Here is a 72,089-nt window from a genome sequence, read left to right on the forward strand (position 1 = left end):
TGCATAGAAGGAAGCATGAGGTCAGTCAGCTGCCCCCCCAGGTTGGCAGAGGAAGTGTAGCGCCCAGGATTACATTAGATAATTGACACTGGGTGAAAAAAATGGGTTATAAAAGAGTGGGATAAAAATAAAAAGAGAGAGCGAGAGAGAGAGAGACAGAGAGAGAGAGAGAGAGAGAGAGAGAGAGAGAGAGAGAGAGAGGAGAGAAGGACCACCAAAACAAAGGAGGGCGGAACTATCACAATAATTATATTATGATAGCACTCAATGACACACAGGCTCACCTCATCAGACCTCAGGCACCTTTGGGTCAAACTATTGTCACACTGCATTCCTTTAAATCATGCCATATAATTAAAAACTTTCATCATACATACATAATGATATGGTTTGACTACAAAACCAACTACGCTAAGTTAACAAACAAAAAAACTAGTTTAACTTGTAGAACTTCCTGTCTTATCCTGTCCTCAAATAACACTGTCCTCTGAGAAGCCATCTAGGCCTACTGTAATAACCTAATGTGTACTGTAGCTCAACACTGTCCTTTGAGAAGCCATCTATCTATATAGGCTAGTGTAATAACCTAATGTGTAACTCTCAAGTATGCTACACACCCATTCACCTAAGTGGCCCTTTTTCTCCTGCAACTGTACTGATAAGACCCAATTATTGAAATCCCAAACATGGAATATATGTGGCATATGCATGGCCCGCAGACTCGCTGGGTAACACTTTAACCCATTGATGCCTGAGGCCGAATCTGGGAACGCCTTCTAGGGCCTGACCTAAGGTTTCTAAAAACCTTCAAATTCTGATTAATTATTTTTTAAATAGTTATGTTGCTACATGTATAGCAATAGCTGATGAGACGCAGAGAGCGCGCCGGCATCAAAGGTAGAACAACGTATACGTTGCAACAGGCATCAATGGGTTAACCCTGACATCCCAATTTTGGGCATGTCATTATAGGCTAAAAACAAAAGAGAATTGCTGATCTACAAGCTCACAACATGATCGGCTTCCCCCCCCCCCCCCCCCTCTCTCTCTCTCGTGCACACACACACACACACACACACACACACCCACACACACACACACACACACACACACACACACACACACACACACACACACACACACACACACACACACACACACACACACACACACACACACACACACACACACACACACACACACACACAAACTCTGTCTGTCTGTCTGTCTGTCTGTCTGTCTGTCTGTCTGTCTGTCTGTCTGTCTGTCTGTCTGTCTGTCTGTCTGTCTGTCTGTCTGTCTGTCTGTCTGTCTGTCTGTCTGTCTGTCTGTGTGTGTCTGTCTGTCTGTGTCTGTCTGTCTGTGTCTGTCTGTCAGACACACGGGGGAGAACACAAGCCAGTGACCTCACAGCCCGAGGGCGAGGGCACCGAAGTCCTGACGCCACTGCCCTCTACTGTCAGTAGAGGGCGTCAGTCCACAGGTTCATGTACTTTTTATTTGCATTGTAATCTCCATAGGGGGATTTTAGATCGCCTCATATAAGAACTGTGTTTGAAAAATAAACCGATCACCCCGGCCTTTTCACTCATATGGATATGAAGCATCGACTGAAGGTGGAAATGTACAAATATACCAAAAGAGTAACAAAATAAGCGTTAGAAACGAGTCAAACAACCCAGAGACTACATTTCCGGGTATGCGGGGTGGCTGCATCTGTCCGTCGCACAACAGAAACTGAATGTCAATTACGTTAACTTTTATTTTTATTTTATTGATATTTAATGTTTCGTGGTTAGTACGAGTCGAGTCACCACCAGCTGAGCTTACATCAACGAGGAATCTCAGGAACGCAATGTGTTGACAGCTGGGCGTGACGTATATTAGCAGCGACATTGCCTTCATATGTAGTTTCAAGGCTTTTGCGGCCACATTAATTCCATTTTCTCCAGAAACTGGCTGTATCAAATATGAATGGACATCATTAACGACGCACAGACAGAAAGGCTGGGGTGGTCGGTTTATTTTTCAAACACAGTTCTTATATGAAGCGACCTAAAATCCCCCTATGGAGATTACAATGCAAATAAAAAATCACACCCGTGTGAACTGAGTGGTGTAAGGTCTTATATAGACTGATCAGCTGTGGTCTGACGTAATGTCTGACGTAATGAAATCACACCTGTGTGAACTGGGTGACCATAGCAACCATGCTCATTTTTTGGTACGAACAGACAGACAGACAAACTAACAAAGCCAGTTGTAGGAGTGGTTTACACCACTCAAAGAATACATGAACCTGTGTGTTGGTGCCCTCTACTGAAAGTGACGTCAGACTTCGGTGCTCTGGGCTGACATATTAGCTCCAATGGCTCTTCATGCCAGCTGTCAATCACTCAACTCAATGACAGCCAATGGAAGCCGATTTGGGCCGTAATAAATCAGTCCATTTTGACATATTGTGTTTTTCCTCCATGTAACTATTTGATGTTGTTGCTGCTTTAGATTCTACCAGCATATCGAAGTATCTCTTCTAAAACATTTTAATAATAATTTCTCATCTTTACTCTATAAGATAGGGAGGGCTGCGCCCCACTAGCCCATTGATACCAGCATCCATGGAGTGGAAAGACCTGCGTATTCCCACGTTTAAACCTTTGAGTCTAACATGTAAACACAATTACATTTGAAGGTTAACTTTGGCTTTATCCAATTTTCCTATTTTGATTTTGAAAAGTTTGGGCATATTCCTATATGATACCTATTTTGCATATTTAAATGTACAATTTCAGAAAACTTGTAATATAATACAATAAATCATTGTCTTTGCGTACCTGTTCTGACATCTGCATATATACTCCATATTTGGGCATGCCTGACAAAGAACTCTATATATGGAGGTATGGGCATAAAAGGGACACAGACATAATAACTGCACGCATTTCCAATTTGCATTGTTCAAAGTAGGCCAGGCCAGTCAGTGTCCTATAGTTATAAACAATGGGCAAAATTAAACAAAGTAACGTTTAAAATAAATATAATAAGTATAATGTTGACCCTGGAACATCAGAACAAAGAACACCAATGTATTCGCTTAAGCACTTTCATTCACAGAGGTATCCATGTTAAATGTTGACTATTTAGTTAGGGACATTCTCCCTCCCACCTTCCTCTCTCTAAAAGTGAAGAATAGGCAGCACACTCATAGCCAGGGAGGTCAAAACATTGATATTCAATCAATTATCCTGCATCGTGTGCTGCCTTTTCTTCACTTTTAGAAACTATTTCAATAAAATAATCAGCTACTTTTTATAAATGTGTATAAACTGTATGTTCCTCATGCTACCACAGGTGTCCCAATTTTAACCGCCTGCAGTCTTAAACATGCATGTTGTTAAAGGGCAACTTCACCCTTTTTGCAAAAAAGTCTTTGTGTGTAATATGTGGTTTTATATTTTTTTGATTTTAGCAGTGAGCCCAGTGTCTCTAATGTCATTGACACTGGGCTCACTTACTTCCTGGAGTAGGAACATTAAAACCCTTGGGGTGCCACCCCCAATAGCAGCCCTTTTGTGACATATATTCATATTTTTAATTCATCATTTTAATGCCAAAAGAAAAATCTACGATTTACACACCATGGGCCCTATTATGCATGTCTTAAGTACCAGGTCTTATTACTTAACTTAAGACCTGGAGGCGTGATCAATGCCATTTGGCTATTCTGAGTGGCCAAACAGCATTGACCACGCCTCCAGGTCTTAAGTTAAGTCATAAGACCTGGTACTTAAGACACGCATAATAGGGCCCTATATCTCATTTTGACGGGGCAAGACTATAGTATTGGGACAATCAGTCCTGATGGTGGCGGTAACGTCACCATTGTGCCGATTCTGACCAAAGGGAGCGAGTGAACGATGACCACTTCCGGTTTGGATCAAAATATCCGGTAGTATCTTTGCTACTGTGCAACAACATCAGATGTCCGGAATGCTAAGCTATCATCGTATTTTTCACAACTAAGTCAAATTAAGCTCTAATCAAGCCCAAAACATCGCATTTTACGCAGCGATGCATGCGCGATCATGCGCGTGCGTGATCGACCATGCACGCGCGGATTTCGGCCGGTTTTAGAAACATTACATCGGCCGTTAGCCAAATTAACCAAAAAAGGCTAAATTTTGCTACATTAAGGTCCCGATTAGGCTCCCGATTGACAGCCCGTCAATTCCGTCAACGGGAGGTCTGGATTTATTGATTAATTCCGTCAATACCGTCAACGGGAGTTCAAGGGTTACGCTAGGAACATTAAAGAGGAATGTGCACGGGGGCGTGGCCCGGTCTCCTGCGGGAGGTTTGCACATAGATATATATAAGAAAACTAGATGGCACACCTGCGCTCTGGCCAATGGACACGTTGGCCACGTTGCTACGTGGCGGCCATCTTACCGAGGGGCAGCATTTGCATTGTGTCTATGGGGCATGTACTTTTTAAACATCCATAACTTGCTCAATTTTCAACCGATTTTCCAACGGTTTGGTTTGTTATAAATGTCAGAGACGTCCGCATACTTATATGCTTTTATACAACGTTCATATAAAACACAAAATTAAGCAGATAAGTGTCCTGAATTACAGCCACGTTGACAACGTTTGTAATAAGCCAACCCGTTTGTAAATCCATCAAGATTTGAGGGAGTTATGACTATTTTTGTTTGAGCTGCCATTGAACATACTAGTGGACAGTATTATGCCTGTCTTAAGTACCAGGTCTTATTACTTAACTTAAGACCTGGAGGCGTGGTCAATGCTGTTTGGCCACTCAGAATAGCCATGGCATTGATCACGCCTCCAGGTCTTTAGTTAAGTAATAAGACCTGGTACTTAAGACACGCATAATACTGCCCACTGTACTGTAGCCCCTCAGCAAGATGGCTGCCGGGTGAACTACGTCAGAGACTCCGCCTTGAACCATCTAGCCTTTATATATGTCTATGGGTTTGCACATGTGCAGTGTAAACAGGAACTGCGATGATGGATTGTTCCACCAGAGGTGCTAGAGGTGCATGAGAGTTGCTGACCCTGAACTGAAATAATAAAAAGGATATGAAAAAAGAGAATAGTACAATGTTGATTTTGTTTTTATTTTAAAAACATCAATTTCATAACTGTGGAAAAAATGTGTAGGCCTATAACAGACTGAAAGATAAAGGACAAGTACATTTACTAAATGTTAATGTTTTTGTATATTTTTCTTTTGTTAATTTTCCATGTTATTTTGATGCTCGCTTTGATTGCAGTAGCCTACATGTGTTAAACTTTTATTTTTGTGAAATGAAATGACAAAGGAACATGGAAACTGTTCATTCATTAAGAAGGAAGAAGGACATTAAGAAGGAACATGCACGGGGGCGTGGCACGGTCTCCTGCGGGCCAGTAGTGGTAGTGCACAGACGATGGAAACCCACCAAGAGTTCCGTCGAGCCAGCGAATATAACACCTGTGGTTTACTTCCGGGTTGTGAGCAGGCGAATATAAGGGCTTCAGATTAGAATAAGACCTCATAAATAATGTTTTTTTTAAGTAATACATTTATTTAAAAAATGCATTTATGATATGTCTTTTTAAATGGTGTATACTACTAGAGCACTTATATGTGCCCTAAAAGGTTCCTACCGAGTGACCAAATGGACCTATAAGATCTATAAGTGTCAATTTGGTCACTACTCTCTATCATTTAGCTGGGGACTACCTGGAACCCCCTCAAGGACCACTGGTGGTCCCCGGACCACTGGTTGAAAACCACTATAATAATTGCCTATAATAGGCAATCTGAGAATCCATCGGCAAATAAAGGAGAAACAGCGCCCTCTTTTGCTTTAGTTCGCCACACGTATGGTAGGAACATGTGCAAAGTGCCCAATTTAATGGGAATCAATAGTCATTTTAAATCGGTAACAACCTTGTAGGGCACATATAAGTACTCTAGTATACGCCACTTATTCTGAAGCCCTTATATTCGCCAGCTCACAACCCAGAAGTAAACCGCAGGTGTTATATTCGCTGGCTCGATGGAACTCTTGGTGCATGGGTATCCTTCGCCTGTGCACTACCACCGCTGGCCTCCTGCGGGAGGTTTGCACATGTGCAGTGTAAACAGGAACTGCGATGATGGAGTGTTGCAGCAGAGGTGCTAGAGGTGCATGAGAGTTGCAAACCTCCCGCAGGAGACTGTGCCACGCCCCCATCTTCCTTCTTAATGTTCCTAGGACTAGCCAAGGAAGCTTAGAGAAGGAAGTGTCATGGTCACGTGACTGTGCTGCGCCATGACACTTTCATGGTAGCCAAATCTCGCACCGGAAGTTACATGAATACAAAGCAGTGAATGGGGCAAGCTGGACCAGCTCATAATAACAAACATTATTTATGAACCATTGAGACCTGTGTCATATAATCGGTTCAGGCATATAAAAGAAGACATATCACAGTTTGTTTTCTAATCACTTGCTTTTCGATACCATCATTTTATTTGAGGATTTAAACAGCAGCAGGTATCGTTTCTGTTCCGGGGGTTTCGTGAGATTTGGCTGCCAGGCGGTGGACAATCTTGCAATACTTGGCATGTTCAGAAACGTACTTTTTGCTCTTTAGATATCTCTATAAAATGTCACAGTGTACACATCGAAAAGCAACACAGCAGACAATAATGTGTTATATGTCTTCTGTTATTTGCCAGAAGCGAGTACTTTACAAAAGATCTCAGTCATTCAGAAATAGTGTTTGTTCATGAGCTGGTCACTGAGCTCTCATTGACTGCAGTGCATTCTGCCGAACTCCTGGGTGCAGTTTGGCTCCCATGGTGCGACGAATATGCCGTCTGGAATTGCGTGATAGCGAAAATGACGTTGGTGACCCTCCATTTCATATACCTTGGGACTAGCCTATGTTGTCTCGGTAAGACAGCCCTCCCCCTATCCACAAGGAGGAGCAGTACACCAAAGCATTATGGGAATTGTAGTCCAGGAAGGAAGTGAGCCCAGTGACGATGACATCAGAGACACTGGGCTCACTGCTAAAATCTAAAATATCTAAAACCACATATTACACACATAATATAAAGACCCCCAAGAAAGTGTTCTAAATCTTCTAAACGTCATTAACATATATTTTTTTGCAAAAAGGGTGAAGTGTCCCTTTAAGCTTTTATTTGTTTATTAGACTTATTAAACCTATTGTGAAACAAAGTGTTTCAAACAAAGTGTTTCACAATAGTCAGACCATAAAGACTTGCTGATTTTGATCATGATTTCTCTGTATACCTGCAAGACTTATTCAGATCCATACCTTGGCTATGACTGCTTGACACGAAGCCATATCGCTTTGAAGTTCTCTCACCAATCCGACTGCGGTCCAAGTGGCAGCAACCAGACACCATGAAGTGGAAGTGGAAGCACATCGCTGCAGTTCTGTGTCTCTCATTCCTAGAGGCCCTGGTCTTTTACGTCTTTCAGTTCAATAATGTCTGGCAGATAGTTCTGCCAGACATTAGTGAAAAGGGTGACCACACCGGTGACCAGACCAAGCAGATGACCAGAAACGTGACCACACAGGTGACCACCCAGTGGTCTCCCATCGGCCCAACTCCTGGGCCGTTCCCCTACTACATCATTAGGGAGTCAAACAAATGCCCAAAGGGAAAGCCACCACCATTCCTAGTGTTGCTGATACTCACTGTGGCTAGTGAAGTAGAGGCACGGAATGCCATACGGCAGACATGGGGGAATGAGAGCCTCGCTCCAGGCTTAGGAATCATTCGGCTGTTCCTGTTGGGGGTGCAGGAAAGCAAGCTGGGACGCCTACAGCAGAAGACCCTGGAGGCTGAGAGCCTGAGGCACCACGATATCATTCAGCAGGACTTCTTAGATACCTACTACAACCTGACTTTAAAGACACTGATGGGGATGAACTGGGTGGCCATGCACTGTCCCCGGGCCAGCTATGTTATGAAAACTGACAGTGACATGCTTGTGAACACCGTTTTCCTCATCCACAAGCTGCTGAGACCTGGACTGAAACCCAAGAGAAACTACTTTACGGGCTATATCATGAAGGGGGTGCCAATCCGAGACAAAAGCTCAAAGTGGTACATGCCCCCAGAAGAGTACTCAAACGAAATGTACCCCGACTTCTGCTCTGGGACGGGCTATGTGTTCTCCGGAGACATGGCGACGGAATTGTACGGAACTTCTCTGAATATTCCCCTCCTGCGTTTGGAAGATGTGTACGTGGCAATCTGCCTTGAAAGGCTAGGGATCAAGCCCACACCGTCGCCCGGCGGGCTGTTCAACCCCTGGAGAGTGCCCTTCTCCAGATCCATATACAGAAACATAGTCACAAGTCACCAGATAGATCCCGGTCGGATGCTGGATTACTGGCACAAAATGTTCTTAGAGTGGGAGTGGGTCTAGGCAGTGCCGTCAGGCTCTCAAAAGTGCGGGGTCCATTTTTATGTATTATTTTGTTTTGCGGGGTGGGGGTGGGGGGGTGGTGGTGGCTGAAGTCATGACGTTCGCTGTTTGTTTTCATGTAGCTCCGAAAAGTGTAACCAAATCTGGATGATGCCTCCGGCTCCTCAGAATTTTATTTGCTTTGCTGATTATATAAGCATTAACGTTGGTTAAAGTCTAGATTGTAAATATTAATTTAATTCATTTCCTGACTATGTAAGGGACATTTAAGCTCATAGGCCTACTCGTGAAAGTTACAACTACATGACGGAGAAACTTTGTTCCTCCCTGGTCAGCCAGTCTCAGCAGATCATTTCTAGCAGCCCGAGCCCCCGCTGTTTTCACACCTACTACAGCCAGCATACAAACAAAGAACGATGATTGTTGTGTATTAGCTTGTCTGACTGACACCTTGAGGGAGCTCCTAACTGCATAATGGTCGTTGCAGAGAGAGGCAAGCGTGTAGCCAATACAACGGCGATTGTGCAACAAAATGGAAACAGTGCATGTTACCAGCGCCGGGTCGGGAAAAATAAATAGACCAATCAACTCCCAATAGTGCAGGGACATATAGTCCCAAATGACCCCCCCTCCGGCGCCTATGTGTCTATATAGAGTTAATAAGTTCCTTTGTATCTTCTGTTCTAAATTATAATTTTCACAAGCTAATTTTAACTGCTGTAAGCATGTGCGTCTTCCAAATTTCACCCAAGTGAGACATTTTAAATAGTATAGCAACAGTAAACTTTTTAGCCATTTTAAGCCATTTTATATGATTCTTATTTCTGGGCTTCTTGTTGATAATTGATATGGTCTGTCATTCGTCCATGATATGTAGCCTACTGTACTGGAGATATTTGAGATAACACAACAATACACTGATAAAAGACATGAGTCTCACTGTCTCTCAAGCTTAGAACTATGAATTGAATACTCGGGACACCAATGTAAACAGGCCATATAGTCCTTTCATGGGTTCAATCCTTTTAGCATTGTATTTGTATTAAACTGTACTTTCTGTGCCTTCTTTTATTCTGCAAACTGTTAATAAAGTATTCAATCAATTGTATGAAATCGTCAACCCACCTGGTATTTTCAAGTATAAGTGCTTATAGTGAGTTGGCCAGCTTTGTGATTTACCCAATGGGTGACTAAGTATGAGGATTTCAGTATACAAAGACATGAACTACATCTATGACTGGCCATATTTTATGGTTAATAAATAGTTCAATGGCAGCATCAAACCTATACTTAAAACTAGAAAAAGTGCCCTTCTGGGCACAGGTCTCCACCAGGAGGATAGGACTGTGTGAGATGTTTGGCAAAATGTTTAGGAGTAATATAAATAAGTAATATGTTTGCCTTTGATGGCAATTGGATGATTTGAGGCATTTTGTTCCAAAAATGTGTTTTGCAAAAATCAACCTGTTGGTGGCGCTATAACAGGCCAATGTGAAAAGGGTGGGATATATTCCTCAGCCTAGTAAGAAAATGTGTGAAAGATTTGACGTAAATTGCATGCTGCGTTCATGATTTGAGGCTTTTGTTCAAAACGGGGCAATCTTGCAAACTGTGAAAGCCAATTATAGTCAATTAGGATGGAATATGAAATATCGGACAGATCCGACTTGAGCACATGACCATAGAGATACTGTGTAACGATTTTTGAGATTTGTGGACAGAATCTGGAGGAGTAATATCCAAAAATGTGTTTTACAAAATTCGGCCTCCTGGTGGCGCTATAAAAGGCAGATGTGGAAAATGCAGGTCAAAGGTTTGTCCTTGGCCTCTAGGGAGTGTGCATGCAACGTTTCACGCAGATCGGTGCAGTTTTAGGTAAACAATGTGAAAAGCTGCCTCATGGTGGCGCTATAACAGGCCGTTCTGGAAGATGCGGGGCAGAGGTTCATCGTTGGCATCCAGGGAGTGTGTGTGCAAAGTTTGGCATCGACCGGGTTAACGGTGCCGGAGATTAGCTGGTAACGGACGGACGGAAGGACACACGGACGGACACACACACGGACGGACACACACACACACACGGACGGAGTGCAAAACATACTCTCTCCCCATGCCTTCGGCCTGGTGGAGACAATGATGAGACTCTGGATATTACCAACTATATACAATTCAATCATAATGCGTTCAGTTTGTGTGCAAACAAAATTTGGTTCTGAAGACAGAATTTCATGTCAACACACTGACATCTGCAAAACTGTGAAAAATATGAATTGTGTTAAAACCTGGTTCAGGAACATATCACTACACTGTGATATCATGCTTTATCTATCAAGATAAAGCATTACAAAATGGCTAGGCTACATAAGATCTGTACAACATACAGGATTCCATGAAATTGCCAGAACACTGTAGAATACAGTCTAAACCAGTCTAATGTAGTTTATCTAAAATATTTGATCAGGTAAAAGTAAAACTGCATTAAGGAAAATACACCAGATGCTGTATATATTTCATTAACCACTTTGTTCTACGTTAAATTGCAAAAAAATGGAAAGTTCACATGCTGAGCTTGTACTACTGTAGTTCAGTCAGATAACAGCAATAAGTGTGCATATAACATTTTATCTTGGCGTTGGGCTCTGCTACATTTTTCTCCCTGCTCGGCACAATTATACAGACCATAACAACACCAGGAACACATGTGTAGAGGAAGGAACGCAGGAAGAATCCAGACTTAGGCCTGGGCTACACCTATATGGATCTTTTTCAAAATGCACATTTTGTTGTGGTTTTGGCCCTTAAGCCCTTTGTGCTTAAGGGTTTCCATTGTCCTGTCTGTGTGTTCAATTCATAATCAAGACAGGATACTATACAGTACAATAGCCCATGTACGAGAAGAGAGCGTGGGTGGTACTGTACAATATTTTGAGGGTTGCATGTCTATGGCAGCTGGCCTGAAGGGGGCATGTTGTACTGTAAAAACACGATGGCACACAAGTGTGAGCAAGGGTCCCTGGTGCGAGTGTGTTTACTCTGGTGGAGGTGTGAAACATCCATTCATGAACCTTATTTCCACCAAGGCTCAGGTAAGGTTCATGCAAGGAAACTGCTTTGTTTGCTCTGGTAGTGCACAAGAGATTATACTACACACACACACACACACACACACACACACACACACACACACACACACACACACACACACACACACACACACACACACACACACACACACACACACACACACACACACACACACACACACACACACACACACACACACACACACACACACACAGTATATATACAGTATATGACACAAAACAAGAATGACTCAGTCATAACTGCCAGGTGCAGAAAGCTCTTGTTTATGAACATCTACAGCAGGGGTCGGCAAAAGGCAGCCCGCGGGCCAAAACCGGCCATTCGGAAAATATTTCTGGCCTGTGAGAATTATGTTTTTTTTGTCCTTCTCAATTTTGGAGTGACAGTCCCACCACCCAGTTGTGCCCCCCTCCTCCTCCGTGGTTAATGTTGCTCCGCCAGTTTCCACTTCTATGCACTGCATGCAGGCGGCTGCAAAACCGTCATCCTCCTCGGTCAGTCTCCATCCCAGGCTGGTAAACAACATCCCACCACTAGTGCCCGCTTTTCCTGCACCATCCATGGCCATCATCGGCGACTCGGTCGTAAAGTTTGTCCGTTTTGCAAATGCCAAATTATATTGTTTTCCCGGCGCATCCACTACCGACATCCTCGCCAAACTCCCCGAAATCCTTGCCATTCTCCCGTCCACCATCACACGCATCCTCCTCCACATTGGAACAAACGATAACCACTCAGTCATAGCCAGGTCCAACTTCAAACAAATATTCACACTCCTCTGTAGCAGCGGCCTCTCCGTCCACATCTCCGGTCCTCTACCCACATCAGAACGCGGCGACGCACGATTCAGCCGCCTAATGTCCCTCCACTACTGGCTACAATCTGCTTGTCAATCGGCAAACTTTAACATCAACTTCATTCACAACTTTTTCCTTTTCTGGCACCGCCCCTCCTTCTACATCACCGATGGATTACATCCAAGTGAGCTGGGCTGTATTACACTCATGAACCACTTTCGCCACGCTGTGTCCGCCCACGCACAACAACAACAACAACAACAACAACAACATTGACTCACTGCCCTGTCCGACCCGCCTGACCACGCCCCTGCTATGACCACGTCTGGTCATTCACAACCTTGCACCCTCAGCCCCTATACTGCCCCCTTATGGCCAGGCGGACCTTCTACTCATACCCCTCATAGTCCTGCTCTCATCCCCATTACTGTCTGCCAGCTCCCCTCACTAAACACATTAAGCACTAATAATCTAAAAACAACAATCAGACACAAACAACCAAGGCCGATATCAGTCCACATTTCCTACAGAAACAACACCAAACTCCACCGTCTCCCCTCCCATCCATACAAGAAACCACAAATAACACGCAGCGCTGACCTCGGTCTACTACGGCCACTCCAGAGATCCATCCCATCACCAACCCTTAAAATAGAACTTTTTAACACACAAGCCCTCACCGAAAAATCAGCCCTAATACACAAACACATTCTCGACAAGGGACTTGATTTTATGTGCCTCACAGAAACCTGGCACAAACCAGAGGATTACACCAGCTTAAACTTAGCTTGTCCACCAGGCTATATGTACCAACAAAAGGCCCGGAGCACTGGCCGTGGCGGCGGCCTAGCCATTTTCCATAAAAACCACTTTGAATTATCCCCAGTCCCCCTGCCACTACAGTCCTCATTTGAATGTTTCGCATTTAAATGCAAACCCCCTTTTCCCATGACACTGCTCCTTATTTACCGGCCACCCAAACAAAGCTCCACTTTTATTTCCGAAATTCACGACCTCCTCACCACACTCTGCACAACATCCACGAACACAATAATTCTCGGTGATATTAATATCCATGTGGACAACCCCTCCTGCCACTTCACATCTGACTTCCTACAAGTACTGGACTATCTCAACCTCACACAACATGTCAACACCTCCACACACAAAAAAGGCCATACACTCGACCTGGTCATCACTGACTCCGCCCCCATAAATAACCTCACTGTCTATTCCCTGGGTGTATCGGACCATAAGGTTGTCTCCATGGAACTGCCCTTCCCCCCCTCCCACGCCAAGCCCAAACGCCAAATCAGTTTCAGAAACTTCAATAACATAAACCAAGACACCATGACCTCCGACCTCATACACCTCTCTGCCACAACCCTCCCCTCTGCTGGAGAAGCAGTGGACTTCTACAACACCAACCTGCAAAACCTCCTAGACCTCCACGCCCCTGTCAAAACACGAACAGTCATCTTCTCACGTTCAGCCCCCTGGTTCACTGGAGAGCTGAGAAAAATGAAGGCAGCCGGCCGCGTCCTGGAACGGCGACTCACAGCCACTGGGCTAACTGTCCACCGCCTAGCCTACAGACAGCACCAGAAAGCCTACTCAAGGTCCCTCAGGGAAGCACAATCACAGTTCTACTCAAACATCATAAATGACAACCCAGGAAATTCCAAAACACTATTCTCCACCATCAACCATTTTCTGAAACCACAACACTCCAAACGCAGCGACACCACAGTTGAACAATGCAACACCTACCTCAATTTTTTCAAAACCAAAGTAGACAACATCCGCTCCCTCCTCTCCAGCCCCACCACGCCAGCTGTCCCAAACGCCACCCCACAGTCTGCGATCCTTCACCCCCTGTCCTGCTTCACCAGCACCACACAGCTGGAGGTCGAGGACATTGTTGGAGGGATGAAGCCCTCCTCCTGTGCCCTGGACCCCCTCCCCACCCCCCTACTCAAATCCAACATCCATGCCATAAGTCCCCTGATCACTAGCATCATCAATCACTCCCTCCAGGCTGGCCACATTCCTCCCTCTTTAAAGACTGCCATTCTCACTCCTCTCCTCAAAAAACCCTCCCTGGACCCAGACATACTTTCAAACTACAGACCCATCTCCAACCTCCCTTTCCTGTCCAAAATATTGGAGAAAGTAGTAGCCGCACAGCTCCAACACCATCTCAATCTCAACCACCTAAGCGAAAAATTTCAATCTGGCTTCCGTTCCGCCCACAGCACGGAAACCGCCCTGGTTAGGGTCACAAACGACCTCCTGATGGCGGCTGACGCTGGCTCCCCCTCCCTACTCATCCTTCTGGACCTCACGGCTGCATTTGACACCGTCGACCACAACATTTTAATCAATCGCCTCCACTCCACCATCGGCCTCAACAACACAGCACTAAACTGGTTCATATCCTACCTTTCCGACCGAACTGAATATGTCTCCCTGGGAGGCTCCAAATCCCACACCCAGCCCGTCACTTGCGGTGTCCCCCAGGGTTCTGTCCTCGGCCCCACCCTTTTCACACTCTACCTACTACCCCTCGGCCATATCATCAGCAGACATGGAATATCATTCCACTGTTATGCTGATGACACACAACTATACCTCAAAACCAACACCACCGCCCCATCACAATCCTCACCATCACCACCACCACCCCTATCCACCCTCACCACCTGCCTGGAGGAGATCAAGGCGTGGATGAGTCGCAACTTTCTGCAGTTAAACAGCTCCAAAACTGAAGTCATCCAAATAGGCACACCACACCAGATCCAAAACTCCCCCATAACCACCATCACCTTCTCTGGACAGGACCTCCCCCTCTCACCGGTTGTCACCAACCTGGGAGTAAAAATGGACCCTCACCTCAACTTCGAGCCCCACATCAGACATATCTGCAAAACTTCTTTTTTCCACCTCAGAAACATCTCAAAACTCCGACCAACACTCACGCTAGCTGACTCAGAGAGACTCGTCCACGCCTTCGTCTCCTCCAGGCTGGACTACTGTAATGCACTTCTCATCAGGATCCCTAGAAAGAGCCTTCAAAGGCTCCAATACATTCAAAACAGCGCTGCTAGGATCCTGATGAGAGTGTGCAAACGAGAACACATCACACCCATCCTCCGCTCACTTCACTGGCTCCCCGTCGCGTTCCGAACACAATACAAAATATCCCTGCTCACCCACCAATGCGTCCACGGAAACGCCCCCCTCTACCTCAAAGAATTAGTCTCCCTGAAACCCTCGACCCGCACCCTCCGCTCATCAAATACATACTGCCTCAACCCCGTCACGGCCAACCTGCGCACCATGGGTGACAGGGCCTTCTGCACAGCTGCCCCTGAACTGTGGAATGCTCTCCCCCCACACTTGAGAGTGCCACAGTCAATCGACTGCTTCAAGAGAGGACTAAAGACCTACCTTTTTAATAAGGCCTTCCCCCAAACCCACTGATTTTATTCTCTGACCTCGTGTTCATTAACTGTTGTTTTTTTGTTTCCTGCTTTTAATCATGTAATGTTCTTTTTTTTCTGCTTTTACCTATTGTTTCATATATTTTGCCTACTGTAGCACTTTGAGATTCTGAGGAATGTAAAGTGCATTATAAATAAAATCCATTATTATTATTATTATTATTATATATGCTATTATGGCTATAATGTCCAAATAGAGAATATTCTCACCTTAAGGATCAGATGCTTATTATTGTTGAGAGAGTGAATATCCGAGGCGAGCAGAGCGGACAATCAGCAGAAGTGACACAAGGTGTGTTTCCATAAAGCCGTTTTTTTTTGCGCATTAAGGCTCTTGCAAAAAATCTCCTGGATGGAAACACCTCAAAATGCGAATAAGTCGCAAAAACACTTTTTCGCTTGAGGTGGCGGGTTTTGGGGCTATATCGAAAAAGTGAAATGCGCAAATGGGGTATGGAAACACTTGCGGAAAAGATTTTTAATTAGAAAGCATTGAACTCGTATCACTTTTGAACAGTTGGAAAAGAAGAAAAAAAACACGCAATGGTTTGATCATGGAAGTTAGATGAATATAATTCTCCAAAACACCTCGGAACGGACGAGGGGAGACTACTAAAATACGCTATTATTGCTATAATGTCCATAGAGAATGTATCACCACCAACTATAAGGATGCTTTTAAACTGGTAGGCCTATTGCCTGGCATTGCAAGCAACCGTGATGAAACCACGAACGGCTTTTGCCGTTTGCATTGATGAGAGACATAGGCCTACACTGTAACCTATACCAGCTGCAATGATATCGCAAAACTGTGCAATCAATATATAAACGACCAATTTATCCCCCTGTAGCCTATACTGTAGGCTACATGCGCCCCGAATATGAATGCAAGTTCAAGCCTGCATGTATAAGGATTACCTTTCGTCGCACGATGGTGTCGTGCAGATAACAATACGATGTACAAGACCAAGTGCCCGATGAGACGCTTTGTCAGCTTATAGATCAGTCTGGGCCAAATTAGCCAAGGGCCAGTGGGGCCGTGGCCCAGGGGCCCTTGGCTCTCAGGGGCCCTTCAAGGAAACTGGATCGCGCAGAACTGGGTTTGAGGCCCTGTAATTGGCCATTGATTTAGTTCAATTTAGGTAAGAAATATGATAAAAACATGAAAAAACACAAATTTTGCGTGCTCGCGTGCTATGGGGTCCCAAAAACATTACCGGCCCAGGGGCCCTCGTGGGGGTTAATCCGTCCCTGAGATCAGTACTGAACTTCTGACACGATGTACCGTGTTAAATATTAAGAAGCGCATATCAAGCAACAGTCTGTAGCCTACGTGTGTGTGTCTTAGAGTATATATCAATAGAGACGGCACCGGATTTCTCCTCTCATCCACTTGCATTCAGTTGCTCAAAAGCGCATGAGGCGATTTCACTCCTCCTTCCGGCTAGGAACAGAGTGCATTCTGGGAAGAATTGGGCCAAATCGTGAACGCGCTGGAACGTTGACTATCATTGCACGCGTTCACGTATGAAAGAGCGTTCACGTGTCATCATGAACGTGCGCAATGATAGTCAACGGACCAGAATTGGCCCAGCGCTGCAATACCAAATTCGGCCACTATGTCCATTTCTCCTCAAGGTTTCCTCCGGGGGCCGTCTCTATTCATATATAGAGCACCGAAGTCCTGACGTCACTACATTTCCAGGTAGGCGGGTGGCTGCATCTGCTCGTCGCACAACGGAAACTGAATGTCAATTACGTTTATTTTTATTTTATTGATATTTAATGTTTTGTGGTTAGTACGAGTCGAGTCACCACCAGCTGAGCTTACGTCAACGAGGAATCTCAGGAACGCAATATGTTGACAGCTGGGCGTGACGTATATTAGCAGCGACATTGCCTTCATATGTAGTTTCAAGGCTTTTGCGGCCACATTAATTCCATTTTCTCCAGAAACTGGCTGTATCAAATATGAATGGACATCATTAACGACGCACAGCACTCCCCTGACAGAAAGGCCGGGGTGGTCGGTTTATTTTTCAAACACAGTTCTTATATGAAGCGACCTAAAATCGCCCTATGGAGATTTCAATGCAAATAAAAAAATATGAACCTGTGTGTTGGTGCCCTCTACTGAAAGTGACGTCAGACTTCGGTGCTCTATACTCTAAGGTGTGTGTGCGTGTGTGTGCTCGCGCGCGTGTTTATTGCGAGGCAGCAGAGGGTGGCTGGCTGTCGGAAAAAACACACTTTATTATAGGGACGATCACACACACACACACACACACACATGTCCATATAGAATAGCCTATTCCCCGCCAATTAAGGATGTTTTAAAACTTTTATATAACGTGCCTGGCCCTGCATGGTCCCTGCAGGCTATTCGATCCATGCATGCTTCATCTATTCTTATATATTCATTGATGAAACACAAGTTACAGTTACACAACTGTTTTACAGCTGCAATCAATCAATCAATCAATCTATAAACGCTATGCTCCAATCGAGTCCCGACGTATAGCTTGTGAAAACGTGTACGTCACCAAGAGGGGGGCGGCGTCTGAAAAGCTAGGGACGGCCCTCTCGTGGGCATTCAATTCTAGCCCACATCACTCAGAATAGAGTGACGGTGGTATGTTTTTGTAAATATTGAGCTCGTTCTTGGCGACAACATAGTGAACCAACACCAGGATGGATAGAAAGAACGTCGGGCCCAAATACATTACAAGGACAAGGAAAATGTTGTGAACAAACACGGCTGTGCTTAGATACTTTGTTGAACATTATGTATCTTCGCCCGTGCACCGTACAGCCGAGATCCAAGCCATTCTACGTCTTTTTGTAAACTTGTCAATCTGGGTTCCTTGATGCTGTCTCCATGCTGGAAAGCTGAACATCTAATTCCGTTTTCTGGCTCATTTCCTCGACGCGACCTGCTGTGGCACTTATTTACTGAGCAAGTCTGCACCATTGTGAGGTCAGTTTAAAAAAAGAACGTATACAAGCACACGGATAGTCGCTCAATGTAAACAAACCAGACAAGCCAGCAAGTATGGCGGCCGCTACCACGTGACACATAATGTTGACGCCCCCTCCAGGAGTTTTGGTACACCCTATAGAGCGTCGCAGTCCCGCCCCCTACCATGGACCAGGAAATGATTCTCCGTTCATTTTCCTCATAGACATTTCAGAAAGTATTTATTTAAAGACGTTTACGCCGCGGACAAAGCCAACTCGAGTCGTGACAAATCATGACAACTGTAATATCCTGGGGTTGGTTCCCTCCAGTCCGAAAGGGGGCATTCTCTAATAACGAACTGACTGTGTTTAGCAACTGGGTAAAGTCATGCGCAGTAGAGTTACAACCAGAGTCAGAGTGTGGAAGCCTGATATACATGTTCTTATGTGATCCTTCTGAACTAATAAATCTACAGTGATCTGGAAAAGCAGGACTGTTTATTATATATATATCCACAGTGGAGATATCACATATTGGCGACGAGGATACTGGAGTGCCGGAAGAAGTCTCGGTTTCAGTCGGATGAGATTTTGGAAGCAGCGTGGAGAAAACGCCGGCCGGCATATTGAAAAAAGAAAAAGGACAGAAAGATGAGTGCATTGATCGGGACCCTGGCCGCATTCGATGCTAATGAGCAAACATGGGAAGAGTATTGTGAGATTCTTGAACAGTTTTTCGAGGCAAATGACGTCAATGATGGAGGTAAACAGAGAGCTATCCTCATCAGTGTGGTGGGGCCAGGAACGTACAAGTTAATGAGGAATCTACTGAGCCCACTGAAGCCAAACTCGAAAACATATCAGGAGTTGGTGCGGTTGATGAAGGAGCATTTCAGCCCAAGACCAAGTGAGATTGTACAGAGATTTAAGTTTAATATGCGCAACTGACAGCCAGGGGAGACTATCAGTGCTTATGTGGCGGAACTGCGGAGATTGGCACAGGATTGTAACTACGGAACGACACTCGAACAGATGCTACGAGACAGGCTGGTGTGCGGGATCAGTGACGACAGGATGCAGCGCCGTTTGCTGTCAGAGACTGATCTAACTTTTGAATCGGCGTACAAGATTGCGCTGGCGTCGGAGACAGCCAACAGGAACGCGCAGGATCTGCAAGGCAAGGCTGCCAGTGCCTGCCATCGTGTGGAAACGGAAGAAAAGACTGAGAGGAAGGAGGAGAGATATACCAAAAGTATGTACCAAAAACAGAGAGAATGTTACCGTTGTCTTGGGAAACACAGTGCAGCCGAGTGCAGGTTTAAAGACGTCACCTGTCACGGGTGTGGAAAGTTGGGACACGTCATTAAAGCATGCCGTAGTCGTCCACGAGAGGGCGCCACCAGACCAGGGGAAAACAAACAAGAGGCGTCTAGAGAGAGGCCCAGAGGGGCGCGTGCACAACGATTACATAACGTGCAGGAGAGAGGGGACGTGGACGAGGAATCGGAGACAGAGGAGGTGTATGCGCTGTACTGCATGAAGACTACACAGGATGGAGATCCATACAAGGTGGATATGGAAGTGAATAAAAAGACTGTGACTTTTGAGATTGATACAGGCTGCAGAGTCAGTGTAATGAATGAGAAACAGTTTGAGGAGCTGTGGGAGGAGAACAAACGTCCCCAAATGAAGCCATCCACACTCAAGCTGAAGGGTTATAATGGAGAGCCCATCAAGGTAATTGGGGAGGCAGATGTGACTGTACATTATGCGGGACAGGTACAGACATTGTCACTGGTGGTAGTAAAAGGAACAGGGCCCACTTTGCTAGGAAGAGGATGGCTGAACGTCCTGAAGTTAAAGTGGGATGTAATTAAATACATGAAGAATGAAAAACTGACACTACAAGGAGTGCTCAGTAAACATGAGGATGTTTTCAAAAGTGAACTAGGCCTGTTAAAAGGCATGAAAGCGACCATCCGGGTGTCTGCTGAGGCCCGCCCCAAATTCTATCGTCCCCGTTCCGTTCCCTATGCCATGAGGGATAAAGTGGAGAAGGAGCTAGACAGGCTGCTGAAGGAGGGCATAATATCACCTGTCAAGTACGCAGAATGGGCAGCTCCCATAGTCCCTGTTTTAAAGCCGGATGGTGCAGTCAGATTATGTGGGGATTACAAACTAACAGTAAATGGTGCCTCTACACTGGAACAGTACCCAATTCCCAGGCTTGATGACCTTTTCTATTCGCTTGAAGGGGGAAAACAGTTCTCAAAACTTGATTTAAGCCATGCCTACCAGCAGATCGTGATGGATGAGGAATCCAAGAAGTACCTCACTGTGAACACACACAGGGGCTTATTCACCTATAATAGGCTACCATTTGGAGTGTCATCTGCGCCTGCAATATTCCAGAGAACTATGGAGAGCCTGTTGCAGGGCCTGCCTAATGTGGCTGTGTATCTAGATGACATTTTGTTAACTGGGAAAAACCAGTTAGAGCACCTGAAAACATTGGATGAAGTGCTGCGGCGACTGGAGGAGGCCGGCCTGCGGCTTCATAGGAAGAAATGTGCCTTCCTGAGAGATGAAGTGGAGTACTTGGGTCACAAGGTGGATGCGGAGGGCTTGCATCCCGTAGCAAGCAAGGTGGCAGCCATTGAAGAGGCCCCAGCTCCGACGACAGTGACTGAGTTGAAAGCCTATTTAGGCTTGTTGAATTATTACAACAAATTCTTGCCTAATCTGGCCACGCGACTGGCCCCTTTGCACTGTCTGTTGAGGAAGGATGTGCCATGGGCCTGGGGCAGGGAACAGGAGGACGCTTTTCAGAAGTCCAAACAGTTGTTGAAATCAGCCAACGTTCTGGGTCACTACACGGCGGAGTCGGATTTGGTGTTGTCATGTGATGCCTCCCCGTACGGAGTGGGGGCAGTGCTATCGCAGCGGACAAGAGACGGCTGTGAGAAGCCGCTGGGTTTCATGTCACGCACACTGACACCTGCAGAGAAGGGGTATTCACAGCTCGACAAAGAGGGCTTGTCCATAATGTTTGGGATAAAACGGTTCCACAAGTACGTCTACGGTCGGTCGTTCACTATCTGCACTGACCACAAGCCGTTAATCTCACTGTTCCATGAGAAGAAACCAGTGCCGCAGATGGGGTCGCCTAGAGTGCAGAGGTGGGCTGTTCTCTTGAGGGCATATGAATACAGGATTGTCTATAAGCCGGGCAGGGAGCATGCTAACGCGGATGCGCTGAGTAGGCTGCCACTGCCCCATGTTGAAGAGGAGGAGGACGCAGACCAGGTGCTCATGATAGAAATGATGGATGACCCACCGATCTCAACAACACTAGTGAAGCAATGGACTGCGAAGGATGTTGTACTCTCCCAAGTACATCAGTGGTGCCTGACAGGGTGGCCACGGGAGGTGGAGCCGTCGTTCCACCCTTACAGCCAGAGGAGGCTGGAGTTGAGCGTAAAGGATGGGTGTGTGACATGGGGGGCCAGGGTGGTCATCCCAGAAAGAGGAAGGAAGGCTATACTACAACAGCTGCACCAGGCGCACCCTGGCATGTCACGGATGAAGGGCCTGGCACGCTCTTATGTATGGTGGCCAGGAATGGACAAGGACATTGAACAGGTGGTGCAGACCTGCCAGCCATGCCAGGAAAGCAGAAAAACGCCGGCCCGTGCTCCACTACACCCGTGGGAGTGGCCTGAAACCCCTTGGAGCAGAATTCATATTGATTATGCAGGCCCCTTCCTGGGGAAAATGTTCCTAATCATAGTGGACGCACATTCTAAATGGATCGACGTCTATCCGACCCGTACAGCGACAAGTGAAGCGACCATTGAGAAACTTAGGCAGTGCTTCAGCATTTGTGGCCTGCCCCAGATGTTGGTGTCAGATAATGCAGCATGCTTCACCAGTGCAGAGTTCAAGGCCTTCATGAAGCAAAATGGCATACAGCATGTTACCTCTGCACCATTTCATCCTGCCTCGAATGGCCTGGCCGAAAGAGCAGTACAAACGTTCAAAGAGGGCATGAAGAAGGTGAAGGGGGACACCCTGGAGACTAAAGTAGCCCGATTCCTGTTTAACTACAGGATTACACCCCAGACAACAATTGGATTGTCGCCTGCTGAGTTGCTCATGTCTCGGAGATTACGCTCCGCAATGGATCTCCTGCTGCCGGACGTGAAGAACAGGGTCCGCCAGAGTCAACTCAACCAGAAATTAAGGCATGATGTACACAGCAAGCTGAGGAGTTTTGCACCGGGGGATGATGTGTTTGTCCGGAACTACAGCTACGGCCCGAAGTGGATTCCAGCAATCATCGAGGAGAGTACCGGGCCTGTGTCGTATACGGCACAGATAGGAGGGGGGCGTTCTGTCAGACGCCACGTCGATCAGGTCAGACAGCGCTATGCAGCGGAGCCCAGCAGTACGACAGCTACAGAGGAGACCTTGGAGACTGGAGGTCTGCAGTTGCCGGACCAGTCCATGGAGCCCTCGGCTGAGGACTCTATCATCACACATCCCGTCGGTGAGGGGACAGCCGTTCCTGGGGTGGTTCCAGTTCAACCTCCTGCTGTGGGACCGCCGTCTGGGGGAGCCGGGTCACCGCCGACACTGCGCCATTCCGCGAGGGTGAGACGAGCTCCTGCTCGCTTGAATGACTTTGTGCGTGAATAGTGAGTCCTCTCAACCACGAGCAAGAATGCGCTCTGAGGCTCATGGGAAGTGTGGTGGTCCACCCACCTTCCCTGTGTTAATTGAAGTTATGTGTAAAAAAACAAAAAAAAAGAAAAAAAGAAAAGAAAAGAGATATGAAAAAGGCTGTTATTGTTGTTATATTTGAGGATGTTTTAAGTGCTTTCATTTGTGTACAGATGAGTAATTGCAGAAGGGCTATTGTGGATTTTGGGTGAGGTCTACTTGTATTGGTGTTCAGCTTAAGGGGAAAGGAATGTAATATCCTGGGGTTGGTTCCCTCCAGTCCGAAAGGGGGCATTCTCTAATAACGAACTGACTGTGTTTAGCAACTGGGTAAAGTCATGCGCAGTAGAGTTACAACCAGAGTCAGAGTGTGGAAGCCTGATATACATGTTCTTATGTGATCCTTCTGAACTAATAAATCTACAGTGATCTGGAAAAGCAGGACTGTTTATTATATATATATCCACAGTGGATCACAACAACAAACACAATTTTTTGGGCCGAACAAATAATTAGAAAGAAGGTTACAACACTTTTTTTTTGTTTTTCTTCTTTGTAATTATTTGTTTGGTCCAAAATATTGTTTGTGTTGTCATGAGTTGTCACGACTCGAGTTGGCTTTGTCCGCGGCGTAACCATCTTTAAATAAATACTTTTTGAAATGTCTATGGGAAAAATGCATTGGGATTCATTTCCTGGTCCATGGTAGGGGGCGGGACTGCAACGCTCTAAAGGCTACACCAGAGTAGTATTAAAGAGAGTAATGACACTCCCGTTGACTCTCATTGTAACAATGGAATGCGGAAGTGCGCATTCTATCTCAATGGAATAGTTCCAGCCATAGGAGCAATGTTTGGAACTATCGCCCATAGGCACCCGCTTTGCGGCGAGATCAAAGCGTGTCACCACTCTCTTACTACATTACTCTGGGCTACACCATGCGCCCCTAATATATTATAGCAAAGCAAAGCAAAGTTCTTTGTTTACCCAGGGTGAATGGACTAAGCTCGACGAACTTGTTTACAGCCAGACCCTGCTCATAGAACATTTCATGGTAGGGGTTCAATGCCTTGCTCAAGGGCACTTCAGCGGTGGTAATTTTAACGTGCCGGTCCGGGGATACGAACTGGCGACCTTCCGATAACAAGACCGCTCCGCAAACCGTTCGGCCACCGCTGCCCGCTAGCCTACAAGTTCAACTCATAAACTTGGATTGCTTTTGTCGCACGTTGCATGTGGCGCAGTTAACATTTATGTAGTCGAAAGCCTACAATATCACAGCGGATGAGATGCATTGAATCAGTTCTGTACCGTGGTAAGAAGCACAAATCAGGCAACATGTTGTATCTGTTTCTGTGTGTGTTAATTGTGTTTGCGAGGAGCAGCAGGCTGTCGGGGAGAAAAACATATTTAGGCTATTATTGTCTCCACCAGGCCGAAGGCATGGGGAGAGAGTATGTTTTGCACTCCGTCCGTGTGTGTGTGTGTGTGTCCTTCCGTCCGTCTTTTACCAGCTAATCTCCGGCACCGTTAACCCGGTCGATGCCAAACTTTGCACACACACTCCCTGGATGCCAACGATGAACCTCTGCCCCACATTTTCCAGAACAGCCTGTTATAGCGCCACCATGAGGCAGCTTTTCAAATTTTTTACCTAAAATTGCACCGATCTGCGTGAAACGTTGCATGCACACTCCCTAGAGATCAAGGACAAACCTTTGACCTGCATTTTCCGCATCTGCCTTTTATAGCGCCACCAGGAGGCCGACTTTTGTAAAACACATTTTTTGATATTACTCCTCCAGATTCTGTCCAAAAATCTCACAAATCGTTACACAGTATCTCTATGGTCATGTGCTCAAGTCGGATCTGTCCGATATTTCATATTCCATCCTAATTGGCTATAATTGGCTTTCACAGTTTGCAAGATTGCCCCGTTTTGAACAAAAGCCTCAAATCATGAACGCAGCATGCAATTTACATGAAATCTTTCACACATTTTCTTACTAGGCTGAGGAATATATCCCACATATATATATCACATTGGCCTGTTATAGCGCCACCAACAGGTTGATTTTTGCAAAACACCTCAAATCATCCAATTGCCATCAAAGGCGTATGAAGAAATGGCACCCTTTTCACATTGGCCTATTATAGCGCCACCAGGAGGCCACAACCTGACCTGCCCTGGTGGAGACCTGTGCCCCGAGGGGCACTTTTTCTAGTTATTATTATTATTATTGCAAAGTATGGAGGGTTTTAAGTATCTAATCATGAACCTATCATCAGATTCAGAGGAGCAGACCACTCGTCCACTCATACGAGGAGGGCACCACCGTGCTGTGTTACGAAGACGAGCTGCCGGGGGCGTCTCCCAACGAGCCCGGCACCATGCGCGTCCTGCTGGGAGACACGGAGGGCTCGTCCAACAGCGAGGGCAGCCATGAGACGGGCGACTCGGGACGCTTCTCTCACGACGAGACAGAGATGACCAACCTGTCCTGTGGCCGCAGCAGTCGGCCCGCGTCCCTTGGAGCAGAGGAGGAGGAGGAGGAGGAAGTGGAGATGGGGAGCGGTGGGTCAGAAGACGTCGGCCCACCCGGCCGAGAGCGCAGACGAGACGGCAAGATGGCCGAGCAACAACGTCACCTGGAGCTGAAGGTGGCTGTGACCACTGAACAGGTTGAAGCCTTGTGAAGCTCCAAAACTGCTCCTAGTCTGCACTTTCTATTGTCTTTGTGTGTGTGTGTGTGTGTGTGTGTGTGTGTGTGTGTGTGTGTGTGTGTGTGTGTGTGTGTGTGTGTGTGTGTGTGTGTGTGTGCACGCGTGAGTGCATACGTGCGTGTGTGTCCGTGTGTGTGACAGAGAGAAACCCTCAAATACTATACTCGAGCCAAATTTATACTCCATATTATGCTTGCCAAAAAGGAAACAGTTCTACGTTGTAGATCTGCTCTTTTTGGCAAGCGTATGGCATTATGAATTAACCTCCAGGCCAGCGTTTGAAAGCGTTTTCTTCTACCGTCTCCTTTTCGTTGTTGTATTTTCTCATTTATTTGTGTGTATGTTTTCTCAAGAAAATAATTCTCACCCACCATGAATGTGTCCAAAAAAGATTGTCAAAAATGTGAAAAGTGACTGCTACGTTTCTGACATTATTTAAGAGTTTATCACTGGAGCAAAAGGAGAGAGAGTGGGGGGGGGGGGGTTGCTGGATATCTACCTCGATTTACCTCTTGGTAAACATACACTAATGTATTTAATAACTACTTATACCTGCGTCATGTGAACGGGATGCTCAGTCACATGACCTTTGATACTTCCTGATGACTTTTTCTAATGAGCTTTCTTTTGTTTAGTTTTTTTCCTTATGTTTTGTTGTGAATTGAAGGATTATGAGCGGGGCGCTGTGACATACGATTAACCACTTTAATGACATGCCCCATTCCGGGCATGTCATTATAGGTCAACATTAACGAAAACAAGAAAATTCCCAAATTGGCAGAACAATAGTAGATTGTGGTATTATCGCAACGATAAAGCAAAAGATTTTATTCTGAACCGCGAATTAAGGGCATCAACCTGCATAAAGGAGGCATCAACTATATGAATGTGGAGTCGTCACTTTTCGTATAGTTTATTCCTGACACACCCCTCAGGGTTATCCAAGAAGCATTGGATGTTTAGATCAGTGATTTTCAAAATGTTTCCATTTCAAGCACCCTAACTCTGGGAGTGTACACTCTTCTGAGTGACATAGAATGCACATTATCACCTCCTCATTATGTTGCTGACCTTTATTTATCCAGCCCAGTATTATCACACATTTAATTTGATCCATTATCGATTAATGGTGTCTGAAAATGTTGAATGTCTGCTTTTCCCCCCTTTTTATTATGCGCAGTTGCCCCTGCCAATTCCTGTTTTATACTACCTCGTTTTAAACAAAATAATATTTTATTGTCTTATTATTTTCCTAAACTCAGGGAACAAAGTTTAGTACGTCGGAAAAGCCATGTAAAATGCTACATGGTGAACTTCACAGGGTATGTTGTCAGTACTAAACTATTGTAGAGCGAGATTGCCTAACAGATGAATATGATATGAATAATGAATGTATTTCTGCAACTTTGTGCCAGTTGTTGCAGAAGCTTGTGATGTCCACTGCAAGCCCGATTTAAATTTATTTGCGTGCCTGGGTCGGGTGCACAAAATAGCCGATGTATGTAAGTCCACAACGCATTGTCTGTGAGCTTCTATATCGAACATTTGTGTTGTGCTACACTGTCACGCAGCTAAGCATACATTGGGCTTCAGAGGTGGACTCTTTTTAATTTAGTGTAGTTACTAGCTGGAATAATGTCTAGTTGTACGATATGCTTTGGTTTGTTGATTTCTTCCTTTTTATTCACGAGAGAAAAAGAAAAATACCGTATTGACATGTCGGTACAGCTACAACCTTAAAGCTTTAGAATTGGCCTTTAATGTGGAAAAGGAATCCCTCAGGCGCTGAAACCAAAGTCTAATCTTTCTGAGGGACAACTTCTTCACATGAGGATGCAAGACTTTATGAAGTATGATTGTTGAAAAGCAATGGAAGTGTTTGTTAATCAGCGATATGAAAGTGAAGAATTGAATGAACACCGCAAAAACCTTTGCCTCCAAAAAGATCTATATTTTTGTTGACAGATTTTCGTACCACCGAGTACACACGTTCTAGTTCCTTTTGTTCCAAGTAGTCAATGCTTTACTGTAGAATAGACGAAAAAAATAAATTAGCACTTGTCCGGCAAGTTAGTTTTGTATTATCAGCCAATGTGCAGCGGTGACTCCAAAATAATTGTTTTGCTTCAGTTTTTATGCTTTTTTTTTTTTTTTAATGCTCAGCTGATCTCCGGGCTAAAATGTAAAAAGAATAAGTGCTTATGTTTATGTGTTAGACCAAAGAAGAATTGCAGTCTTTGCGAGATCAGCTGAGGTGCTGCTTCTCGACCGACGCCTTGCACATTGTGTGCTGTTGTCCTGTGAATGAAAATGCCTGATTTATACTAAGGTTGCGCGCCATGGCTGTGCAGTTCACACAACGTTGTGAGCTTGTAGTGAGGTCATTTTTCGGGTTGCGCAACGCGGTGCACAACCAAAGTATAACTCACCCAAGAGTTTGGATTGCGTGTTAAAAACTCTCAGAAAGTGCCCGCGGGATTACGTACAGTGACAATTATAATCAGTTCCAATGCGCACTAAATCATATTATCCTATTGTAGACGTCCTTAAGGAGGGTTGCTGTTGCACACAGGTGTATGTACATTGTAGGTGAAAATTATATGCAGTTCTATAAATTATATTATATGGGATTATCAACCTGTGGTGCAACAGTGTTGTCATGTGCAAAAAAAAAGTATGCATCCGTTAACTTATTGTTATTTTGTTGTCCTAAAAGAATATTTAAAATGGACATCCATCAACAAAGGAAAAAGAGACTTATTTCAATTCAAATAAATACATTATTTATCCTGTGCAAAACTATAGGCCTACTCATCTTGAATTCCTGCTTCACACTATCTAAGTTCATATAAATGTTAGATCTCAGTCAACATTCTATTTCAATTTTATTTATCAGGACAGCAAATGATAACAAGTGAGGGGATGCATATGTTTTTTGTATTTGATGATGTGATATGATTCAATCAGAGGATTCCTATCTATTAGGATGACCGTATGCAGGAGACACAATCAACATTAACTTTCTTTTGACAAGCAAACAATATAAACCAAAGATTGTTGAGGTCACCGTTGTGTATTGGCAAGAGCTCAGTCTAAAAATGCATTCTATCTTTGTGTAATACTTTGTCATTTTCAATGTCCTCAAACCTACACTATACCTATCATTTGATTACAACTTTGTGTGCTTTTTGCTAGACAACCAACAAGCCCAGATGAAAATGGTATAACACTGTGCTTGTACTTTATTTACCAAATAATTTGTAATTTACCAATAATGTAACTTCTGGGTTGAAATTGATTCCTAAAATATTAGAATGTTTGACACAAAAAATTGTCTGAAACTGTGTCAAGTTTATAGGTTTTTTTTGTTTTGTATTCCAGTTGCATAAAGATTTGTTTGGTATTCCAACTGCAATCCAATGCACATATGTTGGTAAATAGTCAAATACAACATAAATAATCCAAAATATTCCACAGTGAAAGGCAGGCAACACCCCACTAGGATTAATGCTTACAAATTCCCAATCCACAAACTCAGAACAACAGCTTTTTGTGCTAATAGATTTGTGTTAAAATGTTCATTCAAAACTCTTTGATTGTGAACAATATCAGGGGGATATCTGGGTTGTTGCTATATACTGACCCCTTGTGGAGCTGTCAGCTGTAGCCATTCATTCTGGTTAATAGTTACATTACATACACATCTTGTTTTTTAGATGTTGAAAATAAGACTTTAATACAGTCTGTGAAGTTACCCACTACCTCAGGTTATCATTCTACCCTTCTGTTTTATTATTATGATGATGATGTTAGATGCCGATAACAATAACGTTGTTAGGTCACCATGAATGTTTGTGAGATGGACATCGTATTGTTGATGGGTCTCACGTTTCAAGAAGTGTTCTTTCAAACTTTGTTTTCCTTTTTCTGCTGGAACAGTGTTTTCTGTTGTTTTGAGCAGATGTGAATTGAAAAGGATAAAGTGTAGGGTTTAGTGTGTTTGATTTGACTTGCTCACGGTCTCCTTTCTGCAGTAACGTTGCGGTTTTTATAAATGTGTTCATTGTGGCTTCAGCTGCACAGCAGGTGGAGCAGTCAGTGTGGGTCATTTACAAAGTTAGATTATCTACTTTGTTGTCGCGCACCAGAAAATAGCAGCGCTGTGACATTGTGAGCTTGTAGCTCTGCAACTTTCCGTTGTGCGACAACCGGGCGTGTGAAATGAAGTATTTAACTCCGGCTTTACAGTTTAAACTCAGGGGAACCCAACGCTGCTCTATACCTCTCAGTGAAAGCGAGCACATAAGCCTTGAAAAGAAAAAAATGAATGTACCTTTTTGTAATTATCATGGTTTCAGATTTGTTTTGTTTTGTTTTGGTATATTATTTGTTTGTCTTTGTCCTTTAACAAAAATAATAATTGCATTTACATTTGCATGTTTCCTGCCAAAAAATGTTTAACGTTAAATAGACAATTTTATACAGTTGTTAATTATGAAAATGGTTGATTCCCATGATTCAATAAAAAACTATAGAAATAGCAACACCATGCTGTTGTGTTTTAATATGATATCACGTTTTGCATATTTATTCTCAATATAACTAGTCGCCATTGTGGTGGTTTGCTTTTCTGTTGAGAAATGTGGCCGGGTATCAGAATTTTAAGAAAAAGGAAAAAACAAATGTAGCCTATGACCGACGAAAATAATAATAAAGCAGAATATGTAGTGTTGGAATCAGTGGCCACTTTGGACACAAATATCATGGCAGCCAAGAGCCAAGTTGACTTCATTATCAGAAAAGGTGTAGCCCTCTTATTCCCAATGAAGTTCAGTTTGGGTCCTCCAAAGCAGTGTTGGCAAAAATCCAATCCACAGATCGAAAGCCCATTTATTTTTCCCATAGAGATTTCGAAGATTAACATCGATTAATTCCAGGCTCCTGGGTGAATCATAAAACATTTGATTCTGTGTCAAATGATATTTGAAAGCTGCATATGCAAAAAAGGGGTATTCATTAAATACTAGATTTTCATTTAAGACTTACCAAATACCGAAATACTAAATCAAGCAATTTAAAAACTGTCTGGGAGTAGTACTAGATATTATAATTACAACAAAAATGCAGGTGTGAGTGAGGCCTAAGGCTTCACTCACACGGTCACAACAGATTGTTGTATAGCTGCTGCATGAGACTTGTTTACCGATGCAAGCTCGCAATTCATTTCCAATGGAAGTCACATGGTTTGACACAACATTTTTGTTGTATGAGGGGGAGGGGGGCAGTCGAAACACAGCCGAAAGCCATACAACAAAAATGTTGTGTCAAACCATGTGACTTCCATTGTCAATAAGTCTCATGCACCAGCTATACATCAATCTGTTGTGAAGGTGTGAGGCCTGACTCACACCTTTCGATCTAGCATACAACATTGATGCATGCTAGATGTAAAGAAAGGGTTTGTTTACATCTTGCCCCAATGCATTTCCAATGGAAGTCACATGGTTTGACACAACATTTGTGTTGCACGGCTTTCGGCTGCATCAGTCAACAAGTCTCATGCAGCAGCTATACAACAATCTGTTGTGCAGGTGTGAGTGAAGCCTTAGGCCTGACTCACACGTGCACAACAGATTGATGTATAGCTGATGCATGAGACTTATTGACTGATGCAAGCTCGCAATTCATTTCCAATGGGAGTCACATGGTTTGACACAACATTTTTGTTGCAGTCAAAACACAGCCGAAAGCCGTACAACAAAAATGTTGTGTCAAACCATGTGACTTCCATTGGAAATGCATTGGGGCGGCCATGACACTTACCCTTTGTTTACATCTACCATGCAACAATGTTGTATGCTAGATGTGAAGGTGTGAGTGAAGCCTATAGGGACACTCTTATGGAAAAGGCGCTGGCCGCTCAAAATTCCAAGATGGCGACCATTATTTTTCAAGGGACAACATGACGAGGAGAGTTAAGTTGCTGACGTAATTGTCACGAGTGATGGGGGGGGGGGGGATTACACCTCAAACATTTTGTACAAAGTATAGGTGTGATTTTAATGTTTTCTGCTCGTTTTTGGCTGTTTTTGTCCTGAATTGGAAGATGTGCTTGAATTTTAATGATAACCATATAATTTTTATCCCACGATTTTGCAACCCAGTTTTTTCACCCAGTGCCAATTATCTAATGTAATCCTGGGTGCTACACTTCCTCTACCAACCTGGGGGGGCAGCGGACTGACCTCATGCCTCCTTCTATGCATGAGGAGTCCAAGCTGCTTCTTTTCACCTGACAGGGGAGAATTTCCCTGGCCGGACGTAGCGCGTGGAAGGAACACGTTATTCCGACCAGTTCCTTTCCCCTCCATCAGGCGCCCCGGCTGGCCAGGGGGAGGTAGTTTTAGAGACCAGGATTACTGCATGTTTTTGTGGGGGTACCTACCCTAGGGGACACGGGGAGAACATGCAAACTCCACACAGAAAGGCCCTTTCGCCAACCCCACCTCGGGTATGGGCACTGATGACGCGGAGGAGGGAGCACGCCCCCAGCACCCACGGCGTCCCCAGCAGGAATCGAACCCAGGACCTTCTAGCTGTGAGGCGACAGCACTACAAACTGTGCCACCGTGCCCTCTGCCTTCTCATCCTAGCGCCACGCGTTGCAAATGGGAAGAAGGCAATAGCGGAAGTGCGATACTCGATACTGTTTTTTTTTTTTTTTTTTTTTACTTGTTGTTTTCATATATCCAGTTGCTTGGAAAGTGCAAAGTTGGCAACCTGGCTGAGTGGTTTGTTTTTCTTGTTTTTATTTCCGTCTAAAAGAATAGTATACTGTACTCCTCTGTTCTGTTCTGTTCTGTACTGTACTGTAGTCCTCTGCACTGTCCAGTCCTGTACTGTACTGTACTGTACTGTACTGTACTGTACTGTACTGTACTGTACTGTACTGTGCTGTGCTGTGCTGTGCTGTGCTGTGCTGTACTGGACTGGACTGGACTGGACTGGACTGGACTGGACTGCACTGGACTGGACTGCACTGTACTGTACTGTACTGTACTGTACTGTACTGTACTGTACTGTACTGTACTGTACTGTACTGTATTCCACTGTACTGTACTGTACTGTACTGGACTGGACTGGACTGTACTGTACTGTACTGTACTGTACTGTTTTTTTTTTTTTTACTTGTTGTTTTCATATATCCAGTTGCTTGGAAAGTGCAAAGTTGGCAACCTGGCTGAGTGGTTTGTTTTTCTTGTTTTTATTTCCGTCTAAAAGAATAGTATACTGTACTCCTCTGTTCTGTTCTGTACTGTACTGTAGTCCTCTGCACTGTCCAGTCCTGTACTGTACTGTACTGTACTGTACTGTACTGTACTGTACTGTACTGTACTGTACTGTACTGTACTGTACTGTACTGTACTGTACTGGACTCCACTGTACTGTACTGTACTGGACTCCACTGTACTGTACTGTACTGTACTGTACTGTACTGTGCTGTGCTGTGCTGTGCTGTACTGTACTGTACTGGACTGGACTGGACTGGACTGGACTGCACTGGACTGGACTGCACTGGACTGCACTGTACTGTACTGTACTGTACTGTACTGTACTGTACTGTATTCCACTGTACTGTATTCCACTGTACTGTACTGTACTGTACTGGACTGTACTGTACTGTACTGTACTGTACTGTACTGTACTGTACTGTACTGTACTGTACTGTACTGTACTGTACTGTACTGTATTCCACTGTACTGTACTGTACTGTACTGTACTGTACTGTACTGTACTGTGCTGTGCTGTGCTGTGCTGTGCTGTGCTGGACTGGACTGGACTGGACTGGACTGGACTGGACTGCACTGTACTCCACTGTACTGTACTGTACTGTACTGTACTGTACTGTACTGTACTGTACTGTACTGTACTGTACTGTACTGTACTGTATTGTATTCCACTGTTCTGTACTGTACTGTACTGTACTGTACTGTACTGTACTGTACTGTACTGTACTGTACTGTACTGTACTGTACTGTACTGGACTGGACTGTACTGTACTCCGCTGTACTGTACTGTATTCCACTGTACTGTACTGTACTGTACTGTACTGTACTGTACTGTACTGTACTGTACTGTACTGTACTGTACTGTACTGTATGGTTCAGTACCATAATGTACCGTACTGGACCGTACTGTATCATACTGAACTGTGACATACTGTAGGCTACTATACGGTACTGTACTGTACAATACTGTCCCATACTGTCCCGTACTGTACTGTACTGTACTGTACTGTACTGTACTGTACTGTACTGTACTGTACTGTACTGTACTGTACTGTACTGTACTGTACCGTGCTGCTGTGCCCTGTGTATGTGTGTGCGCACGTGCGTGTGTATATGTGTGTGTGTGTGTGTGCAGTGAAAAAGGGAGGTGCCGGGGAATGAGAAAGTTGTGGTGTAATTTGCATCACAGCGAAATGTTGTGCAATAACAGTGTGTGTGCCAAAAGTAATATTTGTACAGTAAATATGACAGTTGCGTGGATGCAATGTAGTGCAGCTGGATTCTGGGAGCACGTGTGCTAACAGTGTGGTTTGGTAGGAGAAGGAGCACGGATAAACGGCTATGTGCTTGTGTACCCCTGTCAATAGAGCACCGAAGTCCTGACGTCACTGCCCTCTACTACCAGTAGAGGGCAGAATTTTGCAGAATTACAGTTTGCAGAATTACAGTACATTTCAAGCACAAACTCAATACAAAGGCTGTTAACTGTGAGTGGACAACCCAATTAAGCATTACACTTGTTTCCAATAGGGTCCACCATGTTCAAATCATCAAAACATTTAGAGACGTACAAATAGACACTTCTATAGACAGAACAGGAATTCATCATAAAGGAGGTAAAAAGGGAAAAGAAATATATACAGTGAGGGGAAAAGGGGGGGGGGGGGGGGGGGGGGGGGGGCGGGGCGGGGGGGGATTCAGATTTTACGGGGGCCAGTTTCGAATTGCAGCCATCCGTAGGTGCCCTTTGAGAGCGGTTTTGAAGGAGTCAAGGGATTCGCATGTCTTAATGACAGTTGGTAGGGCGTTCCACATTTTGGTGGCATAGGAGCGAAAAGAATTTAGTCCCTTGTTTGTGCCGAATCTGGGTTGTACATGGTTCGTTGCACTCCCTCTGGTGTTGTGGGTGTGGACTTCGTTAACATTAAGGAAGTATCTAGACAGGTACATGGGTATCTTGGTGGTGTATCGAATCTTGTGGACCAGACCCATTGCAAGATGCTGTACTCTGTCGTCGACCCTAAGCCATTCCAGCCTGTCGAAGTGGGCAGGGGTGAGGTGGGTTCGGGGGGCTAGATCAAGTAGGAGCCTGACCAGTTTGTTTTGGGAAGTCTGGAGCCTGGTTTTAAGGGCCTTTGAGGTGCTGTGGTACCAGGAGGTGCATGCATAGTCAAAGAAACCCTGTACAAGGGCTCCTGTTAAGGTCTTCAAGGTGTTTTTGTTGACCAGTGAGGAGATCCTGTAGAGGAATCTTGTTCTTGTACTCTCCATAGGGGGATTTTAGATCGCCTCATATAAGAACTGTGTTTGAAAAATAAACCGATCACCCCGGCCTTTTCACTCATATGGATATGAAGCATCGACTGAAGGTGGAAATGTACAAATATACCCAAAGAGTAACAAAATAAGCGTTAGAAACGAGCCAAACAACCCAGAGACTACATTTCCGGGTAGGCTGCTTCTGCCCGCAGCCCGTCGCACAACAGAAACTGAACGTTAATTACGTTTATTTTTATTTTATTGATATATAATGTATCGTGGTTAGTACGAGTCGAGTCACCACCAGCTGAGCTTATGTCAACGAGGAATCTCAGGAACGCAATATGTTGACAGCTGGGCGTGACGTATATGCTCAGCGACATTGCATTCATATGTAGTTTCAAGGCTTTTGCGGTCACATTAATTCCATTTTCTCTAGAAACTGGCTGTATCAAATATGAATGGACATCATTAACGACGCACAGCCACTCCCCTGACAGAAACGCCGAGGTGGTCGGTTTATTTTTCAAACACAGTTCTTATATGAAGCGACCTAAAATCGCCGTTTGGGGATCTCAATGCAAATAAACAAATACATGAACCTGGAGATTGACGACCTCTACTGAAAGTGACGTCAGACTTCGGAGCTCTATTAGGGTAGAAGGATACCTGATGATCATGTTTTAGGGTGGAAAAAATCGTGGCACTCCATCTTTAAATAAAGTGTCAGGATGACATGCTAATTAATATATTGCAGGAGATTTGTGGTAACTGTACGTGATACCTGCATCACGTACGTCGTACGGTATGTGTGAGTCAACTCAACGGTATGTGACCACAGTGGAAAAGATAAAAACATGGCATGTCATCTCATCTGTTGAGAAGGACCTGCAAGGCAAAGGAGGGCGGAACTGGTAAAGTAAATCAAATTTTCATCAGTTGAGTGAAAGTGTTTCAAAGTGTTTCGAAGAGAACTTCGTCCTGTGCGTTCAGGGTGTGAATATATAATGCAATAGCATTTACATTTAATCTCCAGGTGTGCTCATTCTATGACAGAATGAAAAAGCAAAAGCAAATAACATTGCATTTTAATTTTCAAATTGGCGTGTATGCCGTTTTATTTTCTGCACCACCTGCTTTATTTTATTTTATTTTATTTTATTTTTTCATGTCATTGATATTATGTTGTTATGTTGTTGTTTGTCATATCTGTGATTGTGCTTTGGCAACACTTGTAAAATGTCATGCCAATAAAGCCTGTTGAATTGAATTGAATTGAATTGAATTGAATTGAATTGAATTGAATTGAATTGAATTGAATTGAATGAGCACACAGAACGTTTGGGGCATTTTTGTGGGTGCGCACATGCACATGGAGGTGGCGGAGGTGGCGGTGGCGGTCACTCATTCACCCTCCCTGCTACTAAATCATACTGTGAACGTCAACTTTTACTAAACAATGGTTATATCAATCGTCTAATAATTAAACTAGAACTGCACTCTGTCGAGTGCCAACTTGCACATTGCACACAAGTAGGACATACATGGCCTACTAGTGCACTAGCAGAGTGCGCAAGTTGGCACTTGATAGAGTGCCAACTTGTAACTTTATAATTTTGCTAAATGTTGTTTACAATTTTAGAACCCTGCTACAGATGTGTTACATTTATTTCTATTACTTTTCAATTTATATTGCTGTTTGTTCATGGTAGAATTGTTATTGTGTGACTGGGGTGTAAATCAACCTGAGCCAACCTATGGAGAACAAGAGGGGATGGGACTTATAGGAAACAACACAGAGAGAGAGAGAGAGACTGGAGAAAGAAAACCAGTGGACAAACAGGGACATTAAAGGCCTAGTGAAACGGAAATGGTGGACATTTTATTTTTAAGTTTCAGACGGTTTCAAGTTGAAACACCGCTTTGAAGTTTCTGAACCAATCAGAGCGTCACATCCCTTCAGGCAATGGGACGGTAGCTAGGGATGGTAGCTATTCTACACGCAGTACGCATGGAGTGTGTTTGTTTACAAGTCAGATGGTCGGTCAGCTGTACCAGTTTACTGATATGTGGCTTATTTCTACCCTATAATGTTTTCAGAATACATATTTTAGCGTGATGATACTCAGTACATATGTCGAGCAGCTGCTGTAGTCCAGCGCTACTTGGGCTCAGTATGACTAAATCATCTGCATACATCAAATGATTGACAAGATCATTACCCAGCATACAACCAGTGTTACAAGCATTCAACTGTTTCGACAGATCATCCATATATAAATTAAAAAGAATAGTCGACAAAATTCCTCCCTGTCTGACCCCATTGGTGACCCCAAATGGGCCTGATTCACTTATATACACTATTTTTTGTATGCTTGTCTACTGCTTGTCTACTGCTTTCATGCAGAGCACCCACTATACATAAGACACAGGGCTCGCCTATATGCTCCTCCTCTTTACAGTTAGCATCCTTGCACAGAATAGCGTCTTTGCATATTTCTACATTATTTAAATGTGTTTCTGTAAGAGCATAACACTTTATAAAATATACCTCCTTACAGTGTTGTTGTGCCCATCATCACATGATAAACCAGGTACCTGTTCAACATTAATTGACATACCAAAAGGAATATGATCAGTTGTTGCTGTTCCATACATAATATCCATACATGATAGTGAATGTGCATCGGCAGTGCTAATGCAGTGGTCCAGCCATGATGTGCTATGCCAGGCCTAACCAGAGTTGGTTAGGTTAGATATTTGTAATTTTGGTTTATTTTTGTTAGTTAAGAAAAGGTTTATTTTTGTAATCAGGCTTTTTGATCCCACCCAAAATGTGCACTGTCATGACTTTTATTGTAAATTAGGAAAATAAATCCTTAATTATTGGGATTGTGAACCTGTGTGGCCTGGCTGTTTGGGGACTGGGAAGGAATAAGTCCACTTTTTATGTTACACCTAGAGACCCCTAGCCTGGGTTGTAACAACCGCCATTCCGACAATTAGAAGTCAATGTCGCAGTGGTGGGATGTCAAAATGGAGGGCTGACGCCAAAGGGAGGTTAGAAAAATATATCTTTCGGGTGCATGGGACCCCTTCATACCAGACAACAACATACATGAGCAAAGGGTCATTTAGGTGCAGAGGTGAGTGGGTGCGTGTCAAGCTGTCAATGTTATTTTGCATGACTGTGTTGTTGTTTTTTTAATAATGTTTATCCCACGATTTTGTAACCCATTTTTCACCCCTGTGTCAATTATCTAATGTGATCCTGGGCTCTACACACCCTCCGCCAACCTAGTCCCCATATATGGGGGACATGGGGAGAGCAACGGACTTCAACTCATGCTTCCTTCATGCCTGAGTGTCCAAGTTGCTCCTTTACACTGACAGGGGGGAGTTTCCCTGGTTGGACGTAGCGCGTGGAAGGAACACGTTATTCCAACCAGTTCCTTTCCCCTCCATCAGGTGCCCCGGCTGGCCAGGGGGAGGCAGTAGAGACCAGGATTACTGCATGTTTTTTGTGAGGGTACCTACCCTAGGGGACACGGGGAGAACATGCAAATTCCACACAGAAAGGCCCTTTCACCAACCCCGCCTCGGGTATGGGCACTGATGACGCGGAGGAGGAAACACGCCGCCAGCACCCACAGTGCGCATGAGTGTGTTGTTAAAAATGTTTGTGGTGATGTGGGCAGGGAGACAAATCTACCTTGTACATGTCACTGAGCATCATGAATGTACCCAAGGACCGCACCCACCTGAGACATCTGCAACATTATGAAAATCACGTAAACATAATTAACATAATTGCACTAGTTTGACGCAGACCGCAATAGACTGTACTGCTGTATGTACTTGAATGCTCCCACAGTCACAGCATTTGTTATTTACACAGGAATTGCAGCATCATCAATTACAAAGGTGAGCTATAGTGCTATTTAAACTATTCAGTACTGCTGGAAAAAAGCTATGATATTACTTACATGAAGACAATGATTTATTGTAATACCAGTTTTCTGAAATTGTATATTTAAATATGCAAATTAGGCATTATATATGAAAATATGCCCACATTTGCACATCTTTCCAGAATCAAAATCGGAAAATTGGATAAAGCCACAGTCATTTCATTTTATTTACATGTTAGAGTCAAAGGTTTTAAATAAGGGAATATTTGATATCCCTATAGGCTACTATCACTCCATAAATAAGGAAATATTGTGCGCAGGCATATTATTATTATTTATTTTTTGCAAAATGAACTAATGAGTTTGTTTCATAAGACACAGAGTTTGAAGGATCAAATGATCAGTTTATCAAGTAAGATGAGTTAGTTATAATGGAAATGTATACGGAAAGTGGCGACCTATATACATATATATATATTGTATATATCAATTTACATCTGTACGGAGCCCCTGAATGGCCATGCATTCAAAATATATTTTATCTCGTCCGGACAAGATATTATCTCGTCCGGACAAGATAATTATTATCTTGTCCGGACAAGATATTATCTCGTCCGGACAAGATATTATCTCTTGTCAAGACTTGAAATGAAAAATGGCACTCCAAGGCATTTATTGACGAGCAAGGCAAATGATTTGCCTTTTATAATTGTGTAAATGAGAGAAGCAGAGATCATTGAACGATGACGACTGTCCTGTCCTACAACATTACATGGGACATTCAAATAAAGTTGACGTGCAGCGAGGGAGCAGTGCAGTCTGTAGCACTGTCACCTCTAAGCTAGAAGGTCCCGTGTTCGATTCCCACTTTGAATGCGGTGGGCGCTGTGTTCTCCCTCCACGTCATCAGTGCCCATACCCTAGGTGGGGTTGGCGAAAGGGCCTTTCTGTGTGGAGTTTGCATGTTCTCCCTTGTCCCCTAGGGTAGGTACCCCATAGAGTTATAAAGGATAGTGTGAGGACCGGCTCAGTGGCATTTTGAAGCACCCGGAAGACTGCCGGAAGTACCATTATAACTCATTGGCTCGAGCGAACGAGTGGAGTGGACCTCGAATTTGAGGTCCGCGTTGACGCACGTTACGCACATGACGTCACTGAACGGCCATCCGCCCACCTCCATGAACGTGCTGCAGTTCCACTTTTGGCCAGTAGGTAGTGGCAGCTTCAGCTTGGCCAGCCCTTCTGGGGGTTGAGGTACCCTCACAAAAAAGCATGCAGTAATCTTTGTCTCTAAACTGCCTCCCACTTGCCAACCGGGGTGCATGATGGAGGGCAGAGACAGAATTACCAAGGTTTGACACACCGCGGCATGTTTTATCCGATTCCCGCTGGGGACGCTGTGGGCGCTGTGGGCGTCATCAGTGCCCATACTCAAGGCGGGGTTGACTTCCTGTGTGGAGTTTGCATGTTCTCCACGTGTCCCTAGGCACCCTCACAAAAAACATGCAATCCTGGTCTCTAAACTACCTCCCCCTGGCCAGTTTTTTCCACACGCTACGTCCGACCAGGGAAACTCCCCCCTATCAGGTGAAAAGAAGCAGCTTGGACTCTTCATAGAAGGAAGCATGAGGTCAGTCAGCTGCCCCCCCCCCCCAGGTTGGCAGAGGAAGTGTAGCGCCCAGGATTACATTAGATAATTGACACTGGGTGAAAAAAATGGGTTATAAAAGAGTGGGATAAAAATAAAAAGATAGAGCGAGAGAGAGAGAGAGACAGAGAGCGAGAGAGAGAGAGAGAGAGAGAGAGAGAGAGAGAGAGAGAGAGAGAGAAGGACCACCAAGGCAAAGGAGGGCGGAACTTTCACAATCATTATATTATGATAACACTCAATGACACACAGGCTCACCTCATCAGACCTCAGGCACCTTTCCGTCAAACTATTGTCACACTGCATTCCTTTAAATCATGCCATATAATTAAAAACTTTCATCATACATACATAATGATATGGTTTGACTACAAAACCAACTACGCTAAGTTGACAAACAAAAAAACTAGTTTAACTTGTAGAACTTCCTGTCTTCTCATGTCCTCAAATAACACTCTGAGAAGCCATCTAGGCCTACTGTAATAACCTAATGTGTACTGTAGCTCAACACTGTCCTCTGAGAAGCCATCTATCTATATAGGCCTAGTGTAATAACCTAATGTGTAACTCTCAAGTATGCTACACACCCATTCACCTAAGTGGCCCTTTTTCTCCTGCAACTGTACTGATAAGACCCAATTATTGAAATCCCAAACATGGAATATATGTGGCATATGCATGGCCCGCAGACTCGCTGGGTAACACTTTAACCCTGACATCCCAATTTTGGGCATGTCATTATAGGCTAAAAACAAAAGAGAATTGCTGATCTACAAGCTCACAACATGATCGGCTCCCCCCCCCCCCCCCCCCCCCCCTCTCTCTCTCTGCTCTCTCTCTCTCTCTCTCACGGACGTGCACACACACACACACACACACACACACACACACACACACACACACACACACACACACACACACACACACACACAAACTCTGTCTGTCTGTCTGTCTGTCTGTCTGTCTGTCTGTCTGTCAGACACACGGGGAGAACACAAGCCAGTGACCTCACAGCCCGAGGGCGAGGGCACCGAAGTCCTGACGTCACTGCCCTCTACTGTCAGTAGAGGGCGTCAGTCCACAGGTTCATGTACTTTTTATTTGCATTGTAATCTCCATAGGGGGATTTTAGATCGCCTCATATAAGAACTGTGTTTGAAAAATAAACCGATCACCCCGGCCTTTTCACTCATATGGATATGAAGCATCGACTGAAGGTGGAAATGTACAAATATACCAAAAGAGTAACAAAATAAGCGTTAGAAACGAGTCAAACAACCCAGAGACTACATTTCCGGGTATGCGGGGTGGCTGCATCTGTCCGTCGCACAACAGAAACTGAATGTCAATTACGTTAATTTTTATTTTTATTTTATTGATATTTAATGTTTCGTGGTTAGTACGAGTCGAGTCACCACCAGCTGAGCTTACGTCAACGAGGAATCTCAGGAACGCAATGTGTTGACAGCTGGGCGTGACGTATATTAGCAGCGACATTGCCTTCATATGTAGTTTCAAGGCTTTTGCGGCCACATTAATTCCATTTTCTCCAGAAACTGGCTGTATCAAATATGAATGGACATCATTAACGACGCACAGACAGAAAGGCCGGGGTGGTCGGTTTATTTTTCAAACACAGTTCTTATATGAAGCGACCTAAAATCCCCCTATGGAGATTACAATGCAAATAAAAAAATACATGAACCTGTGTGTTGGTGCCCTCTACTGAAAGTGACGTCAGACTTCGGTGCTCTGGGCTGACATATTAGCTCCAATGGCTCTTCATGCCAGCTGTCAATCACTCAACTCAATGACAGCCAATGGAAGCCGATTTGGGCCGTAATAAATCAGTCCATTTTGACATATTGTGTTTTTCCTCCATGTAACTATTTGATGTTGTTGCTGCTTTAGATTCTACCATTATATCGAAGTATCTCTTCTGAAACATTATAATAATAATTTCTCATCTTTACTCTATAAGATAGGGAGGGCTGCGCCCCACTAGCCCATTGATACCAGCATCCATGGAGTGGAAAGACCTGCGTATTCCCTACGTTTAAACCTTTGAGTCTAACATGTAAACACAATTAAATAAGAAGGTTAACTTTGGCTTTATCCAATTTTCCTATTTTGATTTTGAAAAGTTTGGGCATATTCCTATATGATACCTATTTTGCATATTTAAATGTACAATTTCAGAAAACTTGTAATATAATACAATAAATCATTGTCTTTGCGTACCTGTTCTGACATCTGCATATACTCCATATTTGGGCATGCCTGACAAAGAACTCCATATATGGAGGTATGGGAATAAAAGGGACACAGACATAATAACTGCACGCATATAATATATAATATAATAAGTATAATGTTGACCCTGGAACATCAGAACAAAGAACACCAATGTATTCGCTTAAGCACTTTCATTCACAGAGGTATCCATGTTAAATGTTGACTTTGGTTTTTTACAGTATTTAGTTAGGGACATTCTCCCTCCCACCTTCCTCTCTCTAAAAGTGAAGAATAGGCAGCACACTCATAGCCAGGGAGGTCAAAACATTGATATTCAATCAATTATCCTGCATCGTGTGCTGCCTTTTCTTCACTTTTAGAAACTATTTCAATAAAATAATCAGCTACGTTTTATAAATGTGTATAAACTGTATGTTCCTCATGCTACCACAGGTGTCCCAATTTTAACCGCCTGCAGTATTAAACATGCATGTTGTTAAAGGGCAACTTCACCCTTTTTGCAAAAAAGTCTTTGTGTGTAATATGTGGTTTTATATATTTTTGAGTGGTGTAAACCACTCCTACAACTGGCTTTTGTGTGCATAAAAAAATGACCATGGTTGCTATGTTCAAAATAATTTCTGACGTAATTAAATCACACCCGGGTGAACTGGATGACCGTAGCAACCGTGGTCATTTTCTCTGCGCAAAAACAGCCAGTTGTGAAATCACATCCGGGTGTGATTTCATTACGTCAGATCAGAGCTGATCAGGCTACATAATACCTTACCTTATTTCATTACGTCAGACATTACGTCAGACCACAGCTGATCATGCTATATAAAACCTTACACCACTCAGTTCACACGGGTGTGATTTTTTTTAGCAGTGAGCCCAGTGTCTCTGATGTCATCGACACTGGGCTCACTTACTTCCTGGAGTAGGAACATTAAGCTAGGAACATTAAAGAGGAATGTGCACGGGGGCGTGGCCCGGTCTCCTGCGGGAGGTTTGCACATAGATATATATAAGAAAACTAGATGGCACACCTGCGCTCTGGCCAATGGAGAGCGACGTTGCTACGTGGCGGCCATCTTACCGAGGGGCAGCATTTGCATTGTGTCTATGGGGCATGTACTTTTTAAACATCCATAACTTGCTCAATTTTCAACCGATTTTCAAACGGTTTGGTTTGTTATAAATGTCAGAGACGTCCGCATACTTATATGCTTTTATACAACGTTCATATAAAACACAAAATTAAGCAGATAAGTGTCCTGAATTACAGCCACATTGACAACGTTTGTAATAAACCAACTCGTTTGTAAATCCATCAAGATTTGAGGGAGTTATGACTATTTTTGTTTGAGCTGCCATTGAACATACTAGTGGGCAGTATTATGCCTGTCTTAAGTACCAGGTCTTATTACTTAACTTAAGACCTGGACGTGTGGTCAATGCTCTTTGGCCACTCAGAATAGCCATGGCATTGATCACGCCTCCAGGTCTTTAGTTAAGTAATAAGACCTGGTACTTAAGACACGCATAATACTGCCCACTGTACTGTAGCCCCTCAGCAAGATGGAACAGGCACAGGGGCGTGGCACGGTCTCCTGCGGGCCAGTAGTGGTAGTGCACAGGCGATGGAAACCCACCAAGAGTTCCGTCGAGCCAGCGAATATAACACCTGCGGTTTACTTCCGGGTTGTGAGCAGGCGAATATAAGGGCTTCAGATTAGAATAAGACCTCATAAATAATGTTTTTTTTAAGTAATACATTTATTTAAAAAATGCATTTATGATATGTCTTTTTAAATGGTGTATACTACTAGAGCACTTATATGTGCCCTAAAAGGTTCCTACCGAGGGACCAAATGGACCTATAAGATCTATAAGTGTCAATTTGGTCACTACTCTCTATCATTTAGCTGGGGACTACCTGGAACCCCCTCAAGGACCACTGGTGGTCCCCGGACCACTGGTTGAAAACCACTATAATAATTGCCTATAATAGGCAATCTGAGAATCCATCGGCAAATAAAGGAGAAACAGCGCCCTCTTTTGCTTTAGTTCGCCACACGTATGGTAGGAACATGTGCAAAGTGCCCAATTTAATGGGAATCAATAGTCATTTTAAATCGGTAACAACCTTGTAGGGCACATATAAGTACTCTAGTATACGCCACTTATTCTGAAGCCCTTATATTCGCCAGCTCACAACCCAGAAGTAAACCGCAGGTGTTATATTCGCTGGCTCGATGGAACTCTTGGTGCATGGGTCTCCATCGCCTGTGAACTACCACCGCTGGCCTCCTGCGGGAGGTTTGCACATGTGCAGTGTAAACAGGAACTGCGATGATGGAGTGTTGCAGCAGAGGTGCTAGAGGTGCATGAGAGTTGCAAACCTCCCGCAGGAGACTGTGCCACGCCCCCATCTTCCTTCTTAATGTTCCTAGGACTAGCCAAGGAAGTTTAGAGAAGGAAGTGTCATGGTCACGTGACTGTGCTGCGCCATGACACTTTAATGGGAGCCAAATCTCGCACCGGAAGTTACATGAATACAAAGCAGTGAATGGGGCAAGCTGGACCAGCTCATAATAACAAACATTATTTATGAACCATTGAGATCTGTGTCATAATCGGTTCATATAAAAGAAGACATATCACAGTTTGTTTTCTAATCACTTGCTTTTCGATACCATCATTTTTTTTTTTTAACAGCAGCAGGTATCGTTTCTGTTCCGGGGGTTTCGTGAGATTTGGCTGCCAGACGGTGGACAATCTCGCAATACTTGGCATGTTCAGAAACGTACTTTTTGCTCTTTAGATATCTCTATAAAATGTCACAGTGTACACATCGAAAAGCAACACAGCAGACAATAATGTGTTATATGTCTTCTGTTATTTTACAAAGTACTTTACAAAAGATCTCAGTCATTCAGAAATAGTGTTTGTTCATGAGCTGGTCACTGAGCTCTCATTGACTCCAGTGCATTCTGCCGAACTCCTGGGTGCAGTTTGGCTCCCATGGTGCGACGAATATGCCGTCTGGAATTGCGTGATAGTGAAAATGACGTTGGTGACCTTACCTCCATTTCATATACCTTGGGACTAGCCTATGTTGTCTCGGTAAGACAGCCCTCCCCCTATCCACAAGGAGGAGCAGTACACCAAAGCATTATGGGAATTGTAGTCCAGGAAGGAAGTGAGCCCAGTGTCGATGACATCAGAGACACTGGGCTCACTGCTAAAATCTAAAATATCTAAAACCACATATTACACACATAATATAAAGACCCCCAAGAAAGTGTTCTAAATCTTCTAAACGTCATTAACATATATTTTTTTGCAAAAAGGGTGAAGTGTCCCTTTAAGCTTTTATTTGTTTATTAGACTTATTAAACCTATTGTGAAACAAAGTGTTTCAAACAAAGTGTTTCACAATAGTCAGACCATAAAGACTTGCTGATTTTGATCATGATTTCTCCGTATACCTGCAAGGCTTATTCAGATCCATACCTTGGCTATGACTGCTTGACACGAAGCCATATCGCTTTGAAGTTCTCTCACCAATCCGACTGCGGTCCAAGTGGCAGCAACCAGACACCATGAAGTGGAAGTGGCAGCACATCGCTGCAGTTCTGTGTCTCTCATTCCTAGAGGCCCTGGTCTTTTACGTCTTTCAGTTCAACTATGTCTGGCAGATGGGTGACCACACCGGTGACCAGACCAAGCAGATGACCAGAAACGTGACCACCCAGTGGTCTCCCATCGGCCCAACTCCTGGGCCGTTCCCCTACTACATCATTAGGGAGTCAAACAAATGCCCAAAGGGAAAGCCACCACCATTCCTAGTGTTGCTGATACTCACTGTGGCTAGTGAAGTAGAGGCACGGAATGCCATACGGCAGACATGGGGGAATGAGAGCCTCGCTCCAGGCTTAGGAATCATTCGGCTGTTCCTGTTGGGGGTGCAGGAAAGCAAGCTGGGACGCCTACAGCAGAAGACCCTGGAGGCTGAGAGCCTGAGGCACCACGATATCATTCAGCAGGACTTCTTAGATACCTACTACAACCTGACTTTAAAGACACTGATGGGGATGAACTGGGTGGCCATGCACTGTCCCCGGGCCAGCTATGTTATGAAAACTGACAGTGACATGCTTGTGAACACCGTTTTCCTCATCCACAAGCTGCTGAGACCTGGACTGAAACCCAAGACAAACTACTTTACGGGCTATATCTGGCCATCGAAGGATAGGGCGACAAACCGAAACAAAAGCTCAAAGTGGTACATGCCCCCAGAAGAGTACTCAAACGAAATGTACCCCGAGTTCTGCTCTGGGACGGGCTATGTGTTCTCCGGAGACATGGCGACGAAATTGTACGGAACTTCTCTGAATATTCCCCTCCTGCGTTTGGAAGATGTGTACGTGGCAATCTGCCTTGAAAGGCTAGGGATCAAGCCCACACCGTCGCCCGGCGGGCTGTTCAGCCCCTATAGAGTGCCCTTCTCCAAAGCCATATACAGAAACATAGTCACAAGTCACCATATAGATCCCGGTCGGATGCTGGATTACTGGCACAAAATGTTCTTAAAGTAACACAGCACACTGCTTCATTTCCAAACATACCTACCAACTCATCAATGGAATCTATATTTCTACCTGACCCATTGGTCAAAGGAGGTGTTTCTATTATTTATAATTCTCTCTCATGTTTAGATAGTAATGCCTCCTTGAATTATTTAAAAACTGCTTGGGAAAACGATTTAGGAATATCTATCACTGACGAGCAATGGTCTACATCTCAAAAGTTAGTGCACTCTTCTTCAGTATGCGCCAGGCATGGTCTAATACAATTTAAAATATTACACAGGTTACATTTGTCAAAGGAAAAACTCAACAGAATGTATCCAAATGTGAATCCAGCCTGCGACAGATGTGGCCAGTCGCCGGCCACTCTAGCTCATATGTTCTGGCACTGCACTAAACTAACATCATATTGGCAAAGTATATTTAAATCACTGTCAGACATTGTTGGAAAACCTTTTGACCCGGATCCACTGACAGAAGTTCTAGGAGTTAAAAGCCCCGGGGTCAAATTGTCTACTTTCCAATATACCATGGTAAAATATGTGACTCTACTGGCTCGCAGACTGATACTGTTGAATTGGAAGCAAGCACAGGTTCCGACTCACACTACACTTATGAAAGATGTTATGCACTATTTGCAATTGGAAAAGATAAAGTTTGAATTGAGAGGGAGTGAAGATAGATTTTACCAGACATGGCAACCCTTCATTGACTATTTCAATAGGTGCACGCTAACCCCTCCTACACAATAGATAGATAACAAAATCAAAAATTGGACAGGAAAAAAGAAAAAGAAAGGAACTGAGTGTTTTTTCTTATTTTTCTTATTTTATTTTCTCATTTAAAAAGAAAAATGTCGTGTTGGGAAAGTTTGGCTGAAGTCATGACGTTCGCTGTTTGTTTTCATGTAGCTCCGAAAAGTGTAACCAAATCTGAATGATGCCTCCGGCTCCTCAGAATTTTATTTGCTTTGCTGATTATAAGCATTAACGTTGGTTAAAGTCTAGATTGTAAATATTCATTTAATTCATTTCCTGACTATGTAAGGGACGTTTAAGCTCATAGGCCTACTCGTGAAAGTTACAACTACATGAAACATTGGATTGCATATACATCACTTAGTAATATTAAGTCGAGTCGACATTAAATAAATAAATAAAATGAAAGAAAGAGGCACCCGCACACCGGAATGACATTAAATCGCATGTTTTCACCTCAATGAATAAAGTAAAGTAATCCATGATCCCGCAATCACACCATTTAGTCCACGGATTCGAGGTTCGATGCGTTTTGTGCGTGCATGCTCTCTCGGCAATGTCGGCATTCACTTTATCTGACGGAGAAACTTTGTTCCTCCCTGGTCAGCCAGTCTCAGCAGATCATTTCTAGCAGCCCGAGCCCCCGCTGTTTTCACACCTACTACAGCCAGCATACAAACAAAGAACGATGATTGTTGTGTATTAGCTTGTCTGACTGACACCTTGAGGGAGCTCCTAACTGCATAATGGTCGTTGCAGCGAGAGGCAAGCGTGTAGCCAATACAACGACGATTGTGCAACAAAATGGAAACAGTGCATGTTACCAGCGCCGGGTCGGGAAAAATAAATAGACCAATCAACTCCCAATAGTGCAGGGACATATAGTCCCAAATGACCCCCCCCTCCGGCGCCTATGTGTCTATATAGAGTTAATAAGTTCCTTTGTATCTTCTGTTCTAAATTATAATTTTCACAAGCTAATTTTAACTGCTGTAAGCATGTGCGTCTTCCAAATTTCACCCAAGTGAGACATTTTAAATAGTATAGCAACAGTAAACTTTTTAGCCATTTTAAGCCATTTTATATGATTCTTATTTCTGGGCTTCTTGTTGATAATTGATATGGTCTGTCATTCGTCCATGATATAGCCTACTGTACTGGAGATATTTGAGATAACACAACAATACACTGATAAAAGACATGATTATTATTATGAGTAATCAATGATACTTTATACTTGTTTATAGGAGTCTCACTGTCTCTCAAGCTTAGAACTATGAATTGAATACTCGGGACACCAATGTAAACAGGCCATATAGTCCTTTCATGGGTTCAATCCTTTTAGCATTGTATTTGTATTAAACTGTACTTTCTGTGCCTTCTTTTATTCTGCAAACTGTTAATAAAGTATTCAATCAATTGTATGAAATCGTCAACCCACCTGGTATTTTCAAGTATAAGTGCTTATAGTGAGTTGGCCAGCTTTGTGATTTACCCAATGGGTGACTAAGTATGAGGATTTCAGTATACAAAGACATGAACTACATCTATGACTGGCCATATTTTATGGTTAATAAATAGTTCAATGGCAGCATCAAACCTATACTTAAAATGATGAGACTCTGGATATTACCAACTATATACAATTCAATCATAATGCATTCAGTTTGTGTGCAAAAAAAATTTGGTTCTGAAGACAGGATTTCATGTCAACACACTGACATCTGCAAAACTCTCAACATGTGAAAAATGTGAATTGTGTTAAAACCTGGTTCAGGAACATATCACTACACTGTGATATCATGCTTTATCTCAGCTCAAGACCCACTTCTACACCCTTGCTTTTAATTGATTTATTTGTCTTTTAAAAAAAATGTTATTCATGTCCTCACTGTATTGTTTATGCCCTGCCTTTCTTTTATTTTTTGTGTAAAGCACTTTGAGCTGCATTTCATGTCATGAAAGGTGCTATACAAATAAAGTTTTATTATTATTATTTAAGATAAAGCATTACAAAATGGCTAGGCTACATACAATCTGTACAACATACAGGATTCCATGAAATTGCCAGAACACTGTAGAATACAGTCTAAACCAGTCTAATGTAGTTGTGCTTAAGGGTTTCCATTGTCCTGTCTGTGTGTTCAATTCATAATCAAGACAGGATACTATACAGTACAATAGCCCATGTACGAGAAGAGAGCGTGGGTGGTACTGTACAATATTTTGAGGGTTGCATGTCTATGGCAGCTGGCCTGAAGGGGGCATGTTGTACTGTAAAAACACGATGGCACACAAGTGTGAGCAAGGGTCCCTGGTGGGAGTGTGTTTACTCTGGTGGAGGTGTGAAACATCCATTCATGAACCTTATTTCCACCAAGGCTCAGGTAAGGTTCATGCAAGGAAACTGCTTTGTTTGCTCTGGTAGTGCACAAGAGATTATACTATATACACACACACACACACACACACACACACACACACACACACACACACACACACACACACACACACACACACACACACACACACACACACACACACACACACACACACACACACAGTATATATACAGTATATGACACAAAACAAGAATGACTCAGTCATAACTGCCAGGTGCAGAAAGCTCTTGTTTATGAACATCTACAGCAGGGGTCGGCAAAAGGCAGCCCGCGGGCCAAAACCGGCCATTCGGAAAATATTTCTGGCCTGTGAGAATTATGTTTTTTGTTTTTTTTGTCCTTCTCAATTTTGGAGTGACAGTCCCACATATATGCTATTATGGCTATAATGTCCAAATAGAGAATATTCTCACCTTAAGGATCAGATGCTTATTATTGTTGAGAGAGTGAATATCCGAGGCGAGCAGAGCGGACAATCAGCAGAAGTGACACAAGGTGTGTTTCCATAAAGCCGTTTTTTTTGCGCATTAAGGCTCTTGCAAAAAATCTCCTGGATGGAAACACCTCAAAATGCGAATAAGTCTCCATTTTTTCGCAAAAACACTTTTTCGCTTGAGGTGGCGGGTTTTGGGGCTATATCGAAAAAGTGAAATGCGCAAATGGGGTATGGAAACACTTGCGGAAAAGATTTTTAATTAGAAAGCATTAAACTCGTATCACTTTTGAACAGTTGGAAAAGAAGAAAAAAAACACGCAATGGTTTGATCATGGAAGTTAGATGAATATAATTCTCCAAAACACCTCGGAACGGACGAGGGGAGACTACTAAAATACGCTATTATTGCTATAATGTCCATAGAGAATGTATCACCACCAACTATAAGGATGCTTTTAAACTGGTAGGCCTATTGCCTGGCATTGCAAGAAACCGTGATGAAACCACGAACGGCTTTTGCCGTTTGCATTGATGAGAGACATAGGCCTATACACTGTAACCTATACCAGCTGCAATGATATCGCAAAACTGTGCAATCAATATATAAACGACCAATTTATCCCCCTGTAGCCTATACTGTAGGCTACTGTACATGCGCCCCGAATATGAATGCAAGTTCAAGCCTGCATGTATAAGGATTACCTTTCGTCGCACGATGGTGTCGTGCAGATAACAATACGATGTACAAGACCAAGTGCCCGATGAGACGCTTTGTCAGCTTATAGATCAGTACTGAACTTCTGACACAATGTACCGTGGTAAATATTAAGAAGCGCATATCAAGCAACAGTCTGTAGCCTATACTTGTGTGTGTCTTAGAGTATATATTAATAGAGACGGCACCGGATTTCTCCTCTCATCCACTTGCATTCAGTTGCTCAAAAGCGCATGAGGCGATTTCACTCCTCCTTCCGGCTAGGAACAAAGTGCATTCTGGGAAGAATTGGGCCAAATCGTGAATGCGCTGGAACGTCATATCATTGCACGCGTTCACGTATGAAAGAGCGTTCACGTGTCATCATGAACGTGCGCAATGATAGTCAACGGACCAGAATTGGCCCAGCGCTGCAATACCAAATTCGGCCACTATGTCCATTTCTCCTCAGGGTTTCCTCCGGGTGCCGTCTCTATTCATATATAGAGCACCGAAGTCCTGACGTCACTGTCAGTAGAGGGCGTCAGTCCACAGGTTCATGTACTTTTTATTTGCATTGTAATCTCCATAGGGGGATTTTAGATCGCCTCATATAAGAACTGTGTTTGAAAAATAAACCGATCACCTCAGCCTTTTCACTCATATGGATATGAAGCATCGACTGAAGGTGGAAATGTACAAATATACCCAAAGAGTAACAAAATACAACAACCCAGAGACTACATTTCCAGGTAGGCGGGTGGCTGCATCTGCTCGTCGCACAACAGAAACTGAATGTCAATTACGTTTATTTTAATTTTATTGATATTTAATGTTTCGTGGTTAGTACGAGTCGAGTCACCACCAGCTGAGCTTACGTCAACGAGGAATCTCAGGAACGCAATGTGTTGACAGCTGGGCGTGACGTATATTAGCAGCGACATTGCCTTCATATGTAGTTTCAAGGCTTTTGCGGCCACATTAATTCCATTTTCTCCAGAAACTGGCTGTATCAAATATGAATGGACATCATTAACGACGCACAGCACTCCCCTGACAGAAAGGCCGGGGTGGTCGGTTTATTTTTCAAACACAGTTCTTATATGAAGCGACCTAAAATCGCCCTATGGAGATTTCAATGCAAATAAAAAAATATGAACCTGTGTGTTGGTGCCCTCTACTGAAAGTGACGTCAGACTTCGGTGCTCTATACTCTAAGGTGTGTGTGCGTGTGTGTGCTCGCGCGCGTGTTTATTGCGAGGCAGCAGAGGGTGGCTGGCTGTCGGAAAAAACACACTTTATTATAGGGACGATCACACACACACACACACACACACACACACACACACACACACACACACACACGGCACACCTGGACTACACTATATGTCCATATAGAATAGCCTATTCCCCGCCAATTAAGGATGTTTTAAAACTTTTATATAACGTGCCTGGCCCTGCATGGTCCCTGCAGGCTATTCGATCCATGCATGCTTCATCTATTCTTATATATTCATTGATGAAACACAAGTTACAGTTACACAACTGTTTTACAGCTGCAATCAATCAATCAATCAATCTATAAACGTTATGCTCCAATCGAGTCCCGACGTATAGCGTGTGAAAACGTGTACGTCACCAAGAGGGGGGCGGCGTCTGAAAAGCTAGGGGCGGCCCTCTCGTGGGCATTAAATTCTAGCCCACATCACTCAGAATAGAGTGACGGTGGTATGTTTTTGTAATTGAGCTCGTTCTTGGCGACAACATAGTGAACCAACACCAGGATGGATAGAAAGAACGTCGGGCCCAAATACATTACAAGGACAAGGAAAATGTTGTGAACAAACACGGCTGTGCTGAATACTGGACAACTCACCCCGGTGAGTTGTCTTCACTTTCTGACATGTCGGAGTGAGTTGTCTGTACTTTCCGCTGGGGCGAGTTGGGCGAGAAAGTACGGACAGCTCACCCCGAAAGTCCAGACAACTCACCCCGGTGAGTTGTCTTCACTTTCTGACATTGCGGGGTGAGTTGTCTGTACTTTCCGTGGCACCCATTACAGTAGGCCTAATGCAATTTCGGATCTAACTATCGGTTCCTACAGACGTGCGCAGTCACGGCTAATTATTTATTTATTTAACAGTAAAATCCGGTGAAACACTTGTAAGTAAGGAGTAGAGCGTCTCTCTCTCTATGCAGCATTGAGGGGGGGGGGGGGTCGTTTGTGGATAATGTTTGCGCTTCAAAGGCAGAGTCTCACGGCTGTACAAAGTTGCTAATTAGACTGCACTCCCAACGGACGCATGATCAATCAATCACAGTTCTAATAGGCCTACTTATACTGACTGAATTACATCTGAATAGCAAAGCAATATTGACCCCCCCCCCCCAACAACGATGATGATATGGCTACTGCTAGTTATACATTAGCATGTGAGAAATTACAAGTGACCTTATATAACCATTCAGCCACACACACACACACACACACACACACACACACACACACACACACACACACACACACACACACACACACACACACACACACACACACACACACACACACACACTTTAATTCAGGAAGATAAGGTTGAATGAATCTAGATTATATATAGGATAAATGGGATAAATCATTCAGATTATACAAGGAAATGAGTGGAATCAGAGGTTTAAAGACATTTTCAACAATTTAAGATCTCCATTTTGGCAGGAATATGCTTGGAAGATGGAAACAATGTTGCACATTCATCTAATCATATGGGTAGGCTACTGGGTAGCCTACAAACAATAATGTTTGTATTTGTAAGGTTTATTAAATGTATGAATTTGACCTTGACATACTTAAAAGGGAATAGCACTCATTTTCGACATTTTACTGTGTTATAAATATATTTACATCTGTAGCCTATATTGTGACTGTGCTATCATGCCTTGACTTAATTATACTTATATATTATTGTAGAAATTGTTGTTGTTGTTGTAAAGTTCTGAAAATATCCAATAGGAACTATGTCACCATTAGTTCAGTAAAGTATATAAAAGAGCTCAAAGGCTACATATTCAGTCAGACAACTCACCCCGAAAGTGAAAACAACTCACCCCGAAAGTGGCCGAAAGTGAAGACATCTCACCCCCGAAAGTGAAGACATCTCACCCCTGGTGAGTTGTCCGGACGTTCGGGGTGAGTTGTCCTGACAACTCACCAAAAGTGGCAAAAGGGGTGAGTTGTCTTGTTACCGCTGTGAATAGATACTTTGTTGAACATTATGTCTCTGCGCCCGTGCACCGTACAGCCGAGATCCAAGCCATTCTACGTCTTTTTGTAAACTTGTCAATCTGGGTTCCTTGATGCTGTCTCCATGCTGGAAAGCTGAACATCTAATTCCGTTTTCTGGCTCCTTTCCTCGACGTGACCTGCTGTGGCACTTATTTACTGAGCAAGTCTGCACCATTGTGAGGTCAGTTTAAAAAAAGAACGTATACAACCACACGGATAGTCGCTCAATGTAAACAAACCAGACAAGCCAGCAAGTATGGCGGCCGCTACCACGTGACACATAATGTTGACGCCCCCTCCAGGAGTTTTGGTACACCCTATAGAGCGTCGCAGTCCCGCCCCCTACCATGGACCAGGAAATGATTCTCCGTTCATTTTCCTCATAGACATTTCAGAAAGTATTTATTTAAAGACGTTTACGCCGCGGACAAAGCCAACTCGAGTCGTGACAAATCATGACAACAAACACAATTTTTTGGGCCGAACAAATAATTAGAAAGAAGAAAAAAACGTCAGGTTACAACACTTTTTTTGTTGTTTTTCTTCTTTGTAATTATTTGTTTGGTCCAAAATATTGTTTGTGTTGTCATGAGTTGTCATGACTCGAGTTGGCTTTGTCCGCGGCGTAACCGTCTTTAAATAAATACTTTTTGAAATGTCTATGGGAAAAATGCATTGGGATTCATTTCCTGGTCCATGGTAGGGGGCGGGACTGCAACGCTCTAGTCTAAAGGCTACACCAGAGTAGTATAAAAGAGAGTAATGACACTCCCGTTGACTCTCATTGTAACAATGGAATGCGGAAGTGCGCATTCTATCTCAATGGAATAGTTCCAGCCATAGGAGCAATGTTTGGAACTATCGCCCATAGGCACCCGCTTTGCGGCGAGATCAAAGCGTGTCACCACTCTCTTACTACATTACTCTGGGCTACACCATGCGCCCCGAATATATTATAGCAAAGCAAAGCAAAGCAAAGTTCTTTGTTTACCCAGGGTGAATGGACTAAGCTCGACGAACTTGTTTACAGCCAGACCCTGCTCATAGAACATTTCATGGTAGGGGTTCAATGCCTTGCTCAAGGGCACTTCAGCGTGGTAATTTTAACGTGCCGGTCCGGGGATACGAACTGGCGACCTTCCGATAACAAGACCGCTCCGCAAACCGTTCGGCCACCGCTGCCCGCTAGCCTACAAGTTCAACTCATAAACTTGGATTGCTTTTGTCGCACGTTGCATGTGGCGCAGTTAACATTTATGTAGTCGAAAGCCTACAATATCACAGCGGATGAGATGCATTGAATCAGTTCTGTACCGTGGTAAGAAGCACAAATCAGGCAACATGTTGTATCTGTTTCTGTGTGTGTTAATTGTGTTTGCGAGGAGCAGCAGGCTGTCGGGGAGAAAAACATATTTAGGCTATTATTGTCTCCACCAGGCCGAAGGCATGGGGAGAGAGTATGTTTTGCACTCCGTCCGTGTGTGTGTCCGTGTGTGTGTGTGTGTGTGTGTGTGTGTGTGTCCTTCCGTCCGTCTGTTACCAGCTAATCTCCGGCACCGTTAACCCGGTCGATGCCAAACTTTGCACACACACTACCTGGATGCCAACGATGAACCTCTGCCCCACATTTTCCAGAACAGCCTGTTATAGCGCCACCATGAGGCAGCTTTTCACATTTTTTACCTAAAATTGCACCGATCTGCGTGAAACGTTGCATGCACACTCCCTAGAGATCAAGGACAAACCTTTGACCTGCATTTTCCGCATCTGCCTTTTATAGCGCCACCAGGAGGCCGACTTTTGTAAAACACATTTTTTGATAATACTCCTCCAGATTCTGTCCAAAAATCTCACAAATCGTTACACAGTATCTCTATGGTCATGTGTTCAAGTCGGATCTGTCCGATATTTCATATTCCATCCTAATTGGCTATAATTGGCTTTCACAGTTTGCAAGATTGCCCCGTTTTGAACAAAAGCCTCAAATCATGAACGCAGCATGCAATTTACGTGAAATCTTTCACACATTTTCTTACTAGGCTGAGGAATATATCCCACATATATATATATATCACATTGCCCTGTTATAGCGCCACCAACAGGTTGATTTGAAAACACATTTTTGGAACAAAATGCCTCAAATCATCCAATTGCCATCAAAGGCGTATGAAGAAATGGCACCCTTTTCACATTGGCCTATTATAGCGCCACCAGGAGGCCACAACCTGACCTGCCCTGGTGGAGACCTGTGCCCCGAGGGGCACTTTTTCTAGTTATTATTATTATTAGTGCAAAGTATGGAGGGTTTTAAGTATCTAATCATGAACCTATCATCAGATTCAGAGGAGCAGACCACTCGTCCACTCATACGAGGAGGGCACCACCGTGCTGTGTTACGAAGACGAGCTGCCGGGGGCGTCTCCCAACGAGCCCGGCACCATGCGCGTCCTGCTGGGAGACACGGAGGGCTCGTCCAACAGCGAGGGCAGCCATGAGACGGGCGACTCGGGGCGCTTCTCTCACGACGAGACAGAGATGACCAACCTGTCATGTGGCTGCAGCAGTCGGCCCGCGTCCCTTGGAGCAGAGGAGGAGGAGGAAGTGGAGATGGGGAGCGGTGGGTCAGAAGACGTCGGCCCACCCGGCCGAGAGCGCAGACGAGACGGCAAGATGGCCGAGCAACAACGTCACCTGGAGCTGAAGGTGGCTGTGACCACTGAACGGGTTGAAGCCTTGTGAAGCTCCAAAACTGCTCCTAGTCTGCACTTTCTATTGTCTTTTTGTGTATGTGTGTGTATGTGTGCGTGTGTGTGTGTGTGTGTGTGTGTGTGTGTGTGTGTGTGTGTGTGTGTGTGTGTGCACGCGTGAGTGCATACGTGCGTGTGTGTGTCCGTGTGTGTGACAGAGAAACCCTCAAATACTATACTCAAGCCAAATTTTTACTCCATATTATGCTTGCCAAAACAGTTCTACGTTGTAGATCTGCTCTTTTTGGCAAGCGTATGGCATTATGAATGAACCTCCAGGCCAGCGTTTGAAAGTGTTTTCTTCTACCGTCTCCTTTTCGTTGTTGAATGTCATTCTCCTTATTTGTATTTTCTCATTTATTTGTGTGTATGTTTTCGCAAGAAAAGAATTCTCACCCACCATGAATGTGTCCAAAAAAGATTGTCAAAAATGTGAAAAGTGACTGCTACGTTTCTGAGAGTTTATCACTGGAGCAAAAGGAGAGAGAGTGGGGGGGGGGGGGGGGGGGGGTTGCTGGATATCTACCTCGATTTACCTCTTGGTAAACATACACTAATGTATTTAATAACTACTTATACCTGCGTCATGTGAACGGGATGCTTCAGTCACATGACCTTTGATACTTCCTGATGACATGTTAGAGCTTAGTCATCAGCTAAGTTAGAGTCATCCCCATTTTTCTTTCTTTTGTTTAGTTTTTTTCCTTATGTTTTGTTGTGAATTGAATGATTATGAGCGGGGCGCTGTGACATACGATTAACCACTTTAATGACATGCCCCATTCCGGGCATGTCATTATAGGTCAACATTAACGAAAACTTTCAAGAAAATTCCCAAATTGGCAGAACAATAGTAGATTGTGGTATTATCGCAACGATAAAGCAAAAGATTTTATTCTGAACCGCGAATTAAGGGCATCAACCTGCATAAAGGAGGCATCAACTATATGAATAGTTTTTGATGTGGAGTCGGGGGTTATCCAAGAAGCATTGGATGTTTAGATCAGTGATTTTCAAAATGTTTTCATTTCAAGTACCCTTCGTAACTCTGGGAGTGTACACTCTTCTGAGTGACATAGAATGCACATTATCACCTCCTCATTATGTTGCTGACCTTTATTTAGCCAGCCCAGTATTATCACACATTTAATTTGATCCATTATCGATTAATGGTGTCTGAAAATGTTGAATGTCTGCTTTCCCCCCCTTTTTATTATGAGCAGTTGCCCCTGCCAATTCCTGTTTTATACTACCTCGTTTTAAACAAAAGAATATTTTATTGTCTTATTATTTTCCTAAACTCAGGGAACAAAGTTTAGTACGTCGGAAAAGCCATGAAAAATGCTACATGGTGAACTTCACAGGGTATGTTGTCAGTACTAAACTATAGAGCGAGATTGCCTAACAGATGAATATGATATGAATAATGAATGTATTTCTGCAACTTTGTGCCAGTTGTTGCAGAAGCTTGTGATGTCCACTGTAAGCCCGATTTAAATTTATTTGCGTGCCTGGGTCGGGTGCACAAAATAGCCGATGTATGTAAGTCCACAACGCATTGTCTGTGAGCTTCTATATCGAACATTTGTGTTGTGCTACACTGTCACGCAGCTAAGCATACATTGGGCTTCAGAGGTGGACTCTTTTTAATTTAGTGTAGTTACTAGCTGGAATAATGTCTAGTTGTACGATATGCTTTGGTTTGTTGATTTCTTCCTTTTTATTCACGAGAGAAAAAGAAAAATACCAAAAGTGCTTGTATTGACATGTCGGTACAGCTACAACCTTAAAGCTTTAGAATTGGCCTTTAATGTGGAAAAGGAATCCCTCAGGCGCTGAAACCAAAGTCTAATCTTTCTGAGGGACAACTTCTTCACATGAGGATGCAAGACTTTATGAAGTATGATTGTTGAAAAGCAATGGAAGTGTTTGTTAAGTGATATGAAAGTGAAGAATTGAATGAACACCGCAAAAACCTTTGCCTCCAAAAAGATCTATATTTTTGTTGACAGATTTTTGTACCACCGAGTACACACGTTCTAGTTCCCTTTGTTCCAAGTAGTCAATGCTTTACTGTAGAATAGACGAAAAAATAAATTAGCACTTGTCCGGCAAGTTAGTGTTGTATTATCAGCCAATGTGCAGCGGTGACTCCAAAATAATTGTTTTGCTGCTTCAGTTTTTATGATTTTTTTTTTTTTTTAATGCTCAGCTGATCTCCGGGCTAAAATGTAAAAAGAAGAATACTGGACAACTGAGTTGTCTTCACTTTCTGACATGTCGGGGTGAGTTGTCTGTACTTTCCGCTGGGGCGAGTTGGGCGAGAAAGTATGGACAGCTCACCCCGAAAGTCCAGACAACTCACCCCGGTGAGTTGTCTTCACTTTCTGACATTGCGGGGTGAGTTGTCTGTACTTTCCGTGGCACCCATTACAGTAGGCCTAATGCAATTTCGGATCTAACTATTGGTTCCTACAGACGTGCGCAGTCACGGCTAATTATTTATTTATTTAACAGTAAAATCCGGTGAAACACTTGTAAGTAAGGAGTAGAGCGTCTCTCTCTCTCTCACTCTCTATGCAGCATTGAGGGGGGGGGGTCATTTGTGGATAATGTTTGCGCTTCAAAGGCAGAGTCTCACGGCTGTACAAAGTTGCTAATTAGACTGCACTCCCAACGTTCTAGTTCCTTTTGTTCCAAGTAGTCAATGCTTTACTGTAGAATAGACGAAAAAAATAAATTAGCACTTGTCCGGCAAGTTAGTTTTGTATTATCAGCCAATATGCAGCGGTGACTCCAAAATAATTGTTTTGCATCAGTTTTTATGCTTTTTTTTAAGTGCTTATGTTTATGTGTTAGACCAAAGAAGAATTGCAGTCTTTGCAAGATCAGCTGAGGTGCTGCTTCTCGACCGACGCCTTGCACATTGTGTGCTGTTGTCCTGTGAATGAAAATGCCTGATTTATACTAAGGTTGCGCGCCATGGCTGTGCAGTTCACACAACGTTCTGCGCTCTTGCATATTCCTGTGTTGTTTGTGATGATTGGGGGGATTATCTGGGATCGACTACCTGTTCTACAGAATGGCCCATCATCAAAGGTGTCTGGCAGGCAATTTTATGTAAGTGGGAAGCAACAAGAACTTGACACACACACACAGCATACAATAACAGGCAGGCAATTTTATGTAAGTGGGAAGCAACAAGAACTTTAGTGCCACCTGCTGAAATAAATGTAATACAATTTTATGTAAGTGGGAAGCAACAATAACTTTAGTGCCACCTGCTGAAATAAATGCAAAATTGCAGGTAGGCCTATATTATTATGTTGTTATTATTATTATTATGTATATTCCAGAATGGAATTTCAAGTACTGTACTTTTAGGCAGACATAGCAGAATAGTACAACAACAAAATTGCAGGTAGGCCTACCATGACATGCAACATAAACATGAGTGCATATGGCTAGTAGTAGTAGACTAGTATGAAAGTCTGTGAAAGATTCCACGTAAATTGCACGCTGCCTTCATGATTTGAGTCATTTTCAAAATTCCACCTGTTGGTGGCACTGTAAGTCTGTGAAAGATTTCACAGGCTCCAGGTCCCCAGCTAAATCTTTAACTCTAACGTTTTTTAAACAATGAAATAAGCAACTCCATACCATGACATGCAAAAACGAATGTTACTGGATAACATTAAGTGCATATGGCTGTGGCCCAAGTTTAACATAATGGTAGTACAACAACAACTAATTTCAGTAATGGAGGAATGGAACACCTTGGAATTTCCAGAACAATGGAGGGGAGTAAGCCATTCATTATCCATGCATAATTTTCATTTGACCAACAACAAACGGGTTCTAACTGGTTCTAAATGTTCTCCTTTGACAAACAATGTTCTAATATGAGAAATAAGGTAAAACAAACATGAAATAAACACGGGGCGAGATATCCGTGCGTTGGGGCGAGATATCCACGCTGTGGGGCGAGCTGTCCACACTATGGGGGCGGGCTCTCCACGGCTCGGGGCGAGCCGTAATCACTTTTCGAAATTCTGTGGCGAGCCGTCTTCACTTTTCGAAATTCTGTGGCGAGCCGTCTTCACTTTTCGCGAGGGCGAGTTGGAAAAGGGGCGAGTCGACCTGGTACGTCCTTTGGGGGTAGGATTTTTTAAAATGAGGCAAGGGGCAAGCCACTGATTGCAGTAGGCAAATAATTTGAATTACGCTTTGTGTGCATTCTCTTTGTATGCCTGTACCTGTGCCTTTCATCCAAAAAAAGAAATAAAAATGTATCCAAAAAAATAAAAAATAAAATAAAAATTGCAATGATTTGTAATGAAAAGAAAGAAAAACTAGATAAAGTGCCCCTCGGGGCACAGGTCTCCACCAGGGCAGGTCAGGTTGTGGCCTCCTGGTGGCGCTATATGTGAAAAGGGTGCCATTTCTTCTTATGCCTTGGATGGCAATTGGATGATTTGAGGCATTTTGTTCCAAAAATGTGTTTTGCAAAAATGCACCTGTTGGTGGCGCTATAACGGGCCAATGTGAAAAGGGTCAGGGTGGGATATATTCCTCAGCCTAGTAGGAAAGTCCGTGAAAGATTTCACGTAAATTGCACGCTGCGTTCATGATTTGAGGCATTTTGTTCCAAAAATGTGTTTTGCAAAAATGCACCTGTTGGTGGCGCTATAACCGTGCCAATGTGAAAAGGGTGGGATATATTCCTCAACCTAGTAGGAAAGTCTGTGAAAGATTTCACGTAAATTCAAACCGGCCAATCCTGCAAACTTTGAAAGCCAATTAGGATGGAATCTGAAATATCGGACAGTTCCGGCTTGAACACATGACTATAGAGATAGTATGTAACGACTTGGATTTTTGGACAGAATCTGGAGGAGTAATATTAAAAAAATGTTTTTTTTAAAAAGTCGGCCTCCTGGTGGCACTATAACAGGCCGTTCTGGAAAGTTTGGGGCAGAGGTTCATCGTTGGCATCCAGGGAGTGTGTGTGCAAAATTTGGCATCGACCGGGTTAACGGTGCCGGAGATTATCTGTACACAGACGGACGGACGGACACACACACACACACACACACACACACACACACACACACACACACACACACACACACACACACACACACACACACACACACACACACAACACACGCACACACACACACACAGACGGACGGACACACCAGTAGCCTATACTGATCATGCCACAATGCCACATGCATTTTATTTAGATCAATTTTTTGCCTCTCAGGGTGTGAGGTGGTGGCACCCAACTGTGCCAACCAACATTATCACTAGGGGTGGGACGATATGGGTACCTCACGATACGATATATATATATATATATATATATATATATATATATTGCGATATTAGGCCATCGATAACGATAATATCACGATATTCGATATATTGCGATATTTGCAATATATCGATATATTGTATGAAATTTCATCAACGATATATCATGATATCTGCAACTATATACTATATACTATACTATACTATACAAAATACTTGGAACTGAAAAAACGCTATTTTCGTTCTTTGACACAGGGAGGGACACACACATAGCTGTCTATAGTGGTTGCACCACTCAAACACTAAATGAATACTCAATAAACTCCCCCTTTGCCTTATACCCTCATCATAATACCTTACAAACACCACCAACTGACCATTATCACTGGTATCATCATAATGCCTCACAAACACCACCAACTGATCATTGTCACTGGTATCATCATAATACCTCACAAACACCACCAACTGACCATTATCACTGGTATCATCATAATGCCTCACAAACACCACCAACTGAACATTATCACTGGTGTCAGTGGACTTGTCCACTGCTGGGGAAATGCATTCTACATTTGGTATTCCCACAAAGCTGTTTGGACCACCAGTAATTCAGTACTTCTGGTTGCTGTGGAATCTGAGAGTGGGATTTGCTTTATTTTAGCTATCATTTCCTCCTTTTCTAAACATGTTGTTCATCACTTCATTATGAACAACATAACAAATTTTAAAAAAAAACATTAATGTTTTTCTCGATATCGATATTTTAATAATCAATATCGATTATTTATCGCGGGAGGACGTATCGATATATATCGCAATTTCGATATTTCAGCACACCCCTAATTATCACCCCCCCATGCCAATCAGTAATGAGGAGAGAGCACATGCGGTAACAAGGAGACCGACAGTGCAGGGAGAGCACCTGCCATGGGGGTGAAAATAGCCTTTAATGTTAATTTAAATTGAGATATTATATAAATTGACGTAAAAAAAAAGCAAAAAGTAATAATAAAAAATCACGACGCTGTCGTCGCATGCCGGCCCCCAAAATGAGTCCTGGACAGAACTTGGCCCCAGGCAAAACCTAATTGCCTACCCTGGCCCTGATCTACAGTATAATCAGTTTGTGTGCCACAGTCTCTGCCTCAGCTCACGGCTTCACGTTGCAGCGGTCAGACTTCAGAGTATGGGTTTTTATGCCGAGTACTTTTACTTTAGGTACAGTTTAAGTCCATTTTGATGCCAATACTTTCATATTTGTTTTCATACATTTTGAAATCCGGACTTTTACTTGTAACAGAGTATTTCTACATTGCAGTAGGCCTATTGATGATACTTTTACTCAAGTGAAAAATGTGAGTACTTTTTCTGTTTTGTGACATAATTGTATGACATGCAACTCTTTATCCATATGTTATACGTTGTTTATTCAAAAATAGCAGATATACAAGCTCATAACACGTCACGTCATGGTCACACTGCAATCTTGTACATTATTTTTGCTATTTTTGAACATAAAAAAAATTAAATCTTGAAAAAAATAAAAATAAAAATGAATCATTTTGGAAAACATGATTCCCTGGCACCAAACATTTTCAGATGGAGGTCCGCAGCCAAATATATATCAATTTGGGGGTCCTTGGCATGAAAACGTTTTGAGAACTCATTCCGTGCTGCATTCTATCCCATCCCATTCCATTCTGGGACAGTTTAGTATAGCAGGCTGAGTGTTGTGTTTCACACCTCAGGTGCAGAATGCTTCTCTCCCACCACACACCTCCTCATGTCCTAGAGAGAGGCTCTCAGACACACAGGGAGTCCAGCCTCAGACAATACTGCAGGTCAGAACAGGTCATTAATACTATAGGTCTGCAACTATACAATATTTCCTTTATTTTATTATAATCCTACATTTTTTCCCTTTTTATATTTATCATCAAATCAATGAACATTTTACTTTTTTTTCCTCCTTATAATTCTTTTTCACTTCACGTCCACACTAAGATAAGTGGTCAGTCACATAATCTAATTTCACAGTAACAGCTTTGTTTTCATTTAAGCAACTCCAGTAGATGGGAGACCCATTTCCATCCTGTTGCTGAAAAAAACAAAAACAGAACATATATTACATTGGCTGTCGTCTTGGTTTCGTCCACTCCAGTCCAAACCAGCACCCCCATTAAAAAAAGGAAAGGTAGTCCAACTATAAATCACGATCCAACCATGATCCACAACAGTAATGGGTCTGCCCCGTCCGTTGGTAGACCCTAACGGGTCCAATTGGTTCCACCGCGGGCCGTCAGAATTATGCTACCATTATACCATTGTAGCCTCGCAGTGCCTGTCGTTGACTGTCGGAGATATCAAATAATTAATGCTGTATGGTTTGGGTGTCAACTGACAAAATAACATAACCTTCCCCAAACACATGTAGGCTCTCTACCTTTCCTCAAACGAGCATGACAGCATAATCAAAATAATAATGGTCAGATCAAGTCTGACAAGCAAAGTTGACCGTAAACACTTGTCTGTAGGCTATGTCAAACCACCACCACCACCACCACCACGTGATATCATGCTTGTTTGAGCACAGATAAGAGCCAAGGGGCTCCATCTTACGCCACCCTTATCCCTTAACCCTAAACTTATTTGCCATTTTTTCTATTTTGAAAATCATTTTAAAATAGTTCAACTAGCCGATCTACATCTACACGTTGTGAGCTTGTAGATCAGCTATTTGAACTATTTTAAAAGGGGTTTTTTAAATAGTAAAAAATAGGGATGTCCCGATACACTTTTTTCGCTTCCGATCTGATCCCGATACCTCAATTTCTGTGTTAGCCGATACCGATACCACATACCGATACCAGTGTCGTGATCTCATGTTGTGTTTATAGCTATATCTCGTGTTGTGTTTATAGCAGACTCCTCACTCAAATGTGCACTTGCAGTTTGGGCAACTCCAAAGCAAACTCCACATGCCCCAACATTTTATTTACCTGCCATAGTGTCAACCCCTTACCCCTGTGTGGGATCGCTGGTTAGACTGGCATATTCACCGATATCGATATGACCCGATATGACAAATAAGGGCCGATCCGATACTTTTCCCGATACCAATACAGTATCGGGACATCGCTAGTAAAAATGGCAAATAAGTTTAGGGATAAGGGTTAAGGGGTGGCGCAAGATATAGCGCTACATGTGTTTGGGATGAGGCACTGTTAGGCAAGCTCGGCTAGGCGGCTAGCAACACACTAGCTCACAGATGCTATCATATTGGTCACGGTGGAACATGAAACTGCTATTTATTTACTGCGGTGAGAACTGTTTGGTGTTTTTTACGTTCTCTCCCTTTTTCCATAAGGATATGTCCACATGTCTTCTCGTCCAGTAAGTTGTAAACATTGAGAACATTTTGACGTGACGGGAGGGGAGGTGGAGATCAGACCACCCGAACATTTTCTAACAGTGAATAATACTAATAGCACCGTCGAGCCAGAGCCATTGATGGAGAGTTGCGACAAGTCAAAGATATAGTAGAGAGATGGAAGATGGTGTACTGCAGTGACAGTCTACACATGCACCAGTGTCACAGACAAGTATAACTTACGAACTACAGACTGGCAGTCGAGGCTACTCGGCTGCCTACTAGCCTACTCGTAAGCTGGAAAATGGCGAATCCTACCGAATGCGTCACTATCCCCAGTCCCTATAAGCTCACACAGCACGTTGCATTGTGAGCTTGTAGATCATCTGATAGATTGGCTACTTTCATTATAATTTTTTGTTTCAGAAAAATACTACATTTATGTTTTGATTAACTTGTTGCTCTCACTACACTTGGAACTGAAAACAGTTTACATTTTAGGTACTGTATATGGGCCCCATCGTATTCTTTTTAAATGATTTAAAACCAATGACTCCGATCCCAGCTATGGAAGCTGGCAGAGGCAGCGAGGCAGCGTTCACCTCAGGCTCAAACAGGTGCCAGGCAGCCTGGATTCTCTCTCTGTGTGTGTGGTGTTTGTGTGTGCGTGCGTGCGTGCGTGCATGCGTGCGTGCGTGCGTGCGTGTGCGTGCGTGCCTGCCTGCCTGCGTGCGTGCGTGCTTGCGTGCGTGCATGTGTGTGTGTGGTGGGGGGGTGTCTATCTGTGTCTCTGGAGGTGTCAAACTCCCAGGCAGGGAGACAGCCTTTCCCACCAGGCTCATCCACAGGCTGCGGAGGCATGGCAGGGTCAGGGTGCCCTGGGCAGTAGTGGGAAAAGTACTTGAATGTTTTACTCAAGTAAAAGTATCAATACTGCAATGTAGAAATACTCTGTTACAAGTAAAAGTCTGGAATTCAAAATGTACTTGAGTAAAAGTATTACTTAAGTAAGTACCAAATGTATACAAATCTTTTGAAAATAGTAGATCTACAATCTCACAATGCATGAACTCTTTTCAGATGAAATTCAGCCAAATAAATACATTAATTTGGGGATCCTTGACATCAAAAGGTATAAGATTCCCAGCAGTGCACAGCATGAAATAGAATAGAATTGCAGTCCAGAGTTCACTGAGTCAACCCTCTCCCATTGACACCTTGCAAAGGGTCAAACTCAAAACTACTGACAACTGCACCTTTATACGAGGGCATGGAATGCACGTCCTCATCGACTGTTGTCCTTGACCTGAACGACACAAGATGTTTCTGGCAAATAAAACGTTGGCATGTTTATGCTACGATGTTGAAACTACACAAAGATCGTGCGGGTATCAGTACAGTATGGTCGGGAGAGAGTGAGTGAAACTTAACTAAGCAGCCAAGCGAAGAGAAAGAAATATGACCATCGAATGTTTTCAGAACTACTGTTGGGTCCGAGTTCTCACAGCTGAGGTGTTCCCAGAACCACGTTTGGGTCTGAGTTCTCACAGCTGAGGTGCCAACTAAGTGACACCTCTTTCTGAATTCTGACCATCCCTCAGGTCATGGTGCCTAACGCCTCCAGACTGACCCTCCATACACAGGGTCACCCTACTGGCACCTCTGGACCAGTGCTTCCCAACCTTTTAGCCTCGAGACCCAAAAGAGAAATACAATGTCTGTCTCCGAGCTGGGACCCTACTGGTGAAAATATCAGCTCTAAAAACTTATTTAAATAAAAATGTATGAAATTCTGTTGAAAGACTTTTTGAAATAAATCTTTTTAAATAAGTATAATAATAAGAAAAGAAAAAAAGGGATATTCAAACATGGGTCCCGAGTCCCGACCCCGTGTTTTGGAACCAATGCCCTAGTGGTTCTCACCTTTTCAGGCTGTGACCCCCCAAAATAATGATATTTGAACTGGGGACACCCTGACAAGCACTGGAATGTAGGAGTTGAGACATTGTTTGACTCAGTTCCACAGATTGTGACAATAGGAGCTTGTTATTTTCACAATTCTTGTATAATTTGACAATAGGGCCAAGGTTTGACATTTGTTTATAGTATAGTTTGATGATTACTTCTGATGCAGTAATGATATTTTTTATTTTATTTTATTAATTTATTGTATTCAATTGTCACTTCACTGTCATCTGTGGACTCCAAAATCATGTGGGGACTCCCCTGGGGGTCCCGACCTACAGGTTGAGAAACACTACCCTAGACTGACCCTCCATAGGGTCACTGTACTGGCACCTCCAGACTGACCCCATGCAGCCCACTGGAGGCTGTGTTCCCTGTGGTCAGTGTGAACTCATTACAGCATGTCACACCTCCACTACACTACAGCTAATGGAGGTGATTACACCATATTAAAATATCATTAGGCTCACTATAGATCACTGCATCCCAAACAGTGGGTCGGGACCCATTTGTGGGTCAAGGACCACTTTTTATGGGGGCACGACTTGAGTAATGATAATGGTAATGATAAAGTTTTTTTTTAATTCTAATTATTAAATGAATAATATGAAAAATATTTACCTATTTTCTAAGTGATTTGCTGCCAGTTGTCAGAAAATGATGCTGTAATGCATTTCTTTGGATGCTTATCTGGAGAATATTTCTGTGCTACTATTCCACAACAATTCTATTATATTGTTAAGACTAATGTATGGGCAATTGGCCATTCTATTCTGTGCTGCAAAATGCATTTACCCTTTCCAAGCATGTGTAAAATACATCAGAGTCGTGGCAGGGACAACAGCAAAAAAACAAAAACAAAAAACGGAAAAACTGTTTATTGTCTTGAGCACGGGTCAAAATTCACACTTCTATTACTACAGCAGCTGAGAGAGAGAGAGAGAGAGAGAGGTAGGGAGTGAGTGAGTGTAGAGGGGCGTGTGGTATGGTAGGGGGTGTGCATGTGCACTGTGCAGCATGTCTCAGGCAGTCCATGCAGTGATGTTTCTGCCAGGCCTGCGGAGGTGTCACTTCACACCTCCGTGGTCCAGCCTGGTCCTTATAAACCAGAGAGCCTCAGCTGTCAGCCAACACACCACTGTCTCACTCCACACAGAACACACCACAACATGGATACCTCTCCCTCTGCCCCTCGCCTCTGCTACAGCTTTCAGCATTACCAGCAGTGGTCCTCCTCCGGGTCGGACGACTCCGACCTCTCCTACATGTCCTCCCCAGGAACCCTCTCCCCTGTACCCTCCGTGGACTCCAGCCTGTCGCCTGCGTCCTCCGCTTCTTTCTCATATGTCCAGCAGCGCCAGAACACTGAGTCCACGCCGAAGGCGGCCGCGAAGACTGGAGGATACCCCGACGGGAACCTTCTGGAGTGTGCCTCGTCGTCGACAGGAGCCGGGAAGCGCATAAAGACGGCCCGGGGGGCCACTCGTGGCCCCTGCAGGGTGGCCCGGGTCAGGAGCAAGCAGCGCGAGAGCGCCAGCGAGAAGGAGAAGCTGAGGATGAGAGACTTGACCAAAGCCCTCAACCACCTCCGTACCTACCTGCCTCCCTCCGTGGCCCCGGCCGGGCAGACCCTCACTAAGATCGAGACACTCCGCCTCGCCATCCGTTACATCTCCGACCTGTCGGAGCAGCTGGGGCTCAGCGACGAGGTGCTGGAGCGCTGGAGCGACAGGCGGAGGAGGGAGGAGGAGGAGGAGAAAGGAGACGACTGCTGCTCCTCCAGCGAGATTTCCTCGCCGGACATACTCAACGGCAGCGGAGGAGGTTTTCAGTGTGGCGCCATTGCAGTAGGATGTGTGTGGACCCAGAGCCAGAGTCTGGGCCTGGGTTTGGATACCAGCCAGTACCACCACCATCAGAGCCAGCCTGCATTCTCTGGGAGCTGTGGATTCGGAGCGGACTTGTGTCAGTACAGTGGACAGTACAGCCTGCAGGAGACTGAGGCGGATGTGTTTGGCTCGAACATGGAGAGCGGTGACTTGCTGTTGCCCCCGGCGACACAGCCCATCTCATGTCAGGTACGTCAAGGATTTCACTTTTCAGAAAAATACTTTACTATATGTAAATCTTTTCAGTGGCACTGGTAACCCAAACCCCAAACGCATTGAATATTATTTCTCACTCTGTGTATATAATCTTCGTGATATAATTTGCTCATCTCACATACTTCTGTGTGGAATACATTTTGGAAATATTTATACGTATCTTATAACCATAAATATCTAATATCTATTCTACAGTATACTAGTTGGTAAGGTTTCTAGAAATAAACATTTATCATTATCCTTTTAAAGTAAACTTTGCATTCATACTTCCGATTGTGGTCTGTAGAAATAGAAAACACTTGAGAGCCAAGTGTTTAAGAAGGCCAGACAATTGTCATTCCCTGTTTTAATTATGAAAACATTACTACAAATATCCTAACTATTGTTTTTTCCTATTTTATGATTCATTACAGATATATGGAAAAGACTTCTGCAGTCCACTGGCACCGCGAGATTACTGGGGTTGAACCGTAAGCCGTCATACAACCACCATTATCAGCCATAAGGTCAGCAGCTCAGGAGGTAGAGCGGTCAGCTGGGAATCACGTTGGGCGCTCCTCCAGGCTGTATATCACCTTGTTGAAGTTCCCCCTGAGCAAGACACTTATACTTCCAACTGCTCCCCATGGTGCGTTCGCTCTGAGCAAGCCACTGCTGGATCAATGCAGAGAAGTCGTTTCCCCTTGAAGGATCACTACAAGCCCTCATCAGCAGCCCTAAAGACATTCTGTACTATCCTTCAAAGGCCAACAACAAGAACTATGTTTTACCTGTTTTAAAAAAGGCCAAAATGCCA

The 72,089-nt window shown here is 43.7% G+C and overlaps 2 protein-coding genes across 2 annotated transcripts; both read left to right on the top strand.

Annotated features, from left to right (window-relative positions):
- Positions 1–7,433: 7,433 nt before the first annotated feature.
- Positions 7,434–8,468, top strand: LOC306919773 (beta-1,3-galactosyltransferase 2-like; the record flags this gene model as incomplete). The annotated part of the gene is made up of 1 exon (XM_079496324.1): positions 7,434–8,468. The coding sequence occupies one exon, from the start codon at positions 7,434–7,436 to the stop codon at positions 8,466–8,468; it is 1,035 nt and encodes a 344-aa protein (XP_079352450.1).
- Positions 8,469–47,227: 38,759 nt separating this feature from the next.
- On the top strand, positions 47,228–48,223 carry LOC306919774 (beta-1,3-galactosyltransferase 2-like; the record flags this gene model as incomplete). The annotated part of the gene is made up of 1 exon (XM_079496325.1): positions 47,228–48,223. The coding sequence occupies one exon, from the start codon at positions 47,228–47,230 to the stop codon at positions 48,221–48,223; it is 996 nt and encodes a 331-aa protein (XP_079352451.1).
- Between the last annotated feature and the right edge of the window lie 23,866 nt (positions 48,224–72,089).

Source organism: Electrona antarctica (assembly GCF_951216825.1).
Source record: "Electrona antarctica genome assembly, chromosome: 3".
NCBI lineage: Eukaryota > Metazoa > Chordata > Actinopteri > Myctophiformes > Myctophidae > Electrona > Electrona antarctica.